The 71,414-nt window shown below is 43.1% G+C and overlaps 3 protein-coding genes and 2 long non-coding RNA genes across 7 annotated transcripts; 4 read left to right on the forward strand and 1 right to left on the reverse strand.

The window, feature by feature from the left end:
* Positions 1-1,884: 1,884 nt before the first annotated feature.
* LOC109894681 (uncharacterized) lies at positions 1,885-7,092 on the forward strand. 2 transcript variants are annotated; one of them, XR_004210672.1, is made up of 6 exons: positions 1,885-2,815; positions 3,066-3,359; positions 3,462-3,716; positions 5,163-5,190; positions 5,880-6,040; positions 6,137-7,092. XR_004210672.1 is itself a non-coding variant. In XM_020488334.2 (5 exons), the coding sequence occupies exons 1-5, from the start codon at positions 2,767-2,769 to the stop codon at positions 6,281-6,283; spliced, it is 906 nt and encodes a 301-aa protein (XP_020343923.1). In that variant the 5' UTR covers positions 1,891-2,766; the 3' UTR covers positions 6,284-7,088. The 2 variants fall into 2 exon arrangements, 1 of the variants encoding a protein (XP_020343923.1); XM_020488334.2 differs by lacking the exon at positions 5,163-5,190 and having other exon boundaries at positions 1,891-2,815; positions 6,137-7,088.
* A 4,400-nt stretch (positions 7,093-11,492) lies between these two features.
* On the forward strand, positions 11,493-16,090 carry LOC109894682 (uncharacterized). 2 transcript variants are annotated; one of them, XR_004210673.1, is made up of 6 exons: positions 11,493-11,702; positions 11,943-12,031; positions 12,393-12,683; positions 12,811-13,065; positions 13,319-13,474; positions 13,567-16,090. It is a non-coding gene; the product is annotated as an uncharacterized LOC109894682 (long non-coding RNA). The 2 variants fall into 2 exon arrangements; XR_002255899.2 differs by lacking the exons at positions 11,493-11,702; positions 11,943-12,031 and adding an exon at positions 12,086-12,198 and having other exon boundaries at positions 13,567-14,890.
* A 1,770-nt stretch (positions 16,091-17,860) lies between these two features.
* Positions 17,861-20,411, reverse strand: LOC109894683 (uncharacterized). Its single transcript, XM_020488336.2, has 4 exons — positions 20,124-20,411; positions 19,740-19,994; positions 19,360-19,520; positions 17,861-19,255 (listed from the first exon to the last, which is right to left on the reverse strand). Exons 1-4 carry the CDS (start codon positions 20,332-20,334, stop codon positions 19,148-19,150), a joined length of 735 nt encoding a protein of 244 aa, XP_020343925.1. The 5' UTR covers positions 20,335-20,411; the 3' UTR covers positions 17,861-19,147.
* A 387-nt stretch (positions 20,412-20,798) lies between these two features.
* On the forward strand, positions 20,799-23,660 carry LOC116374711 (uncharacterized). Its single transcript, XR_004210674.1, has 2 exons — positions 20,799-20,888; positions 23,134-23,660. It is a non-coding gene; the product is annotated as an uncharacterized LOC116374711 (long non-coding RNA).
* Positions 23,661-32,128: 8,468 nt separating this feature from the next.
* Positions 32,129-58,059, forward strand: LOC109893810 (transcription factor E2F2). Its single transcript, XM_031829198.1, has 6 exons — positions 32,129-32,908; positions 52,262-52,364; positions 53,372-53,591; positions 53,929-54,205; positions 54,880-55,099; positions 55,307-58,059. The coding sequence occupies exons 1-6, from the start codon at positions 32,642-32,644 to the stop codon at positions 55,582-55,584; spliced, it is 1,365 nt and encodes a 454-aa protein (XP_031685058.1). The 5' UTR covers positions 32,129-32,641; the 3' UTR covers positions 55,585-58,059.
* Positions 58,060-71,414: the final 13,355 nt, after the last annotated feature.

Consider the following 71,414-nt stretch of genomic DNA (forward strand, 5'->3'; position numbering starts at 1 on the left):
TCCAATGATCTCTGATGCGTGTGACGTGGGGGAAGGCAGTTTTGCGTAATGATGGTGATCATGATGGTGAGCATGACCAGGCGTGACAAGAGCAGCAGTAAAATAACAATAGTGAGGCTATATACAGGAGGGTACCGGTACAGAGTCAATGTGGAGGCTATATACAGGGGGTACCGGTACAGAGTCAATGTGGAGGCTATATACAGTAGGGTACCGGTACTGAGTCAATGTGGAGGCTATATACAGGGGGTACCGGTACAGAGTCAATGTGGAGGCTATATACAGGGGGTACCGGTACAGAGTCAATTTGGAGGCTATATACAGGGGGTACCGGTACAGAGTCAATGTGCGGGGGCACCGGTTAGTCGTGGTAATTGAGGTAATATGTTATTAAAGTGACTATGCATAGATGAGGATATGAGGACCAATGCCAAATCTTTTCAGTCTCCTAAGGGGGCCATCTTCACGACTGTCTTGGTGTGCTTGGACCATGTTAGTTTGTTGGTGATGTGAACATCAAGGAACTTGAAGCTCTCAACCTGCTCCACTACAGCCCCGTCAATGAGAATGGGGGCGTGCTCAGTCCTCCTTTTTCTGTAGTCCACAATCATTTCCTTTGTCTTGATCACGTTGAGGGAGAGGTTGTTGTCCTGGCACCACACGGCCAGGTCTCCGACCTCCTCCCTATAGGCTGTGTCGTTGTTGTCGGTGATCAGGCCTACCACTGTTGTGTCATCGGCAAACTTTTTCAGGCTAGGGGCCTTTTTTCTCAATTTCCGCCTGACTGACATGCCGATAGTAAACTGCCTGTTGCTCAGGCCCTGAAGCCAGGATATGCATATCATTGGTACCATTGGAAATAAAACACTTTGAATTTGTGAGAGCCCATGAATTTTTGAGAGCCCATGCTCTTACAATGGAAAGTATAGGTAAATAATTTAATCTAGCTCCCAATATGCAATACCTATGGCTTCCACAGGGTGTCAGCACTCTATGTTCAAGGTTTCAGGCTTGTTTCTTCCAAAACGAGTAAGAATAATGAGTTTTAGTACTAAGACCCACTATTGGAAATTCGTGTATGTGAGCGCGATGAAGACAAGACGCACCTGCTAATATCGATTTCCTATTGAACATACTTGTTTCTGTATGAAATATTATAGTTTGATTACATTTTAGGGAATCTGAGGAGTCAATAGAAACATATTTTGACTTGTTTTAACAAAGTTAGCGGTAGATTTTTGGATTGCTTTTTCTGCATGTTGAACAAGTGGATTACTCAAATCAATGGTGCCATCTAACAGACTTTTTGGCATATAAAGTAGGATTTTATCTAACAAAACGACACTACATGTTATAGCTGGGACCCTTTGGATGACAAATCAGAGGAAATTGGTTTAAATTAAGTTAATATTTAATCGCTATTTGTGAATTTATGAAACCTGTGCCAGTGGAAAAATATTTTGATGTGGGGCGCCGTCCTCAAACAATCACATGGCATGCTTTCGCTGTAATGGCTACTGTAAATCGGACAGTGCAGTTAGATTAACAAGAATGTACGCTTTCAACTGATATAAGACACTTGTATGTACATAAATGTTTAATATCCATAATTTTTATGATTATTTACTTTAATTGCGTGCCCTCCAGTTTCACCGGAAGAATTAATGACGGTGTTGGAGTCGTGCCTGGCCGTGCAGTCATGAATGAACAGGGAGTACAGGAGGGGCCTGAGCACGCACCCATGAGGGGCCCCGTGTTGAGGATCAGCATGGCGGATGTGTTGTTACCTACACTTACCACCTGGGGGCAGCCCATCAGGAAGTCCAGAATCCAGTTGCAGAGGGAGGTGTTTAGTCCCAGGGTCCTTAGTTTAGTGATGAGCTTTGAAGGGCACCATGGTGCCAAACAGCTCATTCATACAAACTTTCACCCTCCCATTATTACATTGGCGGAGACTCCACCCCTTACAGTGAGACGACTCCAATTTCTCGCCGCCCTCAAGGTTGAAAGTGATTCAAACTGGACCTGACATTGTGAATGTAATTGTAGGAGTTTTTAATTGTCATGCATGGATTATATCAATAGGTCATGAAGAGATGAACAGTTTGACATGTGTTGCTGTGTTGTATGTGGAATGGAATTCCCTTTTAGAGTGACTGGGGGCGAATCCGTCTGTTGAGCTGGCTGCTTATCCTCTCCTGTCTTCAAACTGAAAGGTAACAATGTGATAATTAGATTACAGAATGTGTTAATTAGATGTCAGGATGTGCTAGTTAGATGACAGAATGTGATAATTAGATGACAGAATGTGATAGATGACAGAATGTGATAATTCGATGACAGAATGTGTGTGTGATGTTCCGGCAGAGACACATAGGACCTATTACATTTAGTCACAGAATAATGGAGTCAGATTGATAAATACATTTAATTATTCAACATAATTCTAACTAACTACACTATTTCAGATGTTAACATATTGAACAATGCTCAGTACAGTGTATCTGCAGATAACACATCACTAAGGACTTCCTTCCACCAAACCTCCACAGCACAAACCACCTTGTTTCTGATAAACCACAAGCTCTTGTATAGAAAATGCTTTGAGTGGGAAGGGGAGTTTAGTAAGCCACGGTCTATGCCCTACTTTGACTGAGAGAGCACTTATTTACTTCCTGAAAGGCATACAACTTGTAGTTTACCACCACACGGTCTCATCGTTTCGACATAGACAGGAAGTCAAACTTAATCCATCAATATTTTGAAATGAAAACTCTGTTTCTGCTACACATCTGTTGGCTGGAAATCATCACAGGTATCTAAACTCTTCATAAGTTTGACATGTAATGAGTTCTAGAGTTAAAGGAGGTATACCTCTTGGACTTGGATGTAGCTACTGGGAATCCTAGGTCTAATTATTTATCCTTCTGTAACACAAGCCATAGATTGGCATAGATGAGATACTTTGAACATGTGTGATCTGAACACAAACCATGGATGAGATATTGTACTTTAAAACATGTTGAAAGTTTGATTTAAATGTGAACCTGTTCCTCTCTCATTAGGAATCAGGGCAGAACCTACAGTGGACCAGTATGGGTTGAAGGGGGATTCAATATGTCTGGCTGTTGCAGAACCTGAGATTCTCAAGGGACTTAAATGGAAGACAGGCAGTGATATAATAGTTGATGATAAAGAGATCTCTCCTAAATACAAGGAAAAGGTGGATTATAACTCTGTGAACCATTCTCTGTGTATAAAGAATCTGTTGAACACAGACAGTAGAATGTACATAATAAGTGCAATTAACCAGAGAGACTGGACATATTCAACTACCACATACAGACTAAAGGTGCTGGGTGAGTTTTGTGCTGGTAGTTTCCTTTTTGTTTCTTTAACTGTATTCTCTAGACCACTCATGAATGTAGGTATCTCTTTCCCAACTCCATTGGTTCTTATAGATCATGTTCCCAAACCAGTCATGGATGTCACATCTCTCTTCAACACAAATGTGGGACTCTGTGACATCACAGTGAACTGTTCAGTTAAAGATGGCTGGCTGTTGTCTGTCTGTGGCTGGGGACAGTGTACACTGTCACAACAGTTAATGTCTCTGTCTGAGGTCAACATCATCATCTCCAATGGGAACGGGACTATCCAATGCTCCAGCAGCAACTACGTCAGCACACAGACCATCTATCAACCCATGGAGGACTGTAAGTACCATTCTAGCGTTCATTTAAGGATCTACCCGCGAGGTTAGAAGCTGAACCTCATGTTGATAATGTACAGTCATTCTGTAATACCTCTGTCATTGTTTAATACTAAATGATGCGATATCACACATTGTTAAAATATATCTACAGGATGTCAAACTTATATGCTTAGTCTTTTTATTTATTTAGAGCCAGGTCTTAAACACCCAATGTTTTGACTCTGTATTTTTTTAATTAATAACTTAATTACTAATTTCAACAACAACAAAAAATCCTAGTCAAAACATTGGGTGTTGATAAACTAAATAAATGAAAATTCTAAGCATATAACTCTGATATCCTTTGTGTGCTTTTCCCTGTGGATATATTTTTTGGAATTAGAACCACAAACATCTACTTGGAATTATTTATTGTAATCTTGGCTGCAAGGACTTTTGTTTGAACGATATGATACATGTGTATCACATCCGGCCGTGATTGGGAGTCCCATAGGGTGACGCACTATTGGCCCAGCATCGTCCGGGTTTGGCCGGGGGTTAGGCCATCATTGTAAATAAGAATTTGTTCTTAACCTCTATGGTATCGGTGTGTCCCCGCTGGACACTTGAGCTAACGTGCGCATATGTGATTAGCATGACGTTGTAAGTAACAAGAGAACATTTCCCAGGACATAGATATGTCTTATATGAGCAAGAAAGGTTAAATTATTGTTAATTTAACTGCACTGTTCATTTACAGTAGCTACATACCATACTATTGTTTGAGGATAGTGCACAACAACAAAACACTTTTATCACGGCAACTGGTTTGATACATTCATCTCTGAAGGTAAATAATGTACTTACATTCAGTAATTTTGCTATGATTTGTCACCCTGAGGGTCCCAGAGATAAAAATGTAGCATAGTTTTGTATCGATACATTTTTATAATCAAATGTAGGAACTGGGTTCTACAGTTTGAACCTCTACAGTTTGAACCCCGCCCATCTAGATGTGTGAAAGTTATTGTCTGTAGGGAAACTAATTATCCTTCATGTATGACATTCCTGGGAGTGTGTAAACATATATTTTTTATTACCATATCATTTTTGTATGTTTTCCATAGTTACGTACTTGAAAATGTAACAATTGACCAATTCGGCACATTTGGGCAGACTTGATACAACACTTTGAACAGTAATGCAATGGTCCATTGCACATATACTGCTGTATATACACATACACAACATCAAAACTGCGACTAGACTCCTAAGTGATATAACGGCCTTTCTCTTGCATTTCAAAGAAGGAACAAAAAATAAAATATAAAATGCGTATTTTTTAAAATTGTATTATCTTTTACCTGATCTAATGTGTTATATTCTCCTACATTAGTTTCACATTTCCACAAACTTCAAAGTGTTTCCTTTTCAAATGGTATCAATAATATGCATATCCTTGCTTCAGGTCCTGAGCTACAGGCAGTTAGATTTGGGTATGTTTTGAGTTTTCAAATTTCTTGTTTTTGTTAGTTATTTCATGTATAGTTGTCTTTATTAAAAACATGAATAACCACCATGCTGCATTTTGGTCCGCCTCTCCTTCAGATGAAGAAAACTGTTACAGTACTTAAGTAAAAATAGTTTAAAGTACTATATAAGTAGTTTTTTGGGGGGGTATCTGTACTATACTTTACTATTTATATGTTTGATAATTTTTACTTTTACTTGACTACATTCCTAAAAAAAAAATATGTACTATTTACTCCATACATTTTCCTGACACCCAAAACTACTCGTTACATTTTGAACGCAGAGCAGGACAAGAAAATGGTCCATTCACACACTTATGAAGAGAACATCCCTGATCATCCTTACTGCCTATGATCTGGTGGACTCACGAAACACACATGCTTCGTTTGTAAATTATGTCTGAGTGTTGGAGAGTACCCCTGGCTGGTTTGCTTAAATGTTGAAAGTACTTTTACTTTTGATACCTAAGTATATTTTAGCAATTACATTTACTATGATACTTAAGTATATTTAAAAACAAACACTTTTAAACTTCAACACAAGTAGTATTTTTCTGGGTGACTTTCACTTTTACTTTAGTCATTTTCTATTAAGGTATCTTTACTTTTATTAAATGTGTGACAATTGGGACTTTTTCCACCACTGATCTCAGGTATTGGTGAGAAGGATGCCAAAGCTTCAGCATTATCAGTCAGGACCATTGCGGCCAATATTGTTCGATCAGTGATTGTCTGTGTTGGATTGGCAGTCACCATAATGGCCATTAACAAGATCAAGAGATGGATATCCTCAAAAGAAGATGACTCAACTCAGGTACTTCCTGTGAAATGGCTTCTTTTCATTTTATTATTTTACTTTGTAAGCTTTGTTGAATTAAGATTTGATGTTATTGTAATGTCTCATCTTTAGGAATTCATTGTTGAAGTCGCTGACACCACAGTGAATGTTTCAGCAGAGGTGAGGCCAGAACCACTGGGCCCTCCTGAGGTAAAAAAACACTTCACAGAAATGTGCAGAAACCAGGACAGCAACACTGAATGGACTTCACCCAATTGACCAGCATTTTGTATGATATGCTGTAATACCATGGGACAAATATTGAACACATTTAATTTAGTATTATCTGCAGTGTATATTTGCTTAAAGGGAGAGCCGTGTCGGGTCGACTTCAACAACAACTAAGAGCATTGAAGCATGAGGCTAAACTCTGCATGTTTTGATGTGAAGCACACCCTTCACATCAAACATATACTCTGTGAGTACAATGTCTTGCTCTGCGCTTATCTACAAATTCTGTGGTTCATTCTGCTGGTCGTGGCAACGTCATATCGCTAAGTCTCAGTTTAATGCAACTAGTGTTTTGGAATATTGAATATCACACTTCGGTTGTGTTTTTGGAATGCTGAATGTCACATTTATTTGTGTTTTTGGAATGGTGAATGTCAAACTTATTAAGTTCTTGTTTTTACCCCCAAAAATGAATAAATTATGAATTGAATCAATGAACTGAAATAAATTATTAATTGAACCATCACTGTTCAAATTCAAGATTACACAGTCAATGCAATGCTTTGTGGAATTGCTCCACATCCTGTCTAATTAAAAATAGTACCGGGTTCTGAACTTGACCTTGTGGTTAAGGCTGCTGCCTTGGTATATGTAGATTTTCCCGGCCTGTGTTGGTACGAGTCCTGGCACCTACCAGACCTACTCTGTACCTCCTTCTCTCTGTCTCCCCTTCATTTTATATGTGTCTCTGTCATTGAAATTCAATCAAATACTTTCTGTAAAATACAGGAGAGGTGTAACGGCATTCTTCCTCCTCTTCTGAGGAGGAGGAGCAGCGAGAAGGATCGGAGGACCAATGCACAGCGCGGTAAGTGTCCATAACGTTTATTTTAAGACATAATCTGAACAATATGAAATACAAAACAATAAACGTGAACATGAACGAAACAGTACCGTGTGGCAACAAACACTCACACGGAAACAAACACCCACCACTCAAAAGTGAAACCCAGGCTACCTAAGTATGATTCTCAATCAGAGACAACTAACGACACCTCTGATTGAGAACCATACTAGGCTGAACTCAAAACCCCAACATAGAAAAACACACACAGACTGCCCACCCCAACTCACACCCTGACCATACTAAATAAAGACAAAACAAAGGAAATAAAGGTCAGAACGTGACAAGAGTCCAATAAAGGAATAGTGCCTAGCAGCTGTGCCTAGAGGAAAAGCTAAATGACTTGATCACTTTCAATGTACTTGTAGCTACATAACATTTACAAAATATACATATAAATATATATGTCATTTCTTACTACTCATACTTTACAATAGTTTACACAAACTTGAACACACACAAACATATTTCATACAATGCAGTTGATGTTTTTCTCCATCTATTGGTTAATTCTAAAACTATGTCTATCAGTCTGGATGTGTACATGTGAGACAAAAGGAAGGTGAACAGTAAGCAACAAGCTGCTCTCCTTCTGGAACAATGAGAAGGACTCAGAGGGTGTTGTAATCCAGTGTCACAGATTATTGTGAAGTAGACATTTGTGACAGGCACAAGAAAAGTTTATTTTTCATGTGCATTACACTATTTTGTAAACAGTGCATTTCAATCACAGATAAAGACAGTAAGTTATTTAAGACAGAAACGATAGGAGGGAGGATGGTTGGGTGTATAACTCAAACATCTAGCAACCCAGATGATGTGTGTTTGAATTTCATCATGGATAACTTTAGCATTTTAGCTAATAATCTACCTTGCAACTAATTACTATTTTTGAGCTACTTTGCAACTACTTAGCATGTTAGTTAACCCTTCCCCTAACCTTAACTATTTAACCTAACCCTTTAATTACTTAGCTAGCATGTTAACTCGCCATTACCTTAACCCCTATCCCTAACCTTAACCCCTAGCCTAGGTAATGTTAGCCACCTAGCTAGCTTAGCTAACATTAGCGACAACAAACTGAAATTCGTGCAATGTACACAAATGCATTATAAAGAAAGAAAATGGTGTCCTACATAGGAATTGTGTTCCAAAGCCTTGCATCCATAGATCAGCCTATACATTTCTCCAGCCCTATACCTCTATTGTTTAACAAACAAATGACGGGGTGACCACCATAGAGATCCCATTAAATAGAACAATATCCCATTGTTCTAATTCCTAACGCTATGGTGACTGCTTTGTTGTTGTTCTAATTCCTAACACTATGGTGACTGCTTTGTTGTTGTTCTAATTCCTAACACTATGGTGACTGCTTTGTTGTTGTTCTAATTCCTAACGCTATGGTGACTGTTGTTGTTGTTCTAATTCCTAACGCTATGGTGACTGTTGTTGTTGTTCTAATTCCTAACACTATGGTGACTGCTTTGTTGTTGTTCTAATTCCTAACACTATGGTGACTGCTTTGTTGTTGTTCTAATTCCTAACGCTATGGTGACTGTTGTTGTTGTTCTAATTACTAACGCTATGGTGACTGTTGTTGTTGTTCTAATTCCTAACGCTATGGTGACTGTTGTTGTTGTTCTAATTCCTAACGCTATGGTGACTGCTTTGTTGTTGTTCTAATTCCTAACGCTATGGTGACTGTTGTTGTTGTTCTAATTCCTAACGCTATGGTGACTGTTGTTGTTGTTCTAATTCCTAACGCTACGGTGACTGTTGTTGTTGTTCTAATTCCTAACGCTATGGTGACTGTTGTTGTTGTTCTAATTCCTAACGCTATGGTGACTGTTGTTGTTGTTCTAATTCCTAACGCTATGGTGACTGTTGTTGTTGTTCTAATTCCTAACGCTATGGTGACTGTTGTTGTTGTTCTAATTCCTAACGCTAAGGTGACTGTTGTTGTTGTTCTAATTCCTAACGCTATGGTGACTGTTGTTGTTGTTCTAATTCCTAACGCTATGGTGACTGTTGTTGTTGTTCTAATTCCTAACGCTATGGTGACTGTTGTTGTTGTTCTAATTCCTAACGCTATGGTGACTGTTGTTGTTGTTCTAATTCCTAACGCTATGGTGACTGTTGTTGTTGTTCTAAATCCTAACACTATGGTGACTGTTGTTGTTGTTCTAATTCCTAACGCTATGGTGACTGTTGTTGTTGTTCTAATTCCTAACGCTATGGTGACTGTTGTTGTTGTTCTAATTCCTAACGCTATGGTGACTGTTGTTGTTGTTCTAATTCCTAACGCTATGGTGACTGTTGTTGTTGTTCTAATTCCTAACGCTATGGTGACTGTTGTTGTTGTTCTAATTCCTAACGCTATGGTGACCGCTTTGTTGTTTTATGAATCCTAGATTGCCCCTTTCAAGTCCCACAGAAGTATACTTTTAACATCTCTGTTCCAACAAACAGGTATCTTCCAAATTCAGAGGAAGGACAAGACACAGTAAAAAGTAGCAGGTTATTGGTACAGAGATCAAACAGCGCATTAGGAAAGTATTTAGACTCCTTCCCTTGGTCTACATATTGTTACGTTACAGCCTTATTATAATAATGCTTAAATAAATTGTTTCCCTCATCAATCTTCACACAATGCCCTATAATGACAAAGTGAAAACATGTTTTTCGAAATGTTTGCTAATTTATTCAAAATTAAAAACAGAAATAACTTATTGACATAAGTGTTCAGCCCCTTTGCTATGAGACTCAAAATTGAGCTCAGGTGCATCCTGTTTCCACTGATCATCCTTGAGCTGTTTCTCCATCTTGATTAGAGTCCACCTGTGGTAAGATCAATTAATTGGACATGATTTGGAAAGATACACAACTGTCTATATAAGGTCCCACAGTTGACAGTGCATGTCAGAACAAAAATCAGGCCTGGAGTTTGCCAAAAGGCACATAAAGGACTCTCAGACCATGAGAAACAAGATTCTCTGTTCTGATGAAATCAAGGTTGAACTCTCTGGCCTGAATGCCAAGTGTCACGTCTGATGGAAACCTGGCACCATCCCTACGGTGAACCATGGTGGTGGCAGCATCATTCTGTGGATGTTTTTCAGCGGCATGGACTGGGAGACTAGTCAGGATCGAGAGAAGGATGAAACCTGCTCCACAGCGCTGAACGTCAGACAGGGGCGAAGGTTCACCTTCTAACAAGACAACGACCCCAAGCACACAGCCAAGACAGCGCAGGAGTGGCTTCGGGACAAGTCTCTGAATGTCCTTGAGTGGCCCATACAGAGCCCGGACTTGAACACGATCGAATATCTCTGGAGAGTTTTATTTATTTCACCTTTATTTAACCAGGTAGGCTAGTTGAGAACACCTTTATTTAACCAGGTAGGCAAGTAGAGAACACCTTTATTTAACCAGGTAGGCTAGTTGAGAACACCTTTATTTAACCAGGTAGGCTAGTTGAGAACACCTTTATTTAACCAGGTAGGCAAGTTGAGAACAAGTTCTCATTTGCAACTGCGACCTGGCCAAGATAGAGCAAAGCAGTTCGACACATACAACAACAACAGAGTTACACACGGAATAAACAAACATACAGTATAAACAGTCTATATACTTTTATTGTGTCTTTGGCTATGCCGGATTAAGTGATATGACATGCTATTCTATAAAATAATTTATCCGTAATTAATATTACCTGATGGAGCTAATCATGTAAATGTAATTAACTAGAGAGTCGGGCACCACAAAATAATATTTATAGAGCTGTTATCTTCCGAATAAACTCTTAAAGACCTAGTAATATTTTACATCAATAGCAGTCAATATTAATCGTCATCTTAATTCAGTCTCATCTGAAAGTTGTAAATTCTTAGTTATCTGCACGAACCCTGGCTAACAAGTTGAATCAGCAATACAAAATTGGGTTTATTTATTGACTAAATACCTAACTAACCACACAGAATTACACATATTTAAAATCATAACTTGGGGGGGGGGGTCGATGTAAATAGTCTGGGTGGCCATTTGATTAATTGTTCAGCAGTCTTATGCTGGACCTAGACTTGGCGCTCCGGTACCACTTGCGGTGCGGTAGCAGAGAGAACAGTCCATGACTTGGGCCTGCCTCTGACACTGCCTAGTATAGAGGTCCTGGATGGCAAGAAGCTTGGCCCCAGTGATGTACTTGGCCGTATGCACTAGCCTCTGTAGAACCTTACGGTCGGATACCGAGCAGTTGCCATACCAGATGGTGATGCAACCGCTCAGGATGCTCTCGATGGTACAGCTGTAGAACTTTATGATGATCTGAGGACCCATTCCAAATCTTTTCAGTCTACCGAGGGGGAAAAGGTGTTGTTGTGCCCTCTTCACGACTGTCTTGGTGTGTTTGGACCATGCTAGTTTGTTGGTGATGTGGACACCAAGGAACTTGAAGTCGATGTGAATGGGGAAGTGTTCGGCCCTCCTTTTCCTGTAGTCCACAATCATCTCCTTCGTCTTGATAGATACAAGTCTTCCCTCTCAAACACACAACAATGATGGGTAGGTGGAACTAATACCATATTATTGCTGATTGGTACAACTATCTGATTCTACAATTTATAGAGTAAGCCTGAACTAGGGGTTCATTTGGGATTGACCATAAATCTGGGAAAATGTGGGCTCTGTTATAATGATACCACATACTAGCAAATACAACGATTTTTGTATAAAACAACTTCACAACATGTTGATGAATGAAGCCATGAGGTTTACTCTGCTGGTATTATTTATGTCCACTAGGTGGTGCAATGTCCCCCACAGTATCTGAGTAATGTGCTGAACTGATGTGACCCAATGACTGTGATGTGACATCAGAGAACCAATCAACAGTAAGTATTGTTCAGTGTGGTTGGTTTGAAGTAGAAGTGAACTCTAGTAAGCAGCATTATTAACGAACTGCACTCTGAAAGAAGAGGATCAACTTTATCTCTCATTTTCAAAAGGAATATGAATATTCTGGGGTTTCTTCTAATTTTATGGCTATGCATCACCATAGGTAACCTATTCATTATATTGTGTGGAGACATCTCTTTTGATATTGGAAGTAAACTGTAGAATGTTAACTTTGTGCACATAAAATGGGTAATTGGAAAAGGTTTGATATTAGGCAGCAAATGACTTACTGATTTAATATGTACATTAATGACTGTCAGTGAAATGCTAAATGTGATCTTGGTCCTCTCTCATTAGGAATCAGGGCAGAACCAACAGTGGACCAGTATGGGTTGAAGGGGGATTCAATATGTCTGGCTGTTGCAGAACCTCCTGAGATGATCAACGGACTTCAATGGAGGAAGGACAATGATGTAATATTTGGAGACAAAGAGATCTCTCCTAAATACAAGGAGAAGGTGGACTATAACAATGATAACCATTCTCTGTGTATTAAGAATCTAATGGAAACTGACAGTGGAATTTACATGGTAAACTACAGGAAACATTGGAAACAATCAACTACTACATATAGACTGTTAGTGGAGGGTGAGTTTTCTAAGGCTTCAGTTCTGGTCATTTGCTGTACATTTAATGTGTCTGATCAGGTTCAATAATGAATGTAGGACTAATAATTATCTGTCTCTTCTTTGGTTCTAAAAACTGTCTCTTATAGATCATGTTCCCAAACCAGTCATGGATGTCACATCTCTCTTCAACACAAGTGTGGGTTGCTGTGATGTCACAGTGAACTGTTCAGTTAAAGATGGCTGGATGTTGTCTGTCTGTGACAGCGGTCAGTGTACACTGTCACAACAGTCTCCGTCACTAACCGGTGGTAACATGACCATCTCCGTATTGACTGGAAGGATCCAATGCACCAGCAGCAACCATGTCAGCACACAGACCATCTCTCAACCCATGGAGGACTGTAAGTACCATTTAGCCTCCACCTTCACTGTGTACCTCTATCACTGTTTAATAACCTACTAATAATATCAGATGAATTCAAGTTAGGTCAAAGTTTTGACATCATTATTGTCATTCTTCTCTAGTTAAGATTGGAATAATTCTGCCTGAAACTATCATTGTATGAACACTGTTCTTAATCTGTGTGTGTGTGTGTGTGTGTGTGTGTGTGTGTGTGTGTGTGTGTGTGTGTGTGTGTGTGTGTGTGAACTCAGGTAGTGGTGAGGATGGGAAAGCCTCAGTGTTACTAGTTGTGGGTGGTGTTATTGGTGGATTACTCTTGTTATTGGTGGCTGTAGTTATGTGGTGTCAGATACATCAAACATACCAGAAGACAGAAAATCCCTAAAGAACAACATTCACTAGAAGAGGTACCTGCTCTGTCATTCATTCATCTATGCATTATACTAGACAATAGCTTTAAATAACGATCATTTAAATGTTTCATCTCCATTGTTCCAAGAGTTTACAACTCAGTGAACACTTCACCAGGTAGAGGAAAACCACACCACTCTCCTGACCAGAACCACAGCACTCTCCTGACCAGAACCACAGCACTCTCCTGACCAGAACCACAGCACTCTCCTGGCCAGAACCACAGCCCTCTCCTGAGTAGAACCACAGCACTCTCCTGGCCAGAACCACAGCCCTCTCCTGAGTAGAACCACAGCACTCTCCTGTCCAGAACCACAGCACTCTCCTGTCCAGAACCACACCACTCTCCTGTCCAGAACCACACCACTCTCCTGACCAGAACCACAGCACTCTCCTGTCCAGAACCACAGCACTCTCCTGTCCAGAACCATAGCACTATCCTATCCAGAACCACAACCACAGCACTCTCCTGTCCAGAACCATAGCACTATCCTGTCCAGAACCACAGCACTATCCTGTCCAGAACCACAGCACTATCCTGTCCAGAACCACAGCACTATCCTGTCCAGAACCACATCACTCTCCAGAGATACAGACTGTCTATTTCACTGAGAGGAACCAGCACCAGCAGAACACCTCCAAGTTGAAACAGGAAGCGCTTCTCCAGACATTAGACCAAAAGAACAGAGAATAACTGCCTCTGAACTGCATCATCTCATTGAGTCACTGAGTTACATCAGTTCTTGACCTTGTACAGAAACCACGGGACATTGCACCACCTAGTGGACATCAATAATACCAGCAGAGTAAACCTCATGGCTTCATTCATCAACATGTGTCTAGATTCATCAACATGTTGGGAAGTTGTTTTAGACCAAGATATTTACATGTTCTAGTATGTGTTATTACTATACCACAAAGCCCACGTTTTTCCAGATTTGTCCAATCCTAAATGAACCCCTGGCTCAGGTTTACACCACATTGATTGTAGGATCAGATAGGTGTACCAGTCAGCAGTAACATGGTATTAGTTCCACCTACCCATCAATGTTGTGTATATAAGAGGTCAGACTTGACCTCATTAGGCCACCGTATATGGATTCTTTAACACATTTGATCTGTCAAGCCATCAAAGTCATACGTCTTTTTTAAAGAATTTGTTCCTAACTGACCTGCCAAGTTAAATACAGGTTCAATAAAACAAATAGATAGCAGTCATCTTTTTAACTGGGACACAAGTATTTATAATCTCTGTACCAATAACCTGATACTTTTTACTCTGCCTTGTCCTTCCTCTGAGTTTGGAAGACACTGGTAGCTACACTACATGACCAAAAGTATGTGGACACCTGCTGTTCAAACATCTCATTCCAAAATCATGGGCATTAACATGGAGTTGGTCCTCCCTTTGCTGCTTTAACAGCCTCCACTCTTCTGGGAAGGCTTTCCACTAGATGTTGGCACATTGCTGCAGGGACTTGCTTCCATTCAGCCACAAGAGCATTAGTGAGGTCAGGCACTGTTGAGCGATTAGGTCTGGCTCGCAGGTGTTCGATGGGATTGAGGTCAGGGTTCTCTGCAGGCCAGTCAACTTCTTCCACACCTATCTCGACAAACCATTTCTGTATGGACCTCGCTTTGTTTACGGGGGCATTTTCATGCTGAAACAGGAAAGGGCCTTCCCCAGACTATTGCCATAAAGTTGGAAACACAGAATTGTCTAGAATGTAATTGTATGATGTAGCATTAAGATTTCCCTTCACTGGAACTAAGGGGCCTAGCCTGAACCATTCAAAACAGCCCCAGACAATTATTCCTCCTCCACCAAACTTTACAGTTGGCACTATGCATTGGGGCAGGTAGTGTTCACTTTGCAACCGCCAAACCCAGACTTCCAGATGGTGAAGTGTGAATCCTCACTCCAGGGAACGCTTTTCCAGAGTCCAATGGAGGCGAGCTTTACACCACCGACCCTTGGCATTGCTCATGGTGATTTTAGGCTTGGGTGCGGCTGCTCGGCCATGGAAACCTATTTCATGAAGGTCCCAACCAACAGTTTTTGTGCTTACGTTTCTTCCAGACAGGTGTCTTTTATACACTCCCTTTAAGAGTGTGCTCCTAATCTCAGCTCATTACCTGAATAAAAGACACCTGGGAGCCAGAAATCTTTCTGATTGAGAGGGGGTCAAATACTTATTTCCCTCATTAAAATTCAAATCAATTTATAACAATTTTGATATGCGTTTTTCTGGATTTTTGTTGTTATTCTGTTATTCTGTTGTTGTTATTTAGTCCTGAGGTGCTGACCTGTTGCACCCTCTTCAACCACTGTGATTATTATTATTTGACCCTGCTGGTCATCTATGAACATTTGAATATCTTGGCCATGTTCTGTTATAATCTCCACCCGGCACAGCCAGAAGAGGACTGGCCACCCCTCATAGCCTGGTTCCTCTAGGTTTCTTCCTAGATTCTGGCTTTCCTAGGAAGTTTTTCCTAGCCATCATGCTTCTACACCTGCATTGCATGCTGTTTGGGGTTTTAGACTGGGTTTCTGTACAGCACTTTGTGATGTCAGCTGATGTAAGAAGGGCTTTATAAATACATTTGATTGATTGATTGATCTAGTGGTTAAATCAGACTTTTAAAGATTTATATTGATTCATTTTTTTCATATTCCTAGTCAACAGGTACATTGAAACAGCAAGGTGTGTTTACATCATTCACACTTCTTACAGGTTCCTTCAAGGCTGCACATTCAACAGATCAACAGGTCATCAGGTCAACAGGACATCAGGTCAACAGATCAACACGTCATCAGGTTAACAGGTCATCAAAATGGCCAAGATACAAAAAAGCAAAAGTGCATGTTGATACCTCATGAGGTATAACTGCCGTACCCCATCACACCCCAAAATATAAGCTGCTTTACTTCATTGTAGTAAACAATGTAATTGCAAAGAAAAACTGGTTAAAACTTCTTATGGCTTGAATCCCGTTAAAGGGATCGATATGACAACAGCCAGTGAAAGTGCAGGGCGCCAAATTCAAAACAACAGAAATACCATAATTAAAATTCCTCAAACATACAAGTATTTTACACCATTTTAAAGATAGATTTTCTGTAAATCCAGCCACGGTGTCCGATTTCAAAAAGGCTTTACGATGAAAGCACACCAAACGATTATGTTAGGTCAGCACCTAGTCACAGAAAACACAGCCATTTTTTTCCAGCCAACGAGAGGAGTCACAAAAAGCAGAAATGGAGAGAAAATGAATCATTAACCATTGATCTTCATCAGATGACACTCATAGGACATCATGTTACACTATACATGTATGTTTTGTTCGATAAAGTTCATATTTATATAAATAAAATCTCAGTATACATTGGCGCGTTATGTTCAGTCGTTCCAAAACATCCGGTGATTTTGCAGAGAGCCACATCAATTTACAGAAATACTCATCATGTTGATGAAAATACAAGTGTTATGCATGAATCTTTAGATAAACTTCTCCTTAATGCAACCGCTGTGTCAAATTTCGAAAAAGCTTTACTGAAGAAGCACACAATGGAATAATCTGAGTACAGCGCTCAGATAACAAAACCAGCCATACAGATATCCGTCAGAAAATAAGTCATAAATAACATTATAAATATTCACTTACCTTTGATGATCTTCATCAGAATGCACTCCCAGTGTTCGATTTGTTTGATAAAGTCCATCATTTATGTCCAAATACCTCCTTTTTGTTCGCACGTTTATCCCAGTAATCCAAATTCATGAGGTGCGAGCAGACGAAAAGTCAAAAAGTTCCGTTACAGTTCGTAGAAACATGTCAAACGAAGTATAGAATCAATCTTTAGGATGTTTTTAACATAAATCTTCAATAATGTTCCAACCGGAGAATTCCTTTGTCTGTAGAAATGCAATGGAACGCAAGCTACCTCTCACGTGAACGTGCGTGGTAAGCTCATGCCACTCTGGCAGACCTCTGACTCATTCAGCTCCCATTCCCCCCTCCATCACAGTAGAAGCATCAAACAAGGTTCTAAAGACTGTTGACATCTAGTGGAAGCCTTAGGAAGTGCAAGATGACCCCATAGACACTGTATATTCGATAGGCAATGAGTTGAAAAACTACAAACCTCAGATTTCCCACTTCCTGGTTGTTTTTTTTCTATGGTTTTTGCCTGCCATTTGTGTTCTGTTATACTCACAGACATCATTCAAACAGTTTTAGAAACTTCAGAGTGTTTTCTATCCAATCTACTAATAATATGCATATATTAGCTTCTGGGACTGAGTAGCAGGTAGTTTACTCTGGGCACCTTATTCATCCGAGCTACTCAATACTGCCCCAGCCATAAGAAGTTTTAAACATGGTTAAAATTATAATTTTGATATCATGGATGGTCAGTCCTTGCATCCATAGCCTATACATTTGAGAGTGGTTACATTTCTCCAGCCCTGTCCCTCAACTGTTTACCATACAATTAATGTGTCAAAGAATCCATCTACAGTCGCCTGACTAGGTCAAGTCTACCCTCTCATATACACAACATTGATGGGTAGGTGGAACTAATACTAATGTTACTGCTGACTGGTACACCTATCTGATCCTACAATCAATGTGGTGTAAACCTGAGCAAGGGGTTCATTTAGGATTGGACAAATCTGGAAAAACGTGGGCTTTGTGGTATAGTAATAACACATACTAGAACATGTAAATATCTTGGTCTAAAACAACTTCCCAACATGTTGATGAATCTAGACACATGTTGATGAATGAAGCCATGAGGTTTACTCTGCTGGTATTATTGATGTCCACTAGGTGGTGCAATGTCCCGTGGTTTCTGTAAAAGGTCAAGAACTGATGTAACTCAGTGACTCAATGAGATGATGCAGTTCAGAGGCAGTTATTCTGTTCTTTTGGTCTAATGTCTGGAGAAGCGCTTCCTGTTTCAACTTGGAGATGTTCTGCTGGTGCTGGTTCTTCTCAGTGAAGTAGACAGTCTGTATCTCTGGAGAGTGATGTGGTTCTGGTCAGGAGAGTGCTGTGGTTCTGGAAAGGAGAGTGGTGTGGTTCTGGAAAGGAGAGTGGTGTGGTTCTGGACAGGAGAGTGCTGTGGTTCTGGAAAGGAGAGTGGTGTGGTTCTGGTCAGGAGAGGGCTGTGGTTCTGGACAGGAGAGGGCTGTGGTTCTGGACAGGAGAGTGCTGTGGTTCTGGTCAAGAGAGTGCTGTGGTTCTGGTCAAGAGAGTGCTGTGGTTCTGGTCAGGAGAGGGCTGTGGTTCTGGTCAGGAGAGGGCTGTGGTTCTGGTCAGGAGAGGGCTGTGGTTCTGGTCAGGAGAGTGCTGTGGTTCTGGTCAGGAGAGTGCTGTGGTTCTGGTCAAGAGAGTGCTGTGGTTCTGGTCAGGAGAGTGCTGTGGTTCTGGTCAGGAGAGTGCTGTGGTTCTGGTCAGGAGAGTGCTGTGGTTCTGGTCAGGAGAGTGCTGTGGTTCTGGACAGGAGAGTGCTGTGGTTCTGGACAGGAGAGTGCTGTGGTTCTGGTCAGGACAGTGGTGTGGTTCTGGTCAGGAGAGTGCTGTGGTTCTGGTCAGGAGAGTGCTGTGGTTCTGGACAGGAGAGTGCTGTGGTTCTGGACAGGAGAGGGCTGTGGTTCTGGTCAGGAGAGTGCTGTGGTTCTGGTCAGGAGAGTGCTGTGGTTCTGGTCAGGAGAGTGGTGTGGTTCTTCTCTCCCTGGTGAAGTCTTCACTGCTCTTGGAACAATGACCTGTTTGGAGATGAAACATTACAACATTTAAATTATTACAATGATTGTTATTTAAAACTATTGTCTAGTATAATGCATAGATGAATGAATGACAGAGCAGGTACCTCTTCTAGTTGACTTTGTTCTTTAGAGATTTTCTGTCTTCTGGTATGTTTGATGTATCCAACACCAAGAAACACAGCAACTAGGAGTAATATACCAGTACCAGAAACACAACCCACAATGGTGCCAACTGGTAACACTGAGGCTTTCACATTACCACTACCTGAGTTCACACACACAAACACACACACACACACACACAGATTAAGAACAGTGTTCATACAATGATAGTTTCAGGCAGAATTATTCCAATCTTAACTAGAGAAGAATGACAATAATGATGTCAAAACTTTGACCTAACTTGAATTCATCTGATATTATTAGTAGGTTATTAAACAGTGATAGAGGTACACAGTGAAGGTGGAGGCTAAATGGTACTTACAGTCGTCCATGGGTTGAGAGATGGTCTGTGTGCTGACGTGGTTGCTGCTGGTGCATTGGATCCTTCCAGTCAATACGGAGATGGTCATGTTACCACCGGTTAGTGACGGAGACTGTTGTGACAGTGTACACTGACCGCTGTCACAGACAGACAACATCCAGCCATCTTTAACTGAACAGTTCACTGTGACATCACAGCAACCCACACTTGTGTTGAAGAGAGATGTGACATCCATGACTGGTTTGGGAACATGATCTATATTAGAGACAGTTTTTAGAACCAAAGAAGAGACAGATAATTATTAGTCCTACATTCATTATTGAACCTGATCAGAAACATTAAATGTACAGCAAATGACCAGAACTGAAGCCTTAGAAAACTCACCCTCCACTAACAGTCTATATGTAGTAGTTGATTGTTTCCAATGTTTCCTGTAGTTTACCATGTAAATTCCACTGTCAGTTTCCATTAGATTCTTAATACACAGAGAATGGTTATCATTGTTATAGTCCACCTTCTCCTTGTATTTAGGAGAGATCTCTTTGTCTCCAAATATTACATCATTGTCCTTCCTCCATTGAAGTCCGTTGATCATCTCAGGAGGTTCTGCAACAGCCAGACATATTGAATCCCCCTTCAACCCATACTGGTCCACTGAAGGTTCTGCCCTGATTCCTAATGAGAGAGGAACAGGTTCACATTTAGCATTTCACTGACAGTCATTAATGTACATATTAAATCAGTAAATCATTTGCTGCCTATAAAAACTTTTCCAATTACCCATTTTATGTGCACAAAGTTTACATTCTACAGTTTAATTCCAATATCAAAAGAGATGTCTCCACACAATGTAATGAATAGGTTACCTATGGTGATGCATAGCCATAAAATGAGAAGAAAACCCAGAATATTCATATTCCTTTTGAAAATGAGAGAGAAAGTTTCCCTTCTTCTTTCACAGCGCAGTCGCTGAATAATGCTGCTTAATATATATCACTGCGACTTTAAACCACCTCTTCAGAATCAGGCCTGAACAATACTTACTGTTGATTGGTTCTCGGCCAAAGTAGGTGGTTTCTGGAGAGGCAAGTAGCCTTGTGGGTTACAGCGTTGGGGCGGTAAACGACATCAAATCCCCGGGCTGACAAGGTAAACATGTCGTTCTGCCCCTGAACAAGGCAGTTGTCGCTGTGTTTTTTAACGTTAGACCTTAATGTTAAGGCTAAATTGGGAACCGATCTCTTATCTGATTATGTTTACATATGTGCTAGTAATACACGCATTTGCAGTGTGGTAAGTTACAGTATATTCATGTTTAGCTAATGTGGGCAGTGTTTCCAACTTAGCGACTTTGTCGCTATATTTAGCGTTTATTCAGACCCCTCTAGCGAGACTTTTTCAAAAAAGCGACTAGCGACAAATCTAGCGACTTTTTCTGGTGTTATTGGAGACTCTGACGTGAAAGCACCTATCGTTCTTACTCTTCTCAACGAGCAGCGGGTGCTGCCGTGGGCCCCACACCGTCCCAAAGCACTCACAGGCGGCCCAGAGGAGATGTTCACCCCTCCACGTCCAGACTGAAAATGAAGCCGCCGGAACTGATTTCTGCCCAGGTTTACATTCAGTGCGGGATGTAAATGTATAAAAACTAAACTAAAAATATAACGTAAATAATCAAATAAAAAACTAACTCCGCCAGTGTCTGTTTTGGGTCACTTTTGCCGGTCCCAAGCCCGGATAAAGGAGGAGGGTTGGAATTGTGACATTATAAAACCCAGAATCGACAGAAGAAAGTTAATTTGTTGTAGTTCTAAACATATTTAGGGTGTTTTTTACTCACTTTTTGTCTTAATTCAAGGGGCTTTATTGACATGGGAAACACATGTTAACATTGCCAAAGCAAGTGAGGTAGATTATATACAAAAGTAAACATTAAATCAGTAAGTCATTTGCTGCCTAAAATCAAACTTTTTCCAAATACCCATTTTATGTGCACAAAGTATTATTTCTAGAGTTCAAGTCCAAAATCAAAAGAGATTCCTCCACACAATAAATATAGATAATATATTAAATGTTACCTGTGTTGATATTTAGCAATAGAACGAGAAGAAACTCCAGAATACTCATGTTACTTTTGGAAATGAGAGATGTAATATTCTGTCAGAGTGCTGTCGCCTAGTATTGCAGTGATGAACCAGGCCTTTATGGAACATTCGAGAACGGAGATCCAGTCATACACTTGTAACTCGGGCCGCAGGGTAGCCTAGTGGTTAGAGCGTTGGGCTAGTAACCGGAAGGTTACCTGGAAACACGGCCATGTCCGACTTAATTACGTCCAGATTGCAAGTCAGGAAATTTCGGTTTCCTAGTTCCCGCTGGGGCATCTTGTGGCGTTGCCAGACTGCTGGGCGGCGGTCTTCCCACGTAACATTAACTGCAGTTTAACTGAAAGACAACTCCACTAGCATGCTCAACACCAACCATTTAAAATGGGCAACTAAAATAATTCCATTCCCGATGCAAATGCAGTTTGTCTGTTATTGCTCAAATATGGTCTTCTCCTGGCAGACCATCCAAAATAGAAAAAGCAAGGAAATGTATAAATGTGCTTATGTGCATATACATTTCCATTTCCTTGCAAAACGGCGTTTTAAGCAATAAACACATTGTTTATACATTTCCTTGCTTTTTCTATTTTGGATGGTCTGCCAGCCCTCACCGGCACCCTGGGTGATCCAGGAGAAGACAAGGGAGCTTCAGTGGACCCTCCTGGTGGGTGAGCAGGACATACAGGAGGAGGAGTGGTATGGGGACGAGGTAGTTCTGTATGGAACGCCGTTTTGGCCTTAAAGCACGTGGTCAAAACGCGATCTTTTTAATGCTCCGTGTGTGAAGTGAATAGGTGCAGTTTGGGGCGAGGAGATGGACGGAAGCAAAACTGTTACAATAGCAGCACCCTCTATTTGCCATATACAGTCAAGCTTTCCTTGACTTTCATCCTCCACCCAATTAACTATTACTATTAACTATTACCTCCCTACACACCTGAAATCAGTTTTGTTCGTGTGACAATTTTTTTGCAGTTCTGTACCTTAAAAAAATGAATGAAATGAAAAGTTAATGAAAAAATAAAATCTCTATATATAACATTTTTTATTCGTTTCCAATCGTTCTGATTTTGATGTGACGTCATGTAGTAACATTTCTCATTTATGTATTTATTTGTGATGCTATACGTGATATGATCCTGCTGTTGTCACATGCTACACATACGTGTGCACATGCATCCATCAATCCAATGTTATCATGATTTGTTATCAGGGATTTTATACTTTAGTAATCCACAATGACCTGGTGTTGTCTAATAATGACATTATCTTCCATATTCCTACAGATACCTTGTAACTGGAGATTCTTTCAAAATGATTTCCTACAGTTCCCATGTCGGGCTCTGCAAGGTTAGGTGACCAGGGCCATCTGGGACTGCCTCCTGGAGGAATTCAGGTGTGTGAAGGCTACCAGTGTCCTGCATAACTTCATGAGGTTGGACATGAGGACCAGGAGGGGATCTGCAGCTCACCGCCGTGTGCCAGAGGAGAAGTCTGCTGCTCTGCAGGAAGTTTCCAGGATGGGGTCCAACAACGCAGCAAAGGGAGGCTATCCAGGAGATCTTCAGCTTCTACTTCTTTGAAGAGGGTGCTGTTCCCTGGCAACATCAGACACTACACACAACCAAAGACTCTTCTATTTATTTTTTTGGACTTAAAGCTCAAAGTTTGTGGACCACAAATGGATAGAAGAAGAATATTAATATAACTCTGTTGCACTTGACTATGTTCTTGCCTATTAGTTGAACTGTACTGTATTATACACTTTCCCTGCAATTCTCTGAATAAAAATGTCAATTTCAAGGTGACGCAACGCCTGGTTATACTGCGTTTCTGTCTAAATGTATAGTGTCTAGAGCCATGGCATCATAATGATGGTAATAAGAGGTGGATTAATTCGGGTGGGACTGTGTAGGACCTCACTGAAGGCCCAGGCCCCAGGCCCACGGCACGCCACTGGTCTCTCACATGGGTAGGCAGACCATTCCATAAAAATGGAGCTCTATAGGAGAAAGCCCTGCTTCCAGCTGTTTGCTTAGAAATTCTAGGGACAATTAGGAGGCCTGCGTCTTGTGACCGCAGTGTTTGTGTAGGTATGTACGGCAGGACCAAATCAGAGAGATAGGTAGGAGCAAGCCCATGTAATGCTTTGTAGGTTAGCAGTAAAACCTTGAAATCAGCCCTTGCCTTGCTAGGAAGCCAGTGTATGGAGGCTAGCACTGGAGTAATATGATCAAATTCTTTGGTTCTAGTCAGGATTCTAGCAGCCGTATTTAGCACTAACTGAAGTAAGTTTATTTAGTGCTTTATCTGGATAGCCGGAAAGTAGAGCATTGCAGTAGTCTAACCTAGAAGTGACAAAAGCATTGGTTGAATTTTTCTGCATCATTTTTGGACAAAAAGTTTCTGATTTTTGCAATGTTACGTAGATGGCAAAAAGCTGTCCTTGAAACAGTCTTGATATGTTCTTCAAAAGAGAGATCAGGATCCAGAGTGACGCCGAAGTTCTTCACAGTTTTATTTGAGACGACTGTACAACCATTAAGATGAATTGTCAGATTCAACAGAAGATCTCTTTGTTTCTTGGGACCTAGAACAAGCATCTCTGTTTTGTCCGAGTTTAAAAGTAGAGAGTTTGCAGCCATCCACTTCCTTATGTCTGAAACACATGCTTCTAGCGAGGGCAATTTTGGGGCTTCACCATGTTTCATTGAAATGTACAGCTGTGTGTCATCCGCATAGCAGTGAAAGTTAACATTATGTTTTCGAATGACATCCCCAAGAGGTAAAATATATAGTGAAAACAATAGTGGTCCTAAAATGGAACCTTGAGGAACACCGAAATTCACAGTTGATTTGTCAGAGGAGAAACCATTCACAGAGACAAACTGATATCGTTCCGACAGATAAGATCTAAACCAGGCCAGAACTTGTCTGTGTAGGCCAATTTGGGTTTCCAATCTCTCCAAAATAATGTGGTGATCGATGGTATCAAAAGCAGCACTAAGGTCTAGGAGCAGGAGGACAGATGCAGAGCCTTGGTCTGATGCCATTAAAAGGTAATTTACCACCTTCACAAGTGCAGTCTCAGTGCTATGATGGGGTCTAAAACCAGACTGATGCATTTCGTATACATTGTTTGTCTTCAGGAAGGCAGTGAGTTGCTGCGCAACAGGCTTTTCAATTTTTTTTGAGAGGAATGGAAGATTCGATATAGGCTGATAGTTTTTATATTTTCTGGGTCAAGGTTTGGCTTTTTCAAGAGAGGCTTTATTACTGCCACTTTTAGTGAGTTTGGTACACATCCGGTGGATAGAGAGCCGTTTATTATGTTCAACATAGGAGGTCCAAGCACAGGAAGCAGCTCTTTCAGTAGTTTAGTTGGAATAGGGTCCAGTATGCAGCTTGTAGGTTTAGAGGCCATGATTATTTTCATCATTGTGTCAAGAGATATAGTACTAAAACACTTGAGTGTCTCTCTTGATCCTAGGTCCTGGCAGAGTTGTGCAGACTCAGGACAACTGAGCTTTGAAGGAATAAGCAGATTTAAAGAGGAGTTGAAGACTCATCTCTTCAGTAGATACTATGATTTAGTGTACTCTGGCCCAGGAGTGTGAAGGTGAACGGAAAGGCACTGGAGCGACGAACCGCCCTTGCTGTCTCTGCCTGGCCGGTTCCCCTCTCTCCACTGGGATTCTCTGCCTCTAACCTATTACAGGGGCTGAGTCACTGGCTTACTGGTGCTCTTCCATGCCTTCCCTAGGAGGGGTACGCAACTTGAGTCAATTGAGTCACTGCTGTGATCTTCCTATCCGGGTTGGCGCCCCCTTTGAATTCGTGGTGTGGGGGCTGTGCTTTGGCAAAGTGGGTGAGGTTATATCCTGCCTGTTTGGCCCTGTCCGGGGGTATCATCGGATGGGGCCACAGTGTCTCCCGACCCCTCCTGTCTCAGCCTCCAGTATTTACGCTGCAATAGTTTATGTGTCGGGGGGCTAGGGTCAGTCTGTTATATCTGGAGTATTTCTCCTGTCTTATCCGGTGTCCTGTGGAGATTTAAGTATGCTCTCTCTAATTCTCTCTCTTTTTTTCTCTCTCTCTCTTGGAGGACCTGAGCCCTAGGACCATGCCTCAGGACTACCTGGCATGATGACTCCTTGCTGTCCCTAATCCACCTGGTCATGCTGCTGCTCCAGTTTCAACTGTTTGGCCTGTGGCAATGGAACCCTGACCTGTTCACCGGATGTGTACCTGTCCCAGACCTGCTATTTTCAACTCTCTAGAGACAGCAGAAGCGGTAGAGATACTCTGAATGATTGGCTATGAAAAGCCAAATGACATTTACTCCTGAGGTGCTGACCTGTTGCACCCTCGAGAACCACTGTGAATGTTATTATTTGACCCTGCTGATCATATACAAACATTTGAACATCTTGGCCATGTTCTGTTATAATCTCCACCCGGCACAGCCAGAAGAGGACTAGCCACCCCTCATAGCCTGGTTCCTCTCTAGGTTTCTCCCTAGATTCCAGCCTTTCTAGGGAGTTATTCCTAGACACCGTGCTTCTACACCTGTGTTGCTTGCTGTTTGGGGTTTTAGGCTGAGTTTCTGTACAGCACTTTGTGACATCAGCTGATGTAAGAAGGGCTTTATAAATACATTTGATTGATTTGTTCCCATCACTGAAGGCAATCATACAGGCTGCGCTGAACATCCCTGTAAGGCAGCTGCTGCTGTGAGAGATCTTTCAGGGCATTAAGGCGTCTACATATCTGGCTTAGGAACACAATGACACAAGATAGAATGCATTATGACAATTGACAAATATAAACTGACGTGCTTGGGAAAGAGACAGGCTTGCACAGCTAGGCGATATACACTATATACACAAAAGTATGTGGACGCCCCTTCAAATGAGTGGATTCTGCTATTTCAGCCACACCCGTTGCTGACAGGTCTATATAATCGAGCACACAGCCATGAAATCTCCATAGACAAACATTGACAGTAAGAATGGCCTTATTGAAGAGCTCAGTGACTTTCAACGTGGCACTGTCATAGGATACCACCTTTCCAACAAGTCAGTTTATATAATACTTGCCCTGGTAGATCTGCCCCGGTCAACTGTGAGTGTTGTTATTGTGAAGTGAACATCTAGGAGCAACAACATCTAGGAGCAACAACATCTAGGAGCAACAACGGCTTAACCGGGAAGTGGTAAGCCACACAAGCTCACAGAACGGGACTGCCGAGTGCTGAAGCGCGTAAAAATCGTCTATCCTCAGTTGCATCACTCACTACCGAGTTCCAAACTTCCTCTGTAAGCAACGTCAACACAATAACTGTTTGTCGGGAGCTTCATGAAATGGGTTTCCCTGGCCGAGCAGCTGCACACAAGCCTAAGATCACAATACGCAATGCCAAGTGCCGGCTGGAGTGGTGTAAAGCTTGTCGCCATTGGACTCTGTAGCAGTGGAAACGCGTTCTCTGGAGTGATGAATCCTGCATCACTGGCAGTCCAATGGACAAATATGGGTTCGGCAGATGCCAGAAGGACGCCACCTGCCCCAATGCAAACTGCCAACTGTAAAGTTTGGTTGAGGAGGAATAATGCTCTGGGGCTGTTTTTCATGGTTTGGGCTAGGCCCCTTAGTTCTAGTGAAGCAAAATCTTAAACGCTACAGCATACAATGATATTCTAGACGATTCTGTGACAACAGTTTGGGGAAAGCCCTTTCCTATTTCAGCATGACAATGCCCCCTCTCACAAAGCGAGGTCCATACAGAAATGGTTTGTCGAGCTCGGTGTGGAAGAATTTGACTGGCCTGCAAAGAGCCCTGACCTCAACCCCATTGAACACCTTTGGGATGAATTGGAACGCTGATTATGAGCCAGGCTTAATCACTCAACATCAGTGCCCAACCTCCCCAACTAATGCTCTTGTGGCTGAATGGAAGCAAGTCCCTGCAGCAATGTTCCAACATCTAGTGGGAACGCTACCTCTTTGAAGAGTATCTTAAATAACTCTCACTCCGCCTCTGACACCCCCCCCCCAAAAAAAACTAACAAACAGTTGTGTATATACACTTTTGTTTTTCCACCACTAGCACAGACTCTGCCGATAAATACTTTGTTAAGGGAAAGTGTACTTCATAAGACTTCCACCGAAGTCGGTTCCTCTACTTGTTCGGGCAGCGTTCGGCGGTCGACGTCACCGGTCTTCTAGCCATCGCCGATCCACCTTTCATTTTCCATTTGTTTTGTCTTGTCTTCCCACACAACTGGTTTACATTCCCTCATTACTTGTCGTGTATTTAACCCTCTGTTCCCCCATGTCTGAGTGTGAAATTGTTTGCTGTAAAGTGTTTGTGCACTCTGACTGGTTCACGACGGGTTATTTTGTACCCATATTTTGTTGTTCTGGGGCCGTTGGTTTTGCATATTAAACTGCTCCGGTTATTACCCAGTTCTGCTCTCCTGCGCCTGACTTCCCTGCAGCCAGTCACACACCTCTTACACATTTTCAAAAGATGTGCAGAGACTCTGCTGTCCTAGCTTCAGGGGGAAGCTGGTTCCACCATTGGGGTGCCAGGACAGAGAAGAGCTTTGACTGGGCAGAGCGGGAGCTGCCCTCCCGTAGGGGTGGGGGGGGGCCAAGAGACCAGAGGTGGTAGAACGGAGTGCTCGGGTTGGGATATAGGGTTTGAACATAGCCTGAAGGTAAGGAGGTGCAGTTCCCCTTGCTGCTCTGTAGGCAAGCACCAGGGTCTTGAAGAGGATGCAAGCTTCAACTGGAATTCAGTGGAGTGTGCGGAGGAACAGGGTGACATGGGAAAACTTGGGAAGGTTGAACAACATGGGGAGCCCAGCCAACAGCGTGTTGCAGTAGTCCAGACAGGAGATGACAAGTGTCTGGATTAGGACCCCTTCCTGTGTGATGTAGAGTCGTACTCTACGGATATTGTAGAGCATGAACCTGCAGGAGCAGAGTCACTGCTTTGATGTTTGCAGAGAACAACAGGGGGTTGTCCAAGGTCACACCAACGTTCTTTGTGATGAATTTGAAAAACATATTTAATGCAAAAATGTACTCTTTTTATTACATTTAGATTTCAGGGAGTATTTCATTGTACATTTACAGTGAATTACAAGCAACAGAGTGTGCTCCTGTAATGTCAGATTACAGTAGGCTAATTTAAATCCAGCTATATGCCCCATTGTATTAGTACAGGACTATTTTCTAGCTATAAAACTTATTCATTATGATATTACAGCATTCAGGCACAAAAAATACAGTACTTTACCATATGCATCACAGTCAGGATTAGCCTGGTATCGTTCCACTCCTTAACAGATATTTGCTAAACAGTGTTTAGAAATGACATAGTACAAGTAGTGCAATGTTAGCAAAAACAGGTTATGGACGTGAACAAGGCAAAAGTAACTATTTATCTTATTTCAAATAAATGGACAACAATCATTCTTTCACCTCTTCCATACTCACTTTACAGAATTCGCAATTACAATGCTTGTCTTTCACAATTTGGTCAGTGGTTGTTGCTGGTATGTCATGCCTAAATTTGCTAATCTGTCTAGCGTTTCTCCAGCTTCTGTCTCTCGTTCTCCACTCGGGTTATCTCATAAGCCTCCTTGTACACCAGCCTGTCTCCTTTGTGCTCCTCATTGTAATAGATGCGCTCAGTCTTCTTCTGGTATCGGTCTTTAACCTTGTCGTTCACCCAGAGAATCAGCTCTTCTCCTTTTTGGCCTCTTCGTTTCCTTTCTCCTCTTGGAGGTCCGTACCTTATTCCTCGTTAACACACATTTGTAATCTGTTGACATACATTCGTAACCTGTTAACACACATTTGTGATCTGTTAAATGAGAAGAAACAGCCTATATACATTTGATTTTTAAAAACTAAGCAGCAACCAAATGTGACTGAAAAATGTGTAACAGGTAACACATGTATGTTAACAGGTAACAAATGTGTCACAAACTAAGCAGCAACCAAAACTTTAAAAAACTAAACAAAGTTTAAAGGGTTACAAATGTATCTTACAAAATACAAATCTCCCAGGGAACAAATACATGCATTATGTATGGTTTATACCATCTTAGAAAAAATGTCCTGGACTCTATGAAAATCTATGAATCTCTCATATCTTACTCTTGTTTATTCCTGTTTGTTTACACGGACAGTTGTTGAATTTGCGTAAGACACACAGTTCTGTAAATAGTATCACTCTTTATTGTTGCAGTGCTTTGAGCTATTGCTGTGTAGATAAAATGCCTCATCTTGCCACAATATGGGGATATTTGCATGATATGTCAATAAATGCCATAGATTTCCATAATTTCAAGACCTCCACTCTCTCTACATATGAGTGTTGTCAGACGTACATACGGCTAGAGAATGAGATTAACATACTGTGGGTTAACTGCCTTGTTCGGGAGCAGAACGACAGATTTTTACCTTGTCAGATCTGGGATTCAATCTAGCAAGCGTGATAGGGCAAAAGCAAATAGGTGCAACCACAGAAACAGATTAAAACAGACCTTCACTGAGCAAACAACTATGTTTGCTGACTAAATCTCTCACACACACACACAAACACACCCACACACACACACACACAAACACACACACAAACACACACACACACACACACACACACACACACACACACACACACACAAACACACACACACACACACACACACACACACACAAACACACACACAAACACACACACACACACAAACACACAAATACAAACACACACACACACACACACACACCAAAACATCTCTCCCTGGGTAACATTTCAATACAACACATACACCAAGACCTACAGATGTGTATAATATAATTGTTACATTTACATTATATTATAGTAATTGAGCAGACACTCTTATCCAGAACGACTTACAGTTAGTGTATTCATATTACAGTAAGACAGCTAGATGAGACAACCGCATCATAGTTGTAGTAAAGTACATTTTCCCTCAATAAAGATGTTATCAGCGTGTCGGTGGCTGGTAGGAAAAGGACAAGTGTTGTTTTTGTCTTCTTATCTTGAATAATGGTGGTTCTGCTCCAGTTGATCATATAGCCTATGGCTTCTAGTCTCGCCACATGCATGGGAAAGCCACTGCAGGGTGTCTGCCAACTGCAGCAAGCTGAATGTTTATTTTTTAACCTTTATTTAACTAGGCAAGTCAGTTAAAAGAACAAATTATTATTTACAATGATGGCCTACCAAAAGGAAAAAAGGCCTCCTTCGGGTATGGGGGCCTGGGATTAGAAAAAAATTAAATTAAAATATAGGACAAAAGACACATCACGACAAGAGAGACAACACAACACTACATAAAGAGAGACCTAAGGCGAATGTATACGTAATAAGCTAAACATACACATCACCACATCTCCAAGGCCAGAGCTCAGGGCTCATGTTGCTCACTGTATTGTTTTATTGTGGCCATCTTGACTGTACAGTAGATGGAAGGCACCGGACCTAATCCTAGTGCTGTATGGCAAAATACTATTGCTGTTGTCGTGACAATAGATACAGGAGTTGGTAAAACAGCACCACCAGATCTAGAACCAGCCTACCAATAGGACTTCATGTGAAATGTACAGGGGCATTTGTGTCATATTTGGAAGATTGTGCAGGCCAATCAATGAGGGATGGGGGTGGGGGGGGGGGGGGGGGGGGTAGGTTTTCTAGGAATGGTTCTATCTCTCTTTGTGAGCTGCGTATGTCATCCGATTAAACTTATTTTGCACATCAGATTCGCATTCAACTTCACTTTGTGATTGTTGGATTGAGGATTTGAAATACCCTGTTTAAAAAGCTGGTTTGATTCTAATTAGTTTCTGACAATGACATATGAGAGTAGTGGGGGTCTAAGCACGATGGTTAACTAGGCTTAAAGGATTGTGCTCTACCCTATAGTGGAAATAAAATCATATCTAGACGTGTTTTTGTGCTCATGATATCATGCTGCTTATAAAAACATGTTATTGTTCAAATTTAAGTTTCGAAATTGGTAACTTTGCCTTCAAAATTACCACGAAGGGACACGCTGTTCCTTTAAGGCTGGGCACGCCCCGCGCCAACTGTTTTATGCTAGATGCACATAATATATACGGAATGTAACAATCGCAATGTGCTCTGGACCAATCAAAGACGAGCTCTAACCGCGGGAGATCCAAATTTCGCGGGACGTAATTTGGCGCTAAAAAAGCAGTTCTTTCGAGCTCCAAGTCCCTTTTATATAAAATTAAGCTTTTTAGCTGGACAGTGAACCCGATAGTAGCAATATCTCCCCTCCTGAAAATTGTCTTTGTCTTTTCTGGAGGAATCAGCATCTCAAGACGTAAACATAAAAGTTTGCTCATACTATACTTGCAAATATCGGGACTACTTGTTGTTTATTTATTTACTATCAAAATAATTAGGCAAAGTTTACGTTTCCTCTAATGGACAAAGGATAATATCGGTTGCAAAGCTACAATATTCGTTTCATTGAAAATATTCAAGCAAAGGATACCTCTGGTGCATATTTCACTTGTGAATTTTGAACATTATTAAGTAAATAACCTTTTTATGAACTTTTTGGGACTTTTATCAAGCTAGCTACAAATTGAGAAATAACGTTTCCAGTTCGTATCGGAAAGACCTCAACTCCTCTCATTCACTGTCCTGAATACAGATTACTGGAATCGTCGTGCTTTGCTGGCTAAACATATTTATTTTAAACAGTCGTTATTTTTTAATTTACGAAAATGATGCGGATGCCCAAAGGCGTTTCTCCTGCGTCTAGTCGAGGTGCTGTAGGGGGACTGTCGTGTTCGCAGAATAAAGTTTTGTCCGGAGTGAAGACCGAGTTCTTCAGCACCGGGTTACCGAGTCCACCGATGAACTCGGTACCGGCTGGATACTTTACCCAAATATGCAACACGACAGCGGCCGAACAAAGGGCGAACTGCCTGTATGCAACCCCCCATGGACCCGAAGCTAAACCCATCAGATCATCCTCCGGCCGTCTCCCGGTAAGACTTCATAAACAAAGGATGATGCAACGACCACGAATCGACATAACAGTTCGCCATCCACTTGATAATTAACGTTACTAACAATGTGTCATATTATATGGGCAAAATATTTCCAAGTTCTAATGGCATGCATATATTTATAGGAGTTGTGCAGTGCTTGACATTTAAAACGTTTTGGACAAGGATCAGACAACGTCACCGAAGCAGTGTGCACTTCGTGTCATTGAAAGGAGTTGTCATTTTTTTGCCCAGCTTGAGAAACGAGCTGGAGTCGGTGACATTTCTCCCGCAGCCCAGCTGTATTAAACACAGAGGGTTGGGGGTGTTGAGAGGGTTTGGGGCGGGGGCATCAGTGGGGGGTTTGCCAGGGCTGAGGGTATCACTGAATTTAACAATGCCTGTTGCTAATTTCACCCCTATTTGGAGATGGAGATGTCTCATTCTAAATGTCAATTTATTGTTAAATAAATTTAGAAAATGCTCCACCTGGACGGGGAACATATTTACTAATGCCCATCCAAGCAATACCAGTAATTTGGCCAAAATGCTATCTAGCTTAACACCTTGTTTACGTATAGCCCCCAGCTGTCAATAACCAAGCCATAACCTCACCTTGACTAACCAAACCATAACGTCACCTTGTCTGAATTGTTCCTGCCTACCTTACCTCACAGCTGGACAACCATTTACTTTTCTTGGGAGTTGACATCATTTTTTATGTTCAAGAGAGGAAGCCTTGAAGTCACACACACTCACACAGTCTTGTACAGCTAACCTTGCTGGGACACACAATTCAGTCCCATTCAAAATCCTATTTTCCCTAACCCCTAAACCAAACCCGTACTCTTACCCTAACCCTGACCTTAACACAAAAACCTAACCATAGATCCTAACCCAAACCTAGAAATAGCATTTGACCTTGTGGGGAACAACAAAATGTCCCCATTTTGTCAAATCTTTGTTTGTTTACTATTCTTGTGGGGACTTCTGAAACACATCCACGCGCACACACACGTAGTAGTAATGGTAATAGTAATTAGTAGTAATGGTGATTCTAGTAGTAGTAATGGTGATTGTAGTAGTAGTAGTAATGGTGATAGTAGTAGTAGTAGTAATGGTGGTAGTAGTAGTAATGGTGGTAGTAGTAGTAGTGATAGTAGTAGTGGTAGTAGTGATAGTAGTAGTAGTAATGGTGATAGTAGTAGTGATGGTGATAGTAGTAGTAATGGTGGTAGCAGTAGTAGTAATGGTGATAGTAGTAGTAGTAATGGTGATAGTAGGAGTATTAGTAGTAGTAGTAATAGTAGTAATGGTGATAGTAGTAGTAGTAGTAGTAGTAGTGATGGTGATAGTAGTAGTAATGGTGGTAGTAGTAGTGATGGTGATAGTAGTAGTAGTAGTAATGGTAGTAGTAGTAGTAGTGATGTTGATAGTATTAGTAGTAATGGTGGTAGTAGTAGTAGTAGTAATGGTGGTAGTAGTAGTAGTTGTAGTGATGGCGATAGTAGTAGTGATGGTGATAGTAGTAGTAGTGATGGTGATAGTAGTAGTAGTAGTAATGGTAGTAGTAGTGATGGTGATAGTAGTAGTAGTAGTAATAATGGGGATAGTAGTAGTAGTAGTGATGGTGGTAGTAGTAATGGTGAGTGTAGTAGTAGTGATGGTGGTAGTAGTAATGGTGATTGTAGTAGTGGTAGTAGTAATGGTGATAGTAGTAGTGGTAGTAGTAATGGTGATAGTAGTAGTGATGGTGGTGGTAGTAGTAATGGTGATAGTAGTAATAGTCATAGTAGTAGTAGTAATGGTGGTAGTAGTAATGGTGATAGTAGTAGCAGTAGTAGTAGTAGTAATGTGGTAGTAGTAGTAGTAGTAATGGGTAGTAGCAGTAGTAGTAGTAATGGTGATAGTAGTAGTAGTAATGGTGATGGTAGTAGTAGTAGTAGTAGTAATGGTGGTAGTAGTAGTAGTAGTAGTAGTAATGGTGGTAGTAGTAGTAGTAATGGTGATGGTAGTAGTAGTAGTAATGGTGGTAGCAGTAGTAGTAGTAGTAGTAATTGTGGTAGTAGTAGTAGTAATGGGTAGTAGCAGTAGTAGTAGTAATGGTGATAGTAGTAGTAGTAATGGTGATGGTAGTAGTAGTAGTAGTAATGGTGGTAGTAGTAGTAGTAGTAGTAGTAATGGTGGTAGTAGTAGTAGTAATGGTGATGGTAGTAGTAGTAGTAGTAATGGTGATAGTAGTAGTAGTAATGCTGATGGTAGTAGTAGTAGTAATGGTGATAGTAGTAATGCTGATGGTAGTAGTAGTAGTAGTAGTAATGGTGGTAGTAGTAGTAGTAGTAGTAATGGTGGTAGTAGTAGTAGTAGTAATGGGTAGTAGTAGTAGTAATGGTGATGGTAGTAGTAGTAATGCTGATGGTAGTAGTAGTAGTAGTAGTAATGGTGGTAGTAGTAGTAGTAGTAATGGGTAGTAGTAGTAGTCTTGAGAGAGATAATGACATGTTGCTGATTAACACACACAGCATTTAGGGTGTGTATGTGTCCAGGCAAATAGGCCTTTGGCAGGCAAATAAGTTCCTTATATTGTCTGGAAAGCACAGTGTTCAGAGAGGTTATATTTGCCCTGGAAACTGCAGAGTCATAGGCCTATGAGCTAAAACCTTTGAAAATATATATTTTTGGTTGAAAATACGTATTTTCAATGTCTGGTGCTCACTGAGTGTCAGATGAAGTGTTGGAGCAGAACATCCTCCTGCCCTGCTACTCGTAAACACTTTGGGCAGCGCTGCTGTGAACGAGACATTTCCTTCTTCCTGTCCTCTCAACAACACGCCAAATATATTCCCCCTGTCCCATCGGCACCGTGACAATGACATCAGCAATGCATTTCAACCTTTTCATTGTTGTTGTGCCTCCGACTCCCAGTCCCATGGCTGTAGTGTTGTGTAGATCGGAATATGCTAGGTTTTGAATGGATGTTTTTGTCAGACATATTGAGACTTGTCCCTACCTGGGAAGACTGGCTCTACGTAATTCAACTGGGTCATATTCATTAGGGAAACGCGTAGCAAAAGCTTCACAATGGAAACCAAAATATTGTTTTGCAGTAGTGGTGATGTTGACAGTAGTAGTAGTAGTAGTAGTAGTGATGGTGATAGTAGTAGTAGTGATGGTGGTAGTGGTAGTAGTAGTAGTAGTAGTGATGGTGATAGTAGTAGTAGTAATGGTGATAGTAGTAGTAGTGATGGTGATAGTAGTAGTAGTAGTGATGGTGTCAGTAGTAGTAGTACTAATGGTGATAGTAGTAGTAGTAGTGATGGTGATAGTAAATAGTTGTAGTAGTAGTAGTAGTAGTAATAGTGATGCTGATAGTAGTAGTAGTGATGCTGATAGTAGTAGTAGTGCTGGGGATAGTAGTAGTAGTAGTAGTAGTGGTGATGGTGATAGTAGTAGTTGTAGTAGTAGTGGTGATAGTAGTAGTAGTAATGATGGTGATAGTAGTAGTAGTAGTAGTGGTGATAGTAGTAGTAGTAATGATGGTGATAGTAGTAGTAGTAGTGATGGTGGTAGTAGTAGTGATGGTTGTAGTAGAAGTAGTGATGGTGATAGTAGTAGATAGTAGTAGTTGTAGTAGTGATGGGGGTATTAGTAGTAGCAGTGATGGTGGTAGTAGTAGTAGTAGTAGTGATGGTGGTAGTAGTAGATAGTACTAATGGTGATAGTAGCAGTAGTAGTAGTGATGGTGGTAGTAGTAGTAGTAGTGATGGTGGTAGTAGTAGTAGTAGTGATGGTGATAGTAGTAGATAGTACTAATGGTGATAGTAGTAGTAGCAGTGATGAGGATAGTAGTAGATAGTTGTAGTAGTAGTAGTGATGATGATAGTAGTAGTAGTAGTAGTAGTAGTAGTAGTAGTAGTAGTGATGGCAATAGTAGTAGTAGTGATGGTAGTAGTAGTATTAGTGATGGTGATAGTAGTAGTGATGGTGATAGTAGTAGTAGTAGTAGTAGTGATGGTGATAGTAGTAGTAGTAGTAGTGATGGTGGTAGTAGCAGTAGTTGTAGTGATGGTGATAGTAGTTGTAGTGATGGTGATAGTAGTTGTAGTGATGGTGATAGTTATAGTAGTAGTAGTAGTAATGGTGGTAGTAGTAGTGATGGTGATAGTAGTAGTAGTGATGGTGATAGTAATACTAGTGATGGTGATAGTAGTAGTAGTGATGGTCATAATAGTAGTAGTGATGGTGATAGTAGTAGTAGTTGTAGTGATGGTGGTAGTAGTAGTGATGGTAGTAGTAGTAGTGATGGTGATAGTAGTAGTAGTGATGGTGATAGTAGTAGTAGTAGTTGTGGTGATGGTGATAGTAGTAGTAGTGATGGTGATAGTAATACTAGTGATGGTGATAGTAGTAGTAGTGATGGTGATAGTAGTAGTAGTGATGGTGATAGTAGTAGTAGTTGTAGTGATGGTGGTAGTAGTAGTGATGGTGATAGTAGTAGTAGTGATGGTGATAGTAGTAGTAGTGATGGTGATAGTAGTAGTAGTAGTTGTGGTGATGGTGATAGTAGTAGTAGTGATGGTAGTAGTAGTGATGGTAGTAGTAGTAGTGATGGTGATAGTAGTAGTAGTAGTAGTAGTGATAGTAGTAGTAGTATTGATAGTAGTCAGTTTCCTTCTCTTTGTTGACTAATGAATACAACCCTGGTGTTTGAAGAGAACGACTGTAGCTAGCCTAGCTAGCAAGACTGTTGAAAGCCTTTGCTTCATGTGACCCATATTTTGTGAAATGTCTCTGAAAAACTTCCAGTCATATCTGGTAAAATGGCGGGAGTTGAAGAGGAGGGTTGGGTCATGGGTGGGTGGAAGGACAGCTGAACTTGTGCATATTTAGGGTGTAGCCTAGTCGCTGTAGGGCAATAATGAATGTGGGTTGAAACACTATAACTTACTGTGTCATGTAGATAAAGAAGGGATTGTGAAGGAGGGACTCTGTGTATTTAAATTCCCTGGCAATGGCTTGCTAATGTGTTGACAATTGCGTAGTTTGCTGTTAACTCACTGTGTTTGAGCTCAACATTCTTTTAGCTACTGTTAGTGTGTGTGTCTCATTCTGTTCTGTAGCTCTGTACTTGACTGTGTTGTTAGTATTTGGTGGTTGAGTGATTTTTGCTTCTTCTTCTTCCCCCCATTGTATGTTAGATGTCACATAAGGCCTTGTGTTTTCACTGCAAAGCACTGACTCTCCATCCAAAACCTCACTACAAACACAAACTCACAGGCCTCAGCTGTGACTTCGCAAAGTTGCTGGGCAAAACTGAGGTAAAATGTTAAAGGAGGAGGACCACAGAGCCCAACAACAACACACGGCTGCCATTTTAACCACCACACGTCATGTAATCACGTTTGTAGTTTCTGTATTTGACAACTACATTTAGACTAGATTTGAAAGTGATCACATTTTAATCCGTGAGGTCCAATGCAGCCATTATTATCTTAATATGAATATTAAGTACCTTACGGTCATTGTTTTCAATAACAAATGGTCAAAAATGGCTTCTTAGCAAAGAGCCATTTCTCAAACCAGAATTTTGATAGGACTGTCTGGGAGTGGTCTGAGTGGAAAGGGGAAAACTGAAAACTAGCTGTTATTGGCAGAGATGTTTGGAACTCTTTCTTATTGGTCTATTAACTAATTTACCCAAAAAGCAGGCCAAAACTCCATCCCAACAAAACAGGCTGAAATTTTAGGTGTTTTTTTCCAACAGCTCTTACACTAAAAAAGCATTATCATAATTTTCACAATTTGACAGCATTATTCCAACCTCATGGTGTAACGGTTTTCTTTAGGTGAAGTAGAGGCGGACCAAAATGCAGCGTGGTTGTTATTCATTGTACTTTAATAAAGAAACTGTACATGAATAAACTAACAAAACAACAAACGTACGAAAACCTAAAACAGTCCTATCTGGTGCAAAACACAGAGACAGGAACAATCACCCACAAACACACAGTGAAACCCAGGCTACCTAAATATGGTTCCCAATCAGAGACAATGACTAACACCTGCCTCTGATTGAGAACCATATCAGGCCAGACATAGAAATAGACAAACAAGACATCCAACATAGAATGCCCACTCAGATCACACCCTGACCAACCAAAACATAGAAACATACAAAGCAAACTATGGTCAGGGTGTGACACATGGTGTGAAAATATGTATAAAACATAGGAAATCTAGTTTTTGAGTGCACTGGGCCTTTAACAGCGTGATAGTTGCCATCTTTCCTCAATTCCCCCTCTGGGCAGAGCCTCTTTATCTATTTCCTTCCTCTAGATCGGTCAAAATGAGAAGTCATACCTTAATGCAGGTTGAACAATTTGGAAAGGAGCAAACCACTCCACAAAACAGACATTAGCCGATATAATTACAAATGTATTGTTAGCATAAGTAGCACTGGTAGACTACAAATGTATTGTTACCATAAGTAGAACTGGTAGACTACAAATGTATTGTTAGCATAAGTAGAACTGGTAGACTACAAATGTATTGTTACCATAAGTAGAACTGGTAGACTACAAATGTATTGTTACCATAAGTAGCACTGGTAGACTACAAATGTATTGTTACCATAAGTAGCACTGGTAGACTACAAATGTTTGCTTCACTACCAAGTTGCTGTAACTAAAACACAGTTATTGGTTGTCAAGGAGGTGACAAGGACAGTAAATAGACTATGTAGTAGGTCGGAGTTAGTGCTCCCAACGTGAACTTGTGTGTGTGTGCACGTGTGCGCATTATGGGGGTGTTGGAGCACATCATTGATGCAATATGGGGGTGTTGTGTGTTGGGGGTGATGGAGCACATCATTGATGCAATATGGTGTTGTGTTTAACCAGGCAAGTCAGTTAAGAATAAATTCTTATTTTCAATGACGGCCTAGGAACAGTGGGTTAACCTGCTGTTCAGGGGCAGAACGACAGATTAGTACCTTGTCAGCTCGGGGGTTTGAACTTGCAACCTTCCGTCCTTCTAGTCCAACGCTCTAACCATTAGGCTACCCTGCCGCCCCAATCTGTGAGAGGGGTAGAAGATGAAGTGGGGAGAGATTGAGAAAATGGGAGAGGGATAAAGAGGGTTTGGGGGAGGTGTGTATGTGCCTCCAAGCAGCAGTTACTAATTACATATAGCATGACCATCTGGATGAAATCCTATGCCTCGTTAGCTAGTTCAGTCAGGAGTGTGTAGGTATTCTTTTTTAAATTTAATTTAAGAGGTGGTGTGTGTTGGTCGAGGGGCTTCATGCAGTTTGGGGACAATGGTGCACTGTACAGGTCTGGTTGTGATTAATAAATGTGTTGTCAAATTGGATATGTGTGTGTCCATAACCGAGTGTGTCCATAACCAAGTGTGTGTCCATAACAGTGTGTGTGTGTGTGTCCATAGCAGTGTGTGTGTGTCCATAGCAGTGTGTGTGTTTTCATAGCAGTGTGTGTGTGTCCATAGCAGTGTGTGTGTGTCCATAGCAGTGTGTGTGTCCATAGCAGTGTGTGTGTGTCCATAGCAGTGTGTGTGTGTCCATAGCAGTGTGTGTGTGTCCATAGCAGTGTGTGTGTCCATAGCAGTGTGTGTGTGTCCATAGCAGTGTGTGTGTGTCCATAACAGTGTGTGTGTGTCCATAGCAGTGTGTGTGTGTCCATAGCAGTGTGTGTGTCCATAGCAGTGTGTGTGTGTCCATAGCAGTGTGTGTGTGTCCATAGCAGTGTGTGTGTGTCCATAACAGTGTGTGTGTGTCCATAGCAGTGTGTGTGTCCATAGCAGTGTGTGTGTGTCCATAACTGTGTGTGTGTGTCCATAGCAGTGTGTGTGTCCATAGCAGTGTGTGTGTGTCCATAACAGTGTGTGTGTCCATAGCAGTGTGTGTGTGTCCATAGCAGTGTGTGTGTCCATAGCAGTGTGTGTGTTTTCATAGCAGTGTGTGTGTGTCCATAGCAGTGTGTGTGTGTCCATAGCAGTGTGTGTGTGTCCATAGCAGTGTGTGTGTGTCCATAGCAGTGTGTGTGTGTCCATAGCAGTGTGTGTGTCCATAGCAGTGTGTGTGTGTCCATAGCAGTGTGTGTGTGTCCATAACAGTGTGTGTGTGTCCATAGCAGTGTGTGTGTGTGCATAGCAGTGTGTGTGTGTCCATAGCAGTGTGTGTGTCCATAGCAGTGTGTGTGTGTCCATAGCAGTGTGTGTGTCCATAGCAGTGTGTGTGTGTCCATAGCAGTGTGTGTGTGTCCATAGCAGTGTGTGTGTGTCCATAGCAGTGTGTGTGTCCATAGCAGTGTGTGTGTGTCCATAGCAGTGTGCGTGTGTCCATAGCAGTGTGTGTGTGTCCATAGCAGTGTGTGTGTGTCCATAGCAGTGTGTGTGTGTCCACAGCAGTGTGTGTGTGTCCATACCCATGACTGGAACGAATAGCAAAAATCACTGAAGTTGGAGACTTATATTTCCCTCACTAACTTTAAACATCAGCTATCTGAGCAGCTAACCGATCGCTGCTGCTGTACATAGTCCATCTGTAAATAGCCCATCCAATCTACCTACCTCATCCCCATATTGTTTTTATCTACTTTTCTGCTCTTTTGCACACCAGTATCACTACTTGCACATCATCATCTGCTATTTATCATAACAGTGTTAATTTGCTAAATTGTAATTACTCTGCTACTATGGCCTATTTATTGCCTTACCTCCTCACACCGTTTTCACACACTGTATATAGACTTTCATTTTTTTCCTATTGTGTTATTGACTGTACGTTTGTTTATTCCATGTGTAACTCTGTTGTTTTTTGTGTAGCACTGCTTTGCTTTATCTTGGCCAGGTTACAGTTGTAAATGAGAGCTTGTTCTCAACTAGCTTACCTGGTTAAATAAAGGTGAATTAAAAAAAATAACCGTGTGTGTGGTAGCAGTGGACCTCCTAGTAAGTGTGTGTGTGTGTGTGTGTGTGTATTGGTCAGGCTGCCTGTGTGTTTACTGGAGAAAGAAGAGGGCTAAAGAAGGAGTGATGCGGTCATGGGTGAAAGGAGGAGGAAGTGGGGGGATGGGGTTGGTGAGTTGAGTGAGTCCAGGGATTTCCTGGTGTTTGTCGGGCAGTGCTCCCCACACACACACACACACTACCTCCCTGAAGGCGTCAGCATGCGTTAGTTCTGCTGGCTCCTAGACCAAGTGTGCTGCATACTGTCTTAAAAGACCTTCGCTTGAAAAATGAGGGGGGAAAAAGCAGCAATAGTACTTTTTGTCCATTTTGAGACACCGTAGCCAGTATACACTTCCTTAAAAAAGCTACTTCAAGAAATCTGTCATTAACTTTGACATTTTTGCAGAGGAGATCTTAGTGAGGTAATTTTGCATCTGACTAGGATGTTTGGTGCAGTATTTCTCAAGTGAAAAAAATGTGCATGAGGACGAGTCGCCTGTCGTTGAATGACAACAGGCATTTACATAATTGAAAAATCCCTACTGTTGACCAATCTCCGACGAGGGGGCGTAGACCTCGGCTGCCGACTTCGGTTTCCCTCTAGAAAATGTTTTGTTTGCCCGAACAGCCCGAACAGCCCGAACAGTTGTAATATATTCACAACCTGTTCCAAACTGTTTTGGATGGGAAGCATGTGGACGCATTTAGAGGTCTGACAATGTGGACGCATTTAGAGGTCTGACAATGTGGACGCATTTAGAAGTCTGACAATGTGGACGCATTTAGAAGTCTGACAATGTGGACGCATTTAGAGGTCTGACAATGTGGACGCATTTAGAGGTCTGACAATGTGGACGCATTTAGAGGTCTGACAATGTGGACGCATTTAGAGGTCTGACAATGTGGACGCATTTAGAGGTCTGACAATGTGGACGCATTTAGAAGTCTGACAATGTGGATGCATTTAGAAGTCTGACAATGTGGACACATTTAGAGGTCTGACAATGTGGACGCATTTAGAGGTCTGACAATGTGGACGCATTTAGAGGTCTGACAATGTGGACGCATTTAGAGGTCTGACAATGTGGACGCATTTAGAGGTCTGACAATGTGGACGCATTTAGAAGTCTGACAATGTGGACGCATTTAGAGGTCTGACAATGTGGACGCATTTAGAGGTCTGACAATGTGGACGCATTTAGAGGTCTGACAATGTGGACGCATTTAGAGGTCTGACAATGTGGACGCATTTAGAGGTCTGACAATGTGGACGCATTTAGAGGTCTGACAATGTGGACGCATTTAGAGGTCTGACAATGTGGACGCATTTAGAGGTCTGACAATGTGGACGCATTTAGAGGTCTGACAATGTGGACGCATTTAGAAGTCTGACAATGTGGACGCATTTAGAGGTCTGACAATGTGGACGCATTTAGAGGTCTGACAATGTGGACGCATTTAGAGGTCTGACAATGTGGACGCATTTAGAAGTCTGACAATGTGGACGCATTTAGAGGTCTGACAATGTGGACGCATTTAGAGGTCTGACAATGTGGACGCATTTAGAGGTCTGACAATGTGGACGCATTTAGAGGTCTGACAATGTGGACGCATTTCGAGGTCTGACAATGTGGACGCATTTAGAGGTCTGACAATGTGGACGCATTTAGAGGTCTGACAATGTGGACGCATTTAGAGGTCTGACAATGTGGACGCATTTAGAGGTCTGACAATGTGGACGCATTTAGAGGTCTGACAATGTGGACGCATTTAGAGGTCTGACAATGTGGACGCATTTAGAGGTCTGACAATGTGGACGCATTTAGAGGTCTGACAATGTGGACGCATTTAGAAGTCTGACAATGTGGACGCATTTAGAGGTCTGACAATGTGGACGCATTTAGAGGTCTGACAATGTGGACGCATTTAGAGGTCTGACAATGTGGACGCATTTAGAGGTCTGACAATGTGGACGCATTTAGAGGTATGACAATGTGGACGCATTTAGAAGTCTGACAATGTGGACGCATTTAGAGGTCTGACAATGTGGACGCATTTAGAGGTCTGACAATGTGGACGCATTTAGAGGTCTGACAATGTGGACGCATTTAGAGGTCTGACAATGTGGACGCATTTAGAGGTCTGACAATGTGGACGCATTTAGAGGTCTGACAATGTGGACGCATTTAGAGGTCTGACAATGTGGACGCATTTAGAGGTCTGACAATGTGGACGCATTTAGAGGTCTGACAATGTGGACGCATTTAGAGGTCTGACAATGTGGACGCATTTAGAGGTCTGACAATGTGGACGCATTTAGAGGTCTGACAATGTGGACGCATTTAGAGGTCTGACAATGTGGACGCATTTAGAAGTCTGACAATGTGGACGCATTTAGAGGTCTGACAATGTGGACGCATTTAGAGGTCTGACAATGTGGACGCATTTAGAAGTCTGACAATGTGGACGCATTTAGAGGTCTGACAATGTGGACGCATTTAGAGGTCTGACAATGTGGACGCATTTAGAGGTCTGACAATGTGGACGCATTTAGAAGTCTGACAATGTGGACGCATTTAGAGGTCTGACAATGTGGACGCATTTAGAGGTCTGACAATGTGGACGCATTTAGAGGTCTGACAATGTGGACGCATTTAAAGGTCTGACAATGTGGACGCATTTAGAGGTCTGACAATGTGGACGCATTTAGAGGTCTGACAATGTGGACGCATTTAGAGGTCTGACAATGTGGACGCATTTAGAGGTCTGACAATGTGGACGCATTTAGAAGTCTGACAATGTGGACGCATTTAGAGGTCTGACAATGTGGACGCATTTAGAAGTCTGACAATGTGGACGCATTTAGAAGTCTGACAATGTGGACGCATTTAGAGGTCTGACAATGTGGACGCATTTAGAGGTCTGACAATGTGGACGCATTTAGTGGTCTGACAATGTGGACGCATTTAGAAGTCTGACAATGTGGACGCATTTAGAGGTCTGACAATGTGGACGCATTTAGAGGTCTGACAATGTGGACGCATTTAGAAGTCTGACAATGTGAGGGCATTTAGAAGTCTGACAATGTGGACGCATTTAGAAGTCTGACAATGTGGACGCATTTAGAGGTCTGACAATGTGGACGCATTTAGAGGTCTGACAATGTGGACGCATTTAGAGGTCTGACAATGTGGACGCATTTAGAAGTCTGACAATGTGGACGCATTTAGAGGTCTGACAATTTGGACGCATTTAGAGGTCTGACAATGTGGACGCATTTAGAGGTCTGACAATGTGGACGCATTTAGAGGTCTGACAATGTGGACGCATTTAGAGGTCTGACAATGTGGACGCATTTAGAGGTCTGACAATGTGGACGCATTTAGAAGTCTGACAATGTGGACGCATTTAGAAGTCTGACAATGTGGACGCATTTAGAGGTCTGACAATGTGGACGCATTTAGAGGTCTGACAATGTGGACGCATTTAGAAGTCTGACAATGTGGACGCATTTAGAAGTCTGACAATGTGGACGCATTTAGAAGTCTGACAATGTGGACGCATTTAGAAGTCTGACAATGTGGACGCATTTAGAAGTCTGACAATGTGGACGCATTTAGAGGTCTGACAATGTGGACGCATTTAGAGGTCTGACAATGTGGACGCATTTAGAGGTCTGACAATGTGGACGCATTTAGAGGTCTGACAATGTGGACGCATTTAGAGGTCTGACAATGTGGACGCATTTAGAGGTCTGACAATGTGGACGCATTTAGAAGTCTGACAATGTGGATGCATTTAGAAGTCTGACAATGTGGACGCATTTAGAAGTCTGACAATGTGGACGCATTTAGAAGTCTGACAATGTGGACGCATTTAGAAGTCTGACAATGTGGACGCATTTAGAAGTCTGACAATGTGGACGCATTTAGAAGTCTGACAATGTGGACGCATTTAGAAGTCTGACAATGTGGACGCATTTAGAAGTCTGACAATGTGGACGCATTTAGAAGTCTGACAATGTGGACGCATTTAGAAGTCTGACAATGTGGACGCATTTAGAGGTCTGACAATGTGGACGCATTTAGAGGTCTGACAATGTGGACGCATTTAGAGGTCTGACAATGTGGATGCATTTAGAGGTCTGACAATGTGGACGCATTTAGAGGTCTGACAATGTGGACGCATTTAGAAGTCTGACAATGCGGACGCATTTAGAAGTCTGACAATGTGGACGCATTTAGAGGTCTGACAATGTGGACGCATTTAGAAGTCTGACAATGTGAGGGCATTTAGAAGTCTGACAATGTGGACGCATTTAGAAGTCTGACAATGTGAGGGCATTTAGAAGTCTGACAATGTGGACGCATTTAGAAGTCTGACAATGTGGACGCATTTAGAGGTCTGACAATGTGAGGGCATTTAGAAGTCTGACAATGTGGACGCATTTAGAAGTCTGACAATGTGGACGCATTTAGAAGTCTGACAATGTGGACGCATTTAGAGGTCTGACAATGTGAGGGCATTTAGAAGTCTGACAATGTGGACGCATTTAGAAGTCTGACAATGTGAGGGCATTTAGAAGTCTGACAATGTGGACGCATTTAGAAGTCTGACAATGTGGACGCATTTAGAGGTCTGACAATGTGAGGGCATTTAGAAGTCTGACAATGTGGACGCATTTAGAAGTCTGACAATGTGGACGCATTTAGAAGTCTGACAATGTGGACGCATTTAGAGGTCTGACAATGTGGACGCATTTAGAGGTCTGACAATGTGGACGCATTTAGAGGTCTGACAATGTGGACGCATTTAGAGGTCTGACAATGTGGACGCATTTAGAAGTCTGACAATGTGGACGCATTTAGAGGTCTGACAATGTGGACGCATTTAGAGGTCTGACAATGTGGACGCATTTAGAAGTCTGACAATGTGGACGCATTTAGAAGTCTGACAATGTGGACGCATTTAGAAGTCTGACAATGTGGACGCATTTAGAGGTCTGACAATGTGGACGCATTTAGAGGCCTGACAATGTGGACGCATTTAGAAGTCTGACAATGTGGACGCATTTAGAGGTCTGACAATGTGGACGCATTTAGAGGTCTGACAATGTGGACGCATTTAGAGGTCTGACAATGTGGACGCATTTAGAGGTCTGACAATGTGGACGCATTTAGAGGTCTGACAATGTGGACGCATTTAGAGGTCTGACAATGTGGACGCATTTAGAAGTCTGACAATGTGGACGCATTTAGAAGTCTGACAATGTGGACGCATTTAGAGGTCTGACAATGTGGACGCATTTAGAGGTCTGACAATGTGGACGCATTTAGAAGTCTGACAATGTGGACGCATTTAGAAGTCTGACAATGTGGACGCATTTAGAAGTCTGACAATGTGGACGCATTTAGAAGTCTGACAATGTGGACGCATTTAGAAGTCTGACAATGTGGACGCATTTAGAAGTCTGACAATGTGGACGCATTTAGAGGTCTGACAATGTGGACGCATTTAGAGGTCTGACAATGTGGACGCATTTAGAGGTCTGACAATGTGGACGCATTTAGAGGTCTGACAATGTGGACGCATTTAGAGGTCTGACAATGTGGACGCATTTAGAGGTCTGACAATGTGGACGCATTTAGAGGTCTGACAATGTGGACGCATTTAGAAGTCTGACAATGTGGACGCATTTAGAAGTCTGACAATGTGGACGCATTTAGAAGTCTGACAATGTGGACGCATTTAGAAGTCTGACAATGTGGACGCATTTAGAAGTCTGACAATGTGGACGCATTTAGAAGTCTGACAATGTGGACGCATTTAGAAGTCTGACAATGTGGACGCATTTAGAAGTCTGACAATGTGGACGCATTTAGAAGTCTGACAATGTGGACGCATTTAGAAGTCTGACAATGTGGACGCATTTAGAAGTCTGACAATGTGGACGCATTTAGAAGTCTGACAATGTGGACGCATTTAGAAGTCTGACAATGTGGACGCATTTAGAGGTCTGACAATGTGGACGCATTTAGAGGTCTGACAATGTGGACGCATTTAGAGGTCTGACAATGTGGATGCATTTAGAGGTCTGACAATGTGGACGCATTTAGAGGTCTGACAATGTGGACGCATTTAGAAGTCTGACAATGTGGACGCATTTAGAAGTCTGACAATGTGGACGCATTTAGAGGTCTGACAATGTGGACGCATTTAGAAGTCTGACAATGTGAGGGCATTTAGAAGTCTGACAATGTGGACGCATTTAGAAGTCTGACAATGTGAGGGCATTTAGAAGTCTGACAATGTGGACGCATTTAGAGGTCTGACAATGTGAGGGCATTTAGAAGTCTGACAATGTGGACGCATTTAGAAGTCTGACAATGTGGACGCATTTAGAGGTCTGACAATGTGAGGGCATTTAGAAGTCTGACAATGTGGACGCATTTAGAAGTCTGACAATGTGAGGGCATTTAGAAGTCTGACAATGTGGACGCATTTAGAAGTCTGACAATGTGGACGCATTTAGAGGTCTGACAATGTGAGGGCATTTAGAAGTCTGACAATGTGGACGCATTTAGAAGTCTGACAATGTGGACGCATTTAGAAGTCTGACAATGTGGACGCATTTAGAGGTCTGACAATGTGGACGCATTTAGAGGTCTGACAATGTGGACGCATTTAGAGGTCTGACAATGTGGACGCATTTAGAGGTCTGACAATGTGGACGCATTTAGAGGTCTGACAATGTGGACGCATTTAGAGGTCTGACAATGTGGACGCATTTAGAAGTCTGACAATGTGGACGCATTTAGAAGTCTGACAATGTGGACGCATTTAGAAGTCTGACAATGTGGACGCATTTAGAAGTCTGACAATGTGGACGCATTTAGAAGTCTGACAATGTGGACGCATTTAGAAGTCTGACAATGTGGACGCATTTAGAAGTCTGACAATGTGGACGCATTTAGAAGTCTGACAATGTGGACGCATTTAGAAGTCTGACAATGTGGACGCATTTAGAGGTCTGACAATGTGGACGCATTTAGAGGTCTGACAATGTGGACGCATTTAGAGGTCTGACAATGTGGACGCATTTAGAGGTCTGACAATGTGGACGCATTTAGAGGTCTGACAATGTGGACGCATTTAGAGGTCTGACAATGTGGACGCATTTAGAAGTCTGACAATGTGGACGCATTTAGAAGTCTGACAATGTGGACGCATTTAGAAGTCTGACAATGTGGACGCATTTAGAAGTCTGACAATGTGGACGCATTTAGAAGTCTGACAATGTGGACGCATTTAGAAGTCTGACAATGTGGACGCATTTAGAGGTCTGACAATGTGGACGCATTTAGAGGTCTGACAATGTGGATGCATTTAGAGGTCTGACAATGTGGACGCATTTAGAGGTCTGACAATGTGGACGCATTTAGAAGTCTGACAATGTGGACGCATTTAGAAGTCTGACAATGTGGACGCATTTAGAGGTCTGACAATGTGGACGCATTTAGAAGTCTGACAATGTGAGGGCATTTAGAAGTCTGACAATGTGGACGCATTTAGAAGTCTGACAATGTGGACGCATTTAGAGGTCTGACAATGTGAGGGCATTTAGAAGTCTGACAATGTGGACGCATTTAGAAGTCTGACAATGTGGACGCATTTAGAGGTCTGACAATGTGAGGGCATTTAGAAGTCTGACAATGTGGACGCATTTAGAAGTCTGACAATGTGAGGGCATTTAGAAGTCTGACAATGTGGACGCATTTAGAAGTCTGACAATGTGAGGGCATTTAGAAGTCTGACAATGTGGACGCATTTAGAAGTCTGACAATGTGGACGCATTTAGAGGTCTGACAATGTGAGGGCATTTAGAAGTCTGACAATGTGGACGCATTTAGAAGTCTGACAATGTGGACGCATTTAGAGGTCTGACAATGTGAGGGCATTTAGAAGTCTGACAATGTGGACGCATTTAGAAGTCTGACAATGTGAGGGCATTTAGAAGTCTGACAATGTGGACGCATTTAGAAGTCTGACAATGTGGACGCATTTAGAGGTCTGACAATGTGAGGGCATTTAGAAGTCTGACAATGTGGACGCATTTAGAAGTCTGACAATGTGGACGCATTTAGAGGTCTGACAATGTGAGGGCATTTAGAAGTCTGACAATGTGAGGGCATTTAGAAGTCTGACAATGTGAGGGCATTTAGAAGTCTGACAATGTGGACGCATTTAGAAGTCTGACAATGTGAGGGCATTTAGAAGTCTGACAATGTGAGGGCATTTAGAAGTCTGACAATGTGAGGGCATTTAGAAGTCTGACAATGTGGACGCATTTAGAAGTCTGACAATGTGGACGCATTTAGAGGTCTGACAATGTGAGGGCATTTAGAAGTCTGACAATGTGGACGCATTTAGAAGTCTGACAATGTGGACGCATTTAGAGGTCTGACAATGTGAGGGCATTTAGAAGTCTGACAATGTGAGGGCATTTAGAAGTCTGACAATGTGAGGGCATTTAGAAGTCTGACAATGTGAGGGCATTTAGAAGTCTGACAATGTGGACGCATTTAGAAGTCTGACAATGTGAGGGCATTTAGAAGTCTGACAATGTGGACGCATTTAGAAGTCTGACAATGTGAGGGCATTTAGAGGTCTGACAATGTGAGGGTCTTTAGAAGTCTGACAATGTGAGGGCATTTAGAAGTCTGACAATGTGAGGGCATTTAGAAGTCTGACAATGTGAGGGTCTTTAGAAGTCTGACAATGTGAGGGCATTTAGAAGTCTGACAATGTGAGGGCATTTAGAAGTCTGACAATGTGAGGGCATTTAGAAGTCTGACAATGTGAGGGTCTTTAGAGGTCTGACAATGTGAGGGCATTTAGAAGTCTGACAATGTGGACGCATTTAGAAGTCTGACAATGTGAGGGCATTTAGAAGTCTGACAATGTGAGGGTCTTTAGAGGTCTGACAATGTGAGGGCATTTAGAAGTCTGACAATGTGAGGGCATTTAGAAGTCTGACAATGTGAGGGTCTTTAGAGGTCTGACAATGTGAGGGTATTTAGAAGTCTGACAATGTGAGGGCATTTAGAAGTCTGACAATGTGAGGGTTTTTAGAGGTCTGACAATGTGAGGGCATTTAGAAGTCTGACAATGTGAGGGCATTTAGAAGTCTGACAATGTGAGGGTCTTTAGAGGTCTGACAATGTGAGGGCATTTAGAAGTCTGACAATGTGAGGGTCTTTAGAGGTCTGACAATGTGAGGGCATTTAGAAGTCTGACAATGTGAGGGCATTTAGAAGTCTGACAATGTGAGGGTCTTTAGAGGTCTGACAATGTGAGGGCATTTAGAAGTCTGACAATGTGAGGGTCTTTAGAGGTCTGACAATGTGAGGGTATTTAGAAGTCAGACAATGTGAGGGTCTTTAGAAGTCTGACAATGTGAGGGCATTTAGAAGTCTGACAATGTGAGGGTCTTTAGAGGTCTGACAATGTGAGGGTATTTAGAAGTCTGACAATGTGAGGGTCTTTAGAAGTCTGACAATGTGAGGGCATTTAGAAGTCTGACAATGTGAGGGCATTTAGAAGTCTGACAATGTGAGGGTCTTTAGAGGTCTGACAATGTGAGGGCATTTAGAAGTCTGACAATGTGAGGGCATTTAGAAGTCTGACAATGTGAGGGTCTTTAGAGGTCTGACAATGTGAGGGCATTTAGAAGTCTGACAATGTGAGGGTCTTTAGAGGTCTGACAATGTGAGGGTATTTAGAAGTCTGACAATGTGAGGGTCTTTAGAAGTCTGACAATGTGAGGGCATTTAGAAGTCTGACAATGTGAGGGTCTTTAGAGGTCTGACAATGTGAGGGCATTTAGAAGTCTGACAATGTGAGGGCATTTAGAAGTCTGACAATGTGAGGGTCTTTAGAGGTCTGACAATGTGAGGGCATTTAGAAGTCTGACAATGTGAGGGTCTTTAGAGGTCTGACAATGTGAGGGTATTTAGAAGTCTGACAATGTGAGGGTCTTTAGAAGTCTGACAATGTGAGGGCATTTAGAAGTCTGACAATGTGTGAGGGTCTTTAGAAGTCTGACAATGTGAGGGTATTTAGAAGTCTGACAATGTGAGGGCATTTAGAAGTTTTTGACAATGTGAGGGTCTTTGTCCCTGCTCTTGTTCACTTTTCTTTGAAAGGAAATGATTGGTTTAAGAAAACTCTCTAGCCTATGCCTGCGTCATACAAGGATTTGAAATGTGTGGGAAGTAGTGAACGAGTGTACACTGCAGGAGAAATGATATTATTGGGACACATACTCTGTCTCAAGCTGTCTTTAACCCCTTTGTCCCTCTCCTTTACCCCCCCCCCCCATAGGCCAAGAGAAAGCTGGACCTGGAGGACCCGCTCTACCTCCCTGACTTCAGGACCCCTAAAGGGAAGGGGAGCACAGCCGCAGCCAGTCATCCAAGTCCCAAAAGTAAGTATCTGCATCAATGAGAAAAAGCAATGGCCCCTACTTTAATGTTTCTTCATAAGCCCTGCCTCCTACTTTAATGTTTCTTCATAAGCCCTGCCCCCTACTTTAATGTTTCTTCATAAGCCCTGCCTCCTACTTTAATGTTTCTTCATAAGCCCTGCCCCCTACTTTAATGTTTCTTCATAAGCCCTGCCTCCTACTTTAATGTTTCTTCATAAGCCCTGCCCCCTACTTTAATGTTTCTTCATAAGCCCTGCCTCCTACTTTAACGTTTCTTCATTCTCAAATAAGGGATGGTTTGCATAAAGCGACACAACATCAATCCATCCATCCATCCGCCCATCAATCCACACATCAATCCATCCATCCGCCCATCAATCCATCCATCCGCCCATCTGCCCATCAATCCATCCATTAATCCACCCATCCATCCATCAATCCATCCATCCATCCACCCATCCATCCACCCATCAATCCACCCATCCATCCACCCATCCATCAAAACTATGAAATATGAAATAATACATATGGAATCATGTAGCAACCAAAACAGTTACCATCAAGGCAAAGGGTGGCTACTTTGAAAAATCTCAAATATAAAATATATTTTGATTTGTTTAACACCTTTTTGGTTACTAAATGATTCCATAACTGTTATTTCATAGTTTTGATGTCTTCACTATTATTCTACAATGTAGAAAATAGTACAAATAAAGATCATTTGAATGAGTAGATGTGTCTAAACTTTTGACTGGTACTGTAATACACATGTACGATCATATCTGTATATGGGGATGTTGACTGGGAAAGGTTGATGGATGGATGGATGGATGGGCAGATGGATGGATGTAGAAAATAGTAAAAAATAAATAACAACATTTGATTGAGTAGGTGTGTCCAAACTTTTGACCTATACTGTACCTAGATGTAAAAAAATATATAGGCATATCATAATTGCCCTGCTGTATTCCCTAACACGTCTCACTTCTATGACCTATGACCCTCAGCGCCCAAGTCTCCTGGTGAGCGGACGCGCTACGACACCTCGCTTGGTTTGCTGACCAAGAAGTTTGTTGGCCTGCTGAGCGAGTCACCTGATGGCGTGCTGGACCTCAACTGGGCCACCGAGGTCCTCGAGGTGCAGAAGAGACGCATCTATGACATCACCAACGTGCTGGAGGGCGTGCAGCTGATCCGCAAGAAGTCCAAGAACAACATCCAATGGTTGTGAGTAGCACACTAAGGAGAAGTGGACAAGTACACTTAGCAAAGTATCCTTAGAACAAGTAGCTTCTCATCGCTGGGTCTAATTCCAAAATCACGCCCCTACTCCTGGGCGTATTTTGGGGGGGTTAACAATATGGTAATAGGTTCAAACCATACCTGACCATAATCTGTACTGTGACGAACAGATCCTATTCAGCGTGTTTGAGTCAATCAGTAGTTTGAGCAAAGCACAGAATCAGTAACATATCCGACTGCAATGTAGGCCATCTCAAACACGTACATTATCTAGCAACTCCAGGTGGCTGATCATGTAAAATATGTGTCCGTTGCCTGCCAGGGTGGGCGGTGTGTTCGAGGGCTCGGCCAGCAGCGGGGAGAAGTCACGTGCCCTGCGGCGGGAGCTGGGTGAGCTGGAGAGGGCTGAGAAGGCCTTGGATGACCTGATCACGTCCAGTAGTGCCCAGATCAAGGAGCTGACCGAACACAGAGACAACCAGCGGCTAGGCTACGTTACCTACCAGGACATCAGGTCGATAGCCCGTCTGCAGGACCAGACGGTCATCGCTGTCAAGGCCCCGTCAGAAACCAAGCTGGAGGTCCCAGAGTCCTCAGGGGTGAGTGGTCAACGGTCATAGATACACGGAGCTGGCTGTTAACGTGTCGTTAACACCGGAGCAGATCGGCTAGCCTATTTCTGCTTTCGTTTAAGAGATTTAAAAAAAAGTATTACAAATCAGACTGACGTAGTTCCTGACACATTATACTGGATTGATATATAGTTTCAGGTTGTTATCGTAAGAAGATCATTTGTTCTCAGTGATTTACTTGGTCTAAATAAAGGCCGTATGGTTTAGGTCAGCGTTTTGCCCTGACATTACACAGCTGATTCATATCATCAAAGCTTGGGGGGGGGGTCGAGGATCGAGTTTGGGAACCCCTGGTGTAGGAGGATGTGTCTAACATTCTTACCAAACCGTTTCATGTGGTTTCCTCTCGTACAACTACTTACATTACGGCCCACGTCTTGTCTTGAGGAAGGACCCATTTTTTGCAGTTACTGCATTACTGCACTATTTGTTGCACGTCTATTTGTGGATTCAGTCTGTGAATGTACTAGCCTCTGTAATGTTTTTATCATGACTTTAACTAAAAGTATTTTCACATATGTTGGCCTCACTGTATATAATGCAGTTGCAGGCAACACTTTACATTACGTTGCTTTCCTACTGTGATTAAATGAGTAACAACATTGTTTTAACATGAGTTTCCCGTTGTCCCATACCCTCAGGGCTCCCAACAGATCTACCTGAAGAGTAAGAACGGCCCCATCGAGGTGTACCTCTGTCCCGAGGAGGGCCTGGAGGATGCCAGCCCCGTCAAGAGCACCACCACCCCCAGGAAAGAGTGCTCTCATCACCCCCTGGGTCACACTGCCACCACCTCCCCAGCCATGGCACCACCACAGTACACCGCCATTAAACAGGAAGTCAAGCAGGAGCCCATGGAGGGTAAGCTGAACTGGGGGACTTGTGATTGATACAGCTGAGGTCCACATTATGTGGTTTACTGACCTAATCTCTCTCTCTGTCTCTCTCTCTCTGTTCCTCTCTCTCTCTGTCTCTCCTCTCTCTCTTTTCTCTCTCTCTGTCTCTCTCTCTCCTCTCTTTCTCTCTCGTTCTCTTCTCTCTCTCGTTCTCTCGTTCTCTCTCTCCTAGCTGAACTCTCCAGACCAACACCGGTGGTCCCCATCTCCTCCACCAGCAGCAGCACTACCCTCCTTGACGTAGAAGGTCTCCTGGGCCTTCCCCCCAGCATGCTCCAGATGACAGAGGACCAGCTCTCGGGACCCGGGTTTACCCCTGACCCCAACGCCCCATTCGTCAGCTTCTCACCGGCCCTCGACCACGACGACTACCTATGGGGGCTGGAGGACAGCGAGGGCGTGTCCGACTTCTTCGACACCTACGATCTGGGAGACCTGCTGCGAAGCTGAGAGACGTAGAGAGACTTTGAATCCTAAGTCAAGCCCTACATTCTAATCACTTGAGTAGATCTGAGAGGGTTGGATAGGTGTAAAGTGGCACTGGCAACCCTGTCGAGGGTGTTTATGGTTTAGGGTCTAGCAGTTGATTTGGGATTCAGGAAGAGAGGGAAGGAGAGGAGGGATGGGAGAGGGTAGACTATCTGCACGAATAGGGCTAGGAGTTCTTCCCACATCGCGTGACCTAGAGAAACTTGTTCATCTAGTTATAGCTTAGTTGTGACCATACAAACAGAATCACTAAATAGAATGAATACAAATAGTAATTGACATGACCAGGAAAACCTCCAGGCCCCAGTTGTTATAGGATATAAGTGGTCAGGGAAAACTCCAGGCCCTATTCATGAAGGAGTAGTGTCCTCTGTAGGGGTATGGGGTAGGGAGGAAATGTTACACTATGAAGCCATCAACTCTTTGCTTTAGCCATGTCTATTCCACGTTAATGATTTGTCAGAAAAAAATGGGTCTCTTTGTGTCAATTGTACATATATTTTTATACCTTTGTGGTTTGGAATTCAGAGTAGGGCCTGGATTGACACTGGTGTGTGTGTTTGTGTGTGTCCAGTTTATAAAGCTCTCAACGTTTTTGTTTTGTGTCTTTGTATAGCGGACAGTTCGTATCCGTCACATTTAAATTGTAATGTGTGCTGTGTAAAAATATAGACACAGCACATTTTGTATGCATATCTGATGAGCAAAAAACAACTTGGGCATTTTGGGTAGGGGGTGTTATATTAACTCAGGAATGTATTTTCCAGACAAAATGTTTATAGTACCACTCTTTGGCCACTAGGGGGCAACATTGTATTGTCAGCTTAAACTCGCCAGCTTTACAGGGTTGAATCATTGTATGTGAAGCTAAACCAGGGTCATGTTCATAAGGAAGAAAATGTATAGAACTCGGAGTAAAAACAGGGAGGCACTACCTGAACGTGTCCAATAAGAATGTAGATTTTCTTTGTCCGTTGCAAAACGTTGTGCCCTGTTGAACAAGACCCAGGTACCAAACATGGGAGTCTCTGGTGCTAACATAATATGGTGTTTCAACAAGGTGTAGGAGTATGGGTAATGTAGTTGTTGGGTATACCCAAGGCATTTGTTTATATTGGGGACCTGGTCATTGCCTCCAGCCTCAAGCTTTCTGGACGGTCAGGGAGTGTAAAATTCTGTGTCCTGTGGCAGGATGTGTCCACATCACATCGTAGAGGTTAGTTAGAAGCTGTTCTGGACCCATAGCCAAAGACACAGGTCGTCGCATCCCAAATGTTTTTGACCAGAGGTCCATAGGCAATAACGTGCTATTCGGGATGCTTCCTGGGTCTTTTTTAGTGACGGATATTATCTACCCAATCCCTATTCTATATGTCCCTATTCTATTCTATATGTGACGGACTACAGTATCGTGCTTTGCTTGCGAATCGGCAGCTAGATTTCACATCCTGAAGCTTCTCTATTAAGATGCATTTGATAGTGTTTAAAAAAAGAATAATGTAAATGTTAAGAGACTTTGTAGTATTGAAGTACTTTGTAGTATTGAATATATATATATATATATATATATATATTTCCAAGGAAATTATCCAGTAAGGGTAATAATATACGACAACATCTGGTTTTTAATGTGTGTTTTGATTTAGTCAGTCATTAAGATTAAATAGAGGGCAATCGTCATATCCCCCCTTCTTCTGAAACTAGATGAAGTCTTTGATTCAATAGTGGTTTGTGTGTTGTCAAACCCACACGAGGGAACAAAGAGGACGTTATATATTTTCTCTGTTTTCTTTAGTTAATGAAGGCTTAGCCCCACATGTGTGGTAGTTTAAACCTCGGAGAAAAGAGCTAGAATGGTACCCCAAGGTCAAAGTTGGGTCTCTTTAGACTGAGTTGTGTTCATTCGGCACAAAACGGAACAAAACGTACTGAAATGCGGAGGAACTAACACTGATTGTTGTTTCCCATTGCAAAGTGTTTTAAAACGTTTTCCATTGTGTGCTCTAATGAACACTAGTCTAGGAGTTTAAAGGATTTGGACACATTTGAGGACCCTTTTTTTTTTGTGTGTGTGAATTGTATTTTGGTGCATTTTCTGCCTCTTCCCACAATGTGGGTTTAAGTCAATTGTCCTGTCCTAACAAACTTGAATATTTTGTGTGTGTGTGTGTGTGTGTGAAAGAGTGAGAAAGGTGTATATTTTTTTAGACAATTTGAATACAACAATTTAGTTTTTTGTTTAAATTGAGTATTATTTTTTTGTAACTGTACAGAATTTATTTTGTATTTATAATCTTTTTCCTGAAGCAATTTGGAAAGTTTAATACTGACCATTGTTAAAGAACGACTGTCTCTGAATGACATGCGGCACTTAATATTTTGTAACATCGGGCTGTGTTTGAATAAATAAAGTATTGAAGCCATGGTGTAAACTTTCCAAATCTGTCAATTTCTTATGACATCATTCATCGATTTGCTATGGCAGGCAGCGCCAGTAGTCTTGGCAGACATCACAATGTAGGTCAATGATAAGATATCTCATTGTTCTTTTCTGTCTTCTAAAGCAGTAAACTCCCTTCCGTAGGGTTGTTTGCCTAGTTCAATACTTAAACCAGGTTTGATCAGAAAATCTTAATGAACTAATAACTAATCCTGTTTACACTTGCTTCAAATGATTCCTCAAAGCAGAGAATTCTGGTTAATATGTCATGGTAACAGATTCAAACACAAACGTCAGTATCAACATAGACTTGAATAGAAATGTAGTACCATGACCCAGCAGCATCTCCAGTGTGGGCGTCTTAGCTCCAACAACACCGACACCAATTGATTTTGAGCTAACATGCCACTACTTGGAAAGCACTTGCCTATCTCTCTGTGTTCGAATTTGGCACAAGGACTGAGGACTTTCAGGGTAACATCACCTTGATGCAAATAATTGTGACATTCCCACACGCTGACTGAATAGGGCAACATGAGCAGTAACAACAACACTGACACAGCTATTAACTTACTCTGACAGGTGGACAAAAAAAAACATTAAAAAGCCACAGTCATTCTTTGGACTTTGAAAGTTGCCAGGGGAAACCTGCAAACAATAGATAGCAGATGAAGCTAAGGTCAAGGGGTCAGGGGTCAGGGGTTACGATGGAACTGGACACAATGGAATTTCCCCCCCATGGTGACCTAGTAACCTTTCTTTTACTGCTAAGAAAGCGCTAAAACGAAATGTGTATTTGATTGGTGTTGATCCCTGTGTTTCTGTGTTGGGCAGAGACCTAACTGCTATCATTCTCTCTCCAAAGACAATGAAAAAACATCTGAGGATTGATAAAGGTTCAGCTTTAAAAGGTTCAACGCAGATTTCATCTCAATCTCAAATCATTTCTGGTTTTAACAATCAAGTACCTTACCTGTGATTGTTTTCAATTCAAATGGTCAAAAAGAAACAAAAAATTGCTTCTTAGCAAAGAGCCATTTCTCAAGCAATAATTTAGCTAGGACTGTCTGGGAGTGGTCTGAGTGGAGAGGGGACAACTGTAAACTAGTTGCTATTGGCAGAGATGTTTGGAACTCTCTTTCTTATTGGTCTATTAACTAATTTACTGTCTGGTGTGTCAACAGGCAGGCCAAAAGTCCATCCCACCACAACGGGCTGAAACGTACACTAAAAGGGCATTGTCTTCATTTTCACTATTTCACAGTATTATTCCAACCTCATATTGTGTAAATACAGCAGTGGAAAAAGTAACCAAATGTCAAACTTGAGTAAAAGCAAAGATACCTTCATGGAAAATGACAAAAGTAAAAGTCACCCAGTAAAATTCTACTTGAGTAAAAGTCTAAAAGTATTTGATTTAAAATATATCAAAAGTAAAAGTATCATTTAAAATTCCTTATATTAAGCAAACCAAAAGGCACCATTTTCTAGTTTTTTTATTTATTTACGGAGAGCCAGGGGCACACTGCAACACTCAGGCATCATTTACAAACAAAGCATATCGGTTTAGCATATCGGTTTCCCCAGAACAGAGGCAGTAGTGATGACCAAGGATGTTTGGTTGATAAGTGCGTGAATTTGACTTATCCTGTCCTGCTAAGCATTCAAAATGTAACAGGTACTTTTGGGTGTCAAGGAAAATGTGTGGAGTAAAAAGTACAATATTTTCTAAAAGAAAATGAAGTAAAAGTAGTCAAAAATATAAATAGTAAAGTACAGACACCACAAAGAACTGTTTTAGTAGTACTTCAAAGTATTTTTACTTACGTACTTTACACCACTGTGTAAATATACACTGAGTGTACAAAACATTAAGAACACCTTCCTAATATTGAGTTGCACCCCCTTTTGCCCTCAGAACAGCCTCAATTCATCAGGACATGGACTCTACAAGGTGTCTAAAGCGTTCCACAGGGATGCCGGCCCATGTTGACCCCAATGCTTCCCACAGTTGTGTCAAGTTGGCTGGATGTCCTTTGGTTGGTGGACCATTCTTGATACACAGGGGAAACTGTTGAGCGTGAAAAAGCCAGCTGCACTGCAGTTGTTGACACAATCAAACTGGTGCGCCTGGCACCTACTACCATACCCTGTTCAAAGGACCTTAAATCTTTTGTCTTGCTCATTCACCTACTGAATGGCACACATACACAATCCATGTCTCAAATGTCTCAAGGCTTAAAAATCCTTCTTTAACCCGTCTCCTCCCCTTCATCTAAACTGGTTGAAATGGATTTAACAGGTGACATCAATAAGGGATCATAGCTTTCACCTGGTCAGTCTATGTCATGGAAAGAGCAGGTGTTCCTAATGTTTTGTACACTCGGTGTATATAAAACACAAGAAAATCACATTTCTGACTGCACTGGGCCTTTAATACTTTGTTTATCTTGTGTTTCTAATGTAAGTGAAGAACAATCTAGCCTGGGCCACCTGCCTATCTTTAAATGGCTGACATTCAGTCAATCTGCAAGTCCTGGTGTGTTCCTCTCATTAGTGTGTTGCCAGGGGGAACCTGCGGACAATAGATAGCAGATTAAGCTAATGTCAAGGGGTCAGGGGTTAGGGGTCAGGATGGAACTGGACACAATTGAATTTCCCCGCCACGGTAGCCAAGCAACCTCGGGCCAAGTAACCTTTCTTTTACTGCTAAGAAAGCGCTAAAACGAAATGTGTATTTGATTGGTGTTGATACCTGTGTTTCTGTGTTGGGCAGAGACCTAAGTGCTATCATTCTCTCTCCAAAGACGATGAAAAACATGTGTTTCTAATGTAAGTGAAGAACAATGTAGCCTGGGCCACCTTCCTATCTTTAAATGTCTGACATCTAGTCAATCTGCAAGTCCTGGTGTGTTGCAATTTATTTATTTATTTTTTAATTTTACTTCACCTTTATTTAACTAGGAAGGCCAGTTGAGAACAAGTTCTCATTTACAACTGCGACCTGGCCAAGATAAAGCAAAGCAGTGGAGAGGATGAAGGAGAAATAAATATGAAGAAAACCATGGAAATAAACTGCCATTCTGGAAAAGGGAATGCATTCTGGTGGTTTCATTCACCAGTCACGTGTCTTTTTGGCTTTTGCATGAGAGACTTACAGGAGAGGCTAGAAGGCTGGAGTCTGAGAAACTTACAGGAGAGGCTAGAAGGCTGGAGTATGAGAGACTTACAGGACAGGCTAGAAGGCTGGAGTATGAGAGACTTACAGGACAGGCTAGAAGGCTGGAGTATGAGAGACAGGACAGGCTAGAAGGCTGGAGTATGAGAGACTTACAGGACAGGCTAGAAGGCTGGATTATGAGAGACTTACAGGACAGGCTAGAAGGCTGGAGTATGAGAGACTTACAGGACAGGCTAGAAGGCTGGAGTATGAGAGACTTACAGGAGAGGCTAGAAGGCTGGAGTATGAGAGACTTACAGGACAGGCTAGAAGGCTGGAGTATGAGAGACAGGACAGGCTAGAAGGCTGGAGTATGAGAGACTTACAGGACAGGCTAGAAGGCTGGAGTATGAGAGACTTACAGGACAGGCTAGAAGGCTGGAGTATGAGAGACTTACAGGACAGGCTAGAAGGCTGGAGTATGAGAGACTTACAGGACAGGCTAGAAGGCTGGAGTATGAGAGACAGGACAGGCTAGAAGGCTGGAGTATGAGAGACTTACAGGACAGGCTAGAAGGCTGGAGTATGAGAGACTTACAGGACAGGCTAGAAGGCTGGACTATGAGAAACTTACGGGACAGGCTAGAAGGCTGGAATATGAGAGACTTACAGGACAGTCTAGAAGGCTGGAGTATGAGAGACTTACAGGACAGGCTTAGAAGGCTGGAGTATGAGAGACTTACAGGAGAGGCTAGAAGGCAGGAGTATGAGAGACTTACAGGACAGGCTAGAAGGCTGGAATATGAGAGACTTACAGGACAGTCTAGAAGGCTGGAGTATGAGAGACTTACAGGAGAGGCTAGAAGGCTGGAGTATGAGAGACTTACAGGACAGGCTAGAAGGCTGGAATATGAGAGACTTACAGGACAGTCTAGAAGGCTGGACTTTGAGAGACTTACAGGACAGGCTTAGAAAGCTGGAGAATGAGAGACTTACAGGAGAGGCTAGAAGGCTGGAGTATGAGAGACTTACAGGACAGGCTAGAAGGCTGGAGTATGAGAGACTTACAGGACAGGCTAGAAGGCTGGAGTATGAGAGACAGGAGAGGCTAGAAGGCTGGAGTATGAGAGACAGGACAGGCTAGAAGGCTGGAGTATGAGAGACTTACAGGACAGGCTAGAAGGCTGGAGTATGAGAGACTTACAGGACAGGCTAGAAGGCTGGACTATGAGAAACTTACGGGACAGGCTAGAAGGCTGGAATATGAGAGACTTACAGGACAGTCTAGAAGGCTGGAGTATGAGAGACTTACAGGACAGGCTAGAAGGCTGGACTATGAGAAACTTACGGGACAGGCTAGAAGGCTGGAATATGAGAGACTTACAGGACAGTCTAGAAGGCTGGAGTATGAGAGACTTACAGGACAGGCTTAGAAGGCTGGAGAATGAGAGACTTACAGGAGAGGCTAGAAGGCAGGAGTATGAGAGACTTACAGGACAGGCTAGAAGGCTGGAATATGAGAGACTTACAGGACAGTCTAGAAGGCTGGAGTATGAGAGACTTACAGGAGAGGATAGAAGGCTGGAGTATGAGAGACTTACAGAACAGGCTAGAAGGCTGGAGTATGAGAGACAGGACAGGCTAGGAGGCTGGAGTATGAGAGACTTACAGGACAGGCTAGAAGGCTGGAGTATGAGAGACAGGACAGGCTAGAAGGCTGGAGTATGAGAGACTTACAGGACAGGCTAGAAGGCTGGAGTATGAGAGACTTACAGGACAGGCTAGAAGGCTGGAGTATGAGAGACAGGACAGGCTAGAAGGCTGGAGTATGAGAGACAGGACCGGCTAGAAGGCTGGAGTATGAGAGACTTACAGGACAGGCTAGAAGGCTGGAGTATGAGAGACTTACAGGACAGGCTAGAAGGCTGGACTATGAGAAACTTACGGGACAGGCTAGAAGGCTGGAATATGAGAGACTTACAGGACAGTCTAGAAGGCTGGAGTATGAGAGACTTACAGGACAGGCTTAGAAGGCTGGAGAATGAGAGACTTACAGGAGAGGCTAGAAGGCAGGAGTATGAGAGACTTACAGGACAGGCTAGAAGGCTGGAATATGAGAGACTTACAGGACAGTCTAGAAGGCTGGAGTATGAGAGACTTACAGGAGAGGCTAGAAGGCTGGAGTATGAGAGACTTACAGGACAGGCTAGAAGGCTGGAATATGAGAGACTTACAGGACAGTCTAGAAGGCTGGAGTATGAGAGACTTACAGGACAGGCTTAGAATGCTGGAGAATGAGAGACTTACAGGAGAGGCTAGAAGGCTGGAGTATGAGAGACTTACAGAACAGGCTAGAAGGCTGGAGTATGAGAGACTTACAGGACAGGCTAGAAGGCTGGAGTATGAGAGACTTACAGGACAGGCTAGAAGGCTGGAGTATGAGAGACTTACAGGACAGGCTAGAAGGCTGGAGTATGAGAGACAGGACAGGCTAGAAGGCTGGAGTATGAGAGACAGGACAGGCTAGAAGGCTGGAGTATGAGAGACTTACAGGAGAGGCTAGAAGGCTGGAGTATGAGAGACTTACAGAACAGGCTAGAAGGCTGGAGTATGAGAGACTTACAGGACAGGCTAGAAGGCTGGAGTATGAGAGACTTACAGGACAGGCTAGAAGGCTGGAGTATGAGAGACTTACAGGACAGGCTAGAAGGCTGGAGTATGAGAGACAGGACAGGCTAGAAGGCTGGAGTATGAGAGACAGGACAGGCTAGAAGGCTGGAGTATGAGAGACAGGACAGGCTAGAAGGCTGGAGTATGAGAGACTTACAGGACAGGCTAGAAGGCTGGAGTATGAGAGACTTACAGGACAGGCTAGAAGGCTGGACTATGAGAAACAGGACAGGCTAGAAGGCTGGAGTATGAGAGACTTACAGGACAGGCTTAGAAAGCTGGAGAATGAGAGACTTACAGGAGAGGCTAGAAGGCTGGAGTATGAGAGACTTACAGAACAGGCTAGAAGGCTGGAGGATGAGAGACTTACAGGACAGGCTAGAAGGCTGGAGTATGAGAGACTTACAGGACAGGCTAGAAGGCTAGAGTATGAGAGACAGGACAGGCTAGAAGGCTGGAGTATGAGAGACAGGACAGGCTAGAAGGCTGGAGTATGAGAGACAGGACAGGCTAGAAGGCTGGAGTATGAGAGACTTACAGGAGAGGCTAGAAGGCTGGAGTATGAGAGACTTACAGAACAGGCTAGAAGGCTGGAGTATGAGAGACTTACAGGACAGGCTAGAAGGCTGGAGTATGAGAGACTTACAGGACAGGCTAGAAGGCTGGAGTATGAGAGACTTACAGGACAGGCTAGAAGGCTGGAGTATGAGAGACTTACAGGACAGGCTAGAAGACTGGAGTATGAGAGACAGGACAGGCTAGAAGGCTGGAGTATGAGAGACAGGACAGGCTAGAAGGCTGGAGTATGAGAGACAGGACAGGCTAGAAGGCTGGAGTATGAGAGACTTACAGGACAGGCTAGAAGGCTGGAGTATGAGAGACTTACAGGACAGGCTAGAAGGCTGGACTATGAGAAACAGGACAGGCTAGAAGGCTGGAGTATGAGAGACAGGACAGGCTAGAAGGCTGGAGTATGAGAGACAGGACAGGCTAGAAGGCTGGAATATGAGAGACTTACAGGACAGTCTAGAAGGCTGGAGTATGAGAGACTTACAGGACAGGCTTAGAAAGCTGGAGAATGAGAGACTTACAGGAGAGGCTAGAAGGCTGGAGTATGAGAGACTTACAGAACAGGCTAGAAGGCTGGAGTATGAGAGACTTACAGGACAGGCTAGAAGGCTGGAGTATGAGAGACTTACAGGACAGGCTAGAAGGCTGGAGTATGAGAGACTTACAGGACAGGCTAGAAGGCTGGACTATGAGAAACTTACGGGACAGGCTAGAAGGCTGGAATATGAGAGACTTACAGGACAGTCTAGAAGGCTGGAGTATGAGAGACTTACAGGACAGGCTTAGAAGGCTGGAGAATGAGAGACTTACAGGAGAGGCTAGAAGGCAGGAGTATGAGAGACTTACAGGACAGGCTAGAAGGCTGGAATATGAGAGACTTACAGGACAGTCTAGAAGGCTGGAGTATGAGAGACTTACAGGAGAGGCTAGAAGGCTGGAGTATGAGAGACTTACAGGACAGGCTAGAAGGCTGGAATATGAGAGACTTACAGGACAGTCTAGAAGGCTGGAGTATGAGAGACTTACAGGACAGGCTTAGAAAGCTGGAGAATGAGAGACTTACAGGAGAGGCTAGAAGGCTGGAGTATGAGAGACTTACAGAACAGGCTAGAATGCTGGAGTATGAGAGACTTACAGGAGAGGCTAGAAGGCAGGAGTATGAGAGACTTACAGGACAGGCTAGAAGGCTGGAGTATGAGAGACAGGACAGGCTAGAAGGCTGGAGTCTGAGAGACTTACAGGACAGGCTAGAAGGCTGGAGTATGAGAGACTTACAGGACAGGCTAGAAGGCTGGAGTATGAGAGACTTACAGGAGAGGTTAGAAGGCTGGAGTATGAGAGACTTACAGGACAGGCTAGGAGGCTGGAGTATGAGAGACTTACAGGACAGGCTCGAAGGCTGGAGTATGAGAGACTTACAGAACAGGCTAGAAGGCTGGAGTATGAGAGACTTACAGGAGAGGCTAGAAGGCAGGAGTATGAGAGACTTACAGGACAGGCTAGAAGGCTGGAGTATGAGAGACAGGACAGACTAGAAGGCTGGAGTCTGAGAGACTTACAGGAGAGGCTAGAAGGCAGGAGTATGAGAGACTTACAGGACAGGCTAGAAGGCTGGAGTATGAGAGACAGGACAGGCTAGGAGGCTGGAGTATGAGAGACAGGACAGGCTAGGAGGCTGGAGTATGAGAGACAGGACAGGCTAGAAGGCTGGAGTATGAGAGACAGGACAGGCTAGAAGGCTGGAGTCTGAGAGACTTACAGGAGAGGCTAGAAGGCTGGAGTATGAGAGACTTACAGGACAGGCTAGAAGGCTGGAGTATGAGAGACTTACAGGACAGGCTAGAAGGCTGGAGTCTGAGAGACTTACAGGAGAGGCTAGAAGGCAGGAGTATGAGAGACATACAGGACAGGCTAGAAGGCTGGAGTATGAGAGACTTACAGGACAGGCTAGAAGGCTGGAGTATGAGAGACAGGACAGGCTAGGAGGCTGGAGTATGAGAAACTTACAGGACAGGCTAGGAGGCTGGAGTATGAGAGACTTACAGGACAGGCTAGGAGGCTGGAGTATGAGAGACTTACAGGACAGGCTAGAATGCTGGAGTATGAGAGACAGGACAGGCTAGGAGGCTGGAGTATGAGAGACTTACAGGACAGGCTAGAAGGCTGGAGTATGAGAGACAGGACAGGCTAGAAGGCTGGAGTATGAGAGACAGGACAGGCTAGAAGGCTGGAGTATGAGAGACTTACAGGACAGGCTAGAAGGCTGGAGTATGAGAGACTTACAGGACAGGCTAGAAGGCTGGAGTATGAGAGACTTACAGGAGAGGTTAGAAGGCTGGAGTATGAGAGACTTACAGGACAGGCTAGGAGGCTGGAGTATGAGAGACTTACAGGACAGGCTCGAAGGCTGGAGTATGAGAGACAGGACAGGCTAGAAGGCTGGAGTATGAGAGACAGGACAGGCTAGAAGGCTGGAGTATGAGAGACTTACAGGACAGGCTTAGAAAGCTGGAGAATGAGAGACTTACAGGAGAGGCTAGAAGGCTGGAGTATGAGAGACTTACAGAACAGGCTAGAAGAATGGAGTATGAGAGACTTACAGGACAGGCTAGAAGGCTGGAGTATGAGAGACTTACAGGACAGGCTAGAAGGCTGGAGTATGAGAGACTTACAGGACAGGCTAGAAGGCTGGACTATGAGAAACTTACGGGACAGGCTAGAAGGCTGGAATATGAGAGACTTACAGGACAGTCTAGAAGGCTGGAGTATGAGAGACTTACAGGACAGGCTTAGAAGGCTGGAGAATGAGAGACTTACAGGAGAGGCTAGAAGGCTGGAGTATGAGAGACTTACAGAACAGGCTAGAAGGCTGGAGTATGAGAGACTTACAGGAGAGGCTAGAAGGCAGGAGTATGAGAGACTTACAGGACAGGCTAGAAGGCTGGAGTATGAGAGACAGGACAGGCTAGAAGGCTGGAGTCTGAGAGACTTACAGGAGAGGCTAGAAGGCAGGAGTATGAGAGACTTACAGGACAGGCTAGAAGGCTGGAGTATGAGAGACAGGACAGGCTAGGAGGCTGGAGTATGAGAGACAGGACAGGCTAGGAGGCTGGAGTATGAGAGACAGGACAGGCTAGAAGGCTGGAGTATGAGAGACAGGACAGGCTAGAAGGCTGGAGTCTGAGAGACTTACAGGAGAGGCTAGAAGGCTGGAGTATGAGAGACTTACAGGACAGGCTAGAAGGCTGGAGTATGAGAGACTTACAGGACAGGCTAGAAGGCTGGAGTCTGAGAGACTTACAGGAGAGGCTAGAAGGCAGGAGTATGAGAGACATACAGGACAGGCTAGAAGGCTGGAGTATGAGAGACTTACAGGACAGGCTAGAAGGCTGGAGTATGAGAGACAGGACAGGCTAGGAGGCTGGAGTATGAGAAACTTACAGGACAGGCTAGGAGGCTGGAGTATGAGAGACTTACAGGACAGGCTAGGAGGCTGGAGTATGAGAGACTTACAGGACAGGCTACAATGCTGGAGTATGAGAGACAGGACAGGCTAGGAGGCTGGAGTATGAGAGACTTACAGGACAGACTAGAAGGCTGGAGTATGAGAGACAGGACAGGCTAGAAGGCTGGAGTATGAGAGACAGGACAGGCTAGAAGGCTGGAGTATGAGAGACTTACAGGACAGGCTAGAAGGCTGGAGTATGAGAGACTTACAGGACAGGCTAGAAGGCTGGAGTATGAGAGACTTACAGGAGAGGTTAGAAGGCTGGAGTATGAGAGACTTACAGGACAGGCTAGGAGGCTGGAGTATGAGAGACTTACAGGACAGGCTCGAAGGCTGGAGTATGAGAGACAGGACAGGCTAGAAGGCTGGAGTATGAGAGACAGGACAGGCTAGAAGGCTGGAGTATGAGAGACTTACAGGACAGGCTAGAAGGCTGGAGTATGAGAGACAGGACAGGCTAGAAGGCTGGAGTATGAGAGACAGGACAGGCTAGAAGGCTGGAGTATGAGAGACTTACAGGACAGGCTAGAAGGCTGGAGTATGAGAGACAGGACAGGCTAGAAGGCTGGAGTATGAGAGACAGGACAGGCTAGAAGGCTGGAGTATGAGAGACTTACAGGACAGGCTAGAAGGCTGGAATATGAGAGACTTACAGGACAGTCTAGAAGGCTGGAGTATGAGAGACTTACAGGAGAGGCTAGAAGGCTGGAGTATGAGAGACTTACAGGACAGGCTAGAAGGCTGGAGTATGAGAGACAGGACAGGCTAGAAGGCTGGAGTATGAGAGACAGGACAGGCTAGAAGGCTGGAGTCTGAGAGACTTACAGGAGAGGCTAGAAGGCTGGAGTATGAGAGACTTACAGGAGAGGCTAGAAGGCTGGAGTATGAGAAACTTACAGGACAGGCTAGAAGGCTGGAGTATGAGAGACAGGACAGGCTAGGAGGCTGGAGTATGAGAGACTTACAGGACAGGCTAGAAGGCTGGAGTATGAGAGACTTACAGGACAGGCTAGTAGGCTGGAGTATGAGAGACAGGACAGGCTAGGAGGCTGGAGTATGAGAGACTTACAGGACAGGCTAGAAGGCTGGAGTATGAGAGACAGGACAGGCTAGAAGGCTGGAGTATGAGAGACAGGACAGGCTAGAAGACTGGAGTATGAGAGACTTACAGGACAGGCTAGAAGGCTGGAGTATGAGAGACTTACAGGACAGGCTAGAAGGCTGGAGTATGAGAGACTTACAGGAGAGGCTAGAAGGCTGGAGTATGAGAGACTTACAGGACAGGCTAGAAGGCTGGAGTAAGATAGACTTACAGGACAGGCTAGAAGGCTGGAGTATGAGAGACTTACAGGACAGGCTAGGAGGCTGGAGTATGAGAAACTTACAGGACAGGCTAGGAGGCTGGAGTATGAGAGACTTACAGGACAGGCTAGAATGCTGGAGTATGAGAGACAGGACAGGCTAGGAGGCTGGAGTATGAGAGACTTACAGGACAGGCTAGAAGGCTGGAGTATGAGAGACAGGACAGGCTAGAAGGCTGGAGTATGAGAGACAGGACAGGCTAGAAGGCTGGAGTATGAGAGACTTACAGGACAGGCTAGAAGGCTGGAGTATGAGAGACTTACAGGACAGGCTAGAAGGCTGGAGTATGAGCGACAGGACAGGCTAGAAGGCTGGAGTATGAGAGACTTACAGGAGAGGCTAGAAGGCTGGAGTATGAGAGACTTACAGGACAGGCTAGAAGGCTGGAGTATGAGAGACAGGACAGGCTAGAAGGCTGGAGTATGAGAGACAGGACAGGCTAGAAGGCTGGAGTATGAGAGACTTACAGGACAGGCTAGAAGGCTGGAGTATGAGAGACAGGACAGGCTAGAAGGCTGGAGTATGAGAGACAGGACAGGCTAGAAGGCTGGAGTATGAGAGACTTACAGGACAGGCTAGAAGGCTGGAATATGAGAGACTTACAGGACAGTCTAGAAGGCTGGAGTATGAGAGACTTACAGGAGAGGCTAGAAGGCTGGAGTATGAGAGACTTACAGGACAGGCTAGAAGGCTGGAGTATGAGAGACAGGACAGGCTAGAAGGCTGGAGTATGAGAGACAGGACAGGCTAGAAGGCTGGAGTCTGAGAGACTTACAGGAGAGGCTAGAAGGCTGGAGTATGAGAAACTTACAGGACAGGCTAGAAGGCTGGAGTATGAGAGACAGGACAGGCTAGAAGGCTGGAGTATGAGAGACAGGACAGGCTAGAAGGCTGGAGTATGAGAGACTTACAGGACAGGCTAGAAGGCTGGAGTATGAGAGACAGGACAGGCTAGAAGGCTGGAGTATGAGAGACAGGACAGGCTAGAAGGCTGGAGTATGAGAGACTTACAGGACAGGCTAGAAGGCTGGAATATGAGAGACTTACAGGACAGTCTAGAAGGCTGGAGTATGAGAGACTTACAGGAGAGGCTAGAAGGCTGGAGTATGAGAGACTTACAGGACAGGCTAGAAGGCTGGAGTATGAGAGACAGGACAGGCTAGAAGGCTGGAGTATGAGAGACAGGACAGGCTAGAAGGCTGGAGTCTGAGAGACTTACAGGAGAGGCTAGAAGGCTGGAGTATGAGAGACTTACAGGAGAGGCTAGAAGGCTGGAGTATGAGAAACTTACAGGACAGGCTAGAAGGCTGGAGTATGAGAGACAGGACAGGCTAGGAGGCTGGAGTATGAGAGACTTACAGGACAGGCTAGAAGGCTGGAGTATGAGAGACTTACAGGACAGGCTAGTAGGCTGGAGTATGAGAGACAGGACAGGCTAGGAGGCTGGAGTATGAGAGACTTACAGGACAGGCTAGAAGGCTGGAGTATGAGAGACAGGACAGGCTAGAAGGCTGGAGTATGAGAGACAGGACAGGCTAGAAGACTGGAGTATGAGAGACTTACAGGACAGGCTAGAAGGCTGGAGTATGAGAGACTTACAGGACAGGCTAGAAGGCTGGAGTATGAGAGACTTACAGGAGAGGCTAGAAGGCTGGAGTATGAGAGACTTACAGGACAGGCTAGAAGGCTGGAGTAAGATAGACTTACAGGACAGGCTAGAAGGCTGGAGTATGAGAGACTTACAGGACAGGCTAGGAGGCTGGAGTATGAGAAACTTACAGGACAGGCTAGGAGGCTGGAGTATGAGAGACTTACAGGACAGGCTAGAATGCTGGAGTATGAGAGACAGGACAGGCTAGGAGGCTGGAGTATGAGAGACTTACAGGACAGGCTAGAAGGCTGGAGTATGAGAGACAGGACAGGCTAGAAGGCTGGAGTATGAGAGACAGGACAGGCTAGAAGGCTGGAGTATGAGAGACTTACAGGACAGGCTAGAAGGCTGGAGTATGAGAGACTTACAGGACAGGCTAGAAGGCTGGAGTATGAGCGACAGGACAGGCTAGAAGGCTGGAGTATGAGAG

Source organism: Oncorhynchus kisutch, linkage group LG7 (genome assembly GCF_002021735.2).
Source record: "Oncorhynchus kisutch isolate 150728-3 linkage group LG7, Okis_V2, whole genome shotgun sequence".
In the NCBI taxonomy this organism is placed as follows: Eukaryota; Metazoa; Chordata; class Actinopteri; order Salmoniformes; family Salmonidae; genus Oncorhynchus; species Oncorhynchus kisutch.

What these genes read in the sequence shown, in the direction of transcription:
- LOC109894681 (XM_020488334.2), top strand. Translation starts at nt 2,767, where the DNA reads ATGAAAACTCTGTTTCTGCTACACATCTGTTGGCTGGAAATCATCACA. An exon ending in CTATCAACCCATGGAGGACT is followed by an intron (nt 3,717 to 5,879) that starts GTAAGTACCATT and finishes CACTGATCTCAG; the next exon opens with GTATTGGTGAGAAGGATGCC. An exon ending in AAGAAGATGACTCAACTCAG is followed by an intron (nt 6,041 to 6,136) that starts GTACTTCCTGTG and finishes TCTCATCTTTAG; the next exon opens with GAATTCATTGTTGAAGTCGC.
- LOC109894683 (XM_020488336.2), bottom strand. Translation starts at nt 20,334, where the DNA reads ATGATCAACGGACTTCAATGGAGGAAGGACAATGATGTAATATTTGGA. An exon ending in ATATAGACTGTTAGTGGAGG is followed by an intron (nt 19,995 to 20,123) that starts GTGAGTTTTCTA and finishes TCTCTAATATAG; the next exon opens with ATCATGTTCCCAAACCAGTC. An exon ending in CTCTCAACCCATGGACGACT is followed by an intron (nt 19,521 to 19,739) that starts GTAAGTACCATT and finishes GTGTGAACTCAG; the next exon opens with GTAGTGGTAATGTGAAAGCC.
- LOC109893810 (XM_031829198.1), top strand. Translation starts at nt 32,642, where the DNA reads ATGATGCGGATGCCCAAAGGCGTTTCTCCTGCGTCTAGTCGAGGTGCT. An exon ending in CATCCTCCGGCCGTCTCCCG is followed by an intron (nt 32,909 to 52,261) that starts GTAAGACTTCAT and finishes CCCCCCCCATAG; the next exon opens with GCCAAGAGAAAGCTGGACCT. An exon ending in AAGAACAACATCCAATGGTT is followed by an intron (nt 53,592 to 53,928) that starts GTGAGTAGCACA and finishes GTTGCCTGCCAG; the next exon opens with GGTGGGCGGTGTGTTCGAGG.